Source organism: Pituophis catenifer, unplaced genomic scaffold (assembly GCF_029215685.1).
Source record: "Pituophis catenifer annectens isolate HBS135680 unplaced genomic scaffold, rPitCat1.0.hap2 SCAF_1, whole genome shotgun sequence".
In the NCBI taxonomy this organism is placed as follows: Eukaryota; Metazoa; Chordata; class Lepidosauria; order Squamata; family Colubridae; genus Pituophis; species Pituophis catenifer.
In genome coordinates, this window is record NW_027256881.1 from 342,117,434 (window position 1) to 342,189,105 (window position 71,672).

At 45.7% G+C, this 71,672-nt stretch overlaps 2 protein-coding genes across 2 annotated transcripts; one reads left to right on the top strand and one right to left on the bottom strand.

Moving 5' to 3' along the window:
- The first annotated feature begins 315 nt into the window (after positions 1–315).
- Positions 316–34,003, top strand: GNA15 (G protein subunit alpha 15). The gene is made up of 7 exons (XM_070931877.1): positions 316–442; positions 7,852–8,036; positions 11,475–11,629; positions 14,067–14,195; positions 16,788–16,917; positions 19,219–19,372; positions 33,771–34,003. The coding sequence occupies exons 1-7, from the start codon at positions 316–318 to the stop codon at positions 34,001–34,003; spliced, it is 1,113 nt and encodes a 370-aa protein (XP_070787978.1).
- A 17,719-nt stretch (positions 34,004–51,722) lies between these two features.
- LOC139308364 (mast cell protease 2-like) lies at positions 51,723–58,681 on the bottom strand. Its single transcript, XM_070931878.1, is given in 9 exon segments — positions 51,723–51,767; positions 51,769–51,860; position 52,747; positions 52,795–52,862; positions 52,865–53,045; positions 54,766–54,882; positions 56,053–56,115; positions 56,117–56,211; positions 58,615–58,681. Coding segments are annotated over 9 exon segments (729 nt in total).
- Positions 58,682–71,672: the final 12,991 nt, after the last annotated feature.

Below are 71,672 nucleotides of genomic sequence, written 5' to 3' on the forward strand. Positions count from 1 at the left end.
ACCAAACTTGGTTGCAGTTATTCCAGGTGTGGCCTTTACGAAGGATGTCAAGTAACTTCCCACGAATGCTGGAGGGTGGAACTAGCCCAGCCCACATTGTTGGCATCGGTGGGGTTTCCTCCGCCAAATTTTTGTCTCATGCTGAAATTTGATCTCCAGATAGTTTTCTGCCGGACGCCACTTCCCAGAGATCGATGCTCATCCGCTCAGGCCACGCCTCGGTGGAAGGAATCAGCCACCACTCCTGTTTCAAATCCTGATTTTGTGGGTCCCCTCTCTGATTTTGGAAAAACCTGGAGCGGTTTGGGAAGCACCATGGTCTGGTGCCTGTGCTTTATGTCCGAGGACGAGAAAAATGCCATGGTGATCGATAAAGAAATCAGCCGGCTGCTTCAAGAGCAGAAGAAACGAGACCGATGGGAGTTAAAGTTACTACTGTTGGGTGAGTAGATAACTACTCGTGTTTCCCCGAAAATAAGACCCTGTCTTATATTTTTTTTGAACCCCGAAATAAGCTCTTGGCCTTATTTTCGGGGAGGTCTTATTGTTTTGGGGCGCGTGGAGCAAGACGGGGCTTCTCTTGCCGTCTTACTTGATTTCCAGCTCTGCGTTTAAATATTTTCAGGGAGGGTTTATTTTCAGGGGGGAGGCTCATTGTAGCGCACGCGCTCAAAAGCCCGATTGGGCTTATTATCAAGGGATGTCTTATTTTCAGGGAGCCCTTGACTTATAACAGTCCATTTAGCGACCGTTTGAAATTACAGCGGCCCTGGGGAAAAAAATGACCATGACCGTTTTTCATACTTACGACCGTTGCAACATCCCCGTGGTCGCATGATCAAAATTCAGACACTTGGCAACTGACTCGTGTTTATGACCACTGCAGTGTCCCGGCCAGTGGTGGGATTCAAGTAATTTAACAACCGGTTCTCTGCCCTAATGATTTCTTCCAACAACCAGTTTGCCAAACTGTTCAGAAAGCTAACAACCGGTTCTCTCGAAGTGGTGCGAACTGGCTGAATCCCATCGCTGGTCCCGGCCCAGGGTGACGGGATCCTCTTTTGCGACCTTCTGACAAGTAAAGTCAAGGGGGAAACTAGATCCGCTTAACAACCATGTGATTAACTTAACAGCTGCGGTGATTCGCTTAACAACGGTGACAAGAAGGGTCGATGAATGGGGAGACATGTGCTTAACGACAGTCTCGCCTAGCAACAGAAAATTTGGGCTCAGTTGTGGTCATATAGTCGAGGACTGCTGGTATGTGGTATTATGGGCTACATAGTCAGAGGTATGAGTAGCTTAAGAACCATGGTGGTGCAATAGTTAGAATGCAGTACTACAGGCTATTTCTGCTGACTGCTGGCTACCAGCGGTTCGGTAGTTTGATCCTGACCGGCTCAAGGTTAACTCAGCCTTCCATCCTTCCGATGTCATTGTTCAGTTTTTTTTGTAATGCAGCAAAATGAGAGCTGAAAACTGGTTTTGGAATTAAAAAAAAAAACCTGGCTTATGCTTTCCACCTTTTCATTCTCTCTCTCTCTCTCTCTCTTTCTCTTTCTCTCTCCCTCTCCCTCTCCCTCTCTTTCATTCTCTTTCGTTTCTTTTCCCCTCTCATTCTCTCTTTCATTCTCTCTTGTTTCTTTTCCTCTCTCATTCTCTCTTTCATTCTTTCTTGTTTCTTTTCCTCTCTCATTCTCTCTCTTGTTTCTTTTCCTCTTTCATTCTCTCTCTTTTTCATTCTCTCTTGTTTCTTTTCCTCTCTCATTCTCTCTCTTTCATTCTCTTGTTTCTTTTCCTTTCTTTTTCTCTCGTTTCTTTTCCTCTCTTATTCTCTCTCTCTCTCATTCTCTCCCCCTCTCTCATTTTTTCATTCACTCTCTTGTTACTTTTCCCCTCTCATTCTCTCTCCCTCTTTCATTCTTTTATTCACTCTCTTGTTTCTTTTCTTCTCCCATTCTCCCCCCTCCCTTTTAATAGCAATAGCACTTAGACTTATATACTGCTTCACAGTGCTTTACAGCCCTCTCAAAACAGTTCACAGAGTCAGCCTATTGCCCCCAACAATCTGGGTCCTTGTTTTACCGACCTCAGAAGGATGGGAGGCTGAGTCAACCTTGAGCCTGGTGAGATTTGAACTGTCAAATTGCAGGCAGCCGGCAGGCAGCAGAAGTAGCCTTCCAAGGTCGGTAAAATGAGGACCCAGATTGTTGGGGGCATTAAGCTGACTCTGTAAACCGCTTACAGAGGGCAGCAAAGCACTGTGAAGCGATATATAAGTCTAAGTGCTATCGCTATTAGAGCACAGGCGGAATAATTTAATTTCCTTTTATCTCTTCTGCAGTGTTATCTATCAGAGTCTATGGGTAATGGTTTCCTGTATTGTTCATGAAGTCTTTACAGGTAGTCCTTGACTTATGACCATAATTGAGCCTGGCAATTACAGTGAGAAAACATAACAGTTGTGAAGTGAGTGATCTTTACAAAAAATTTTGCAGGGATTGCTAAACAAATCCATTGTTATCTGTGGAATCGGGTTGTAGCTTTTTGGAGGGCTCTGTCGTAACTTGCTAAGTGGTTGCTAAGCGATTGTTTGTAAATCGAGGACTACCTGTATAATAGAAGGAAGAAAAGTGATTGGCAGGCCTCTTCTAATTTTTCCAAACTCTCTTTTTTGGGGCAATTCTCCTCCAACTATCCAAAACATAAAAACCTGAAGCAAAATTACTAAATTTGGCCAAGGAAATGTTAGCATTAATTTTAGCAATTAAGCAAATAGTCACTTAACCACAATATGGTCAAAAAAGGCAAGATGGCGGCCACAACGCCATGAGGAAACTTCCACTTATTTTTAATGCCGAACATTAAAGCAGACAAACTATTGTTTTTCCTCCCAATCTGTACAAAAAAAAAAAAAAACCCACTAAAAAAAAAATCCAAAACTTCATCTGTTCGATTCTGGTGTGGTATTATTTGTTTAAAAGCATAAACACGCCTGTAAAACGGAGTGTTTATGCAATTTATTGGAGGCTGTTTTCAGGATTAACGCTTGTTATGAGAAATGTCAAGGGTGTGTGCCAAAATCCAACAAATTCTTACTGCCGCAGTTGCAAATATTATTGTTAACCCCACGCCTGTTTTTAATGGATTCATGGAGATCAAACCGGCTGAATGAGAAGTTTTGCTATCACCTGCCACTGAGATGCTTTTGGGAAGGAGACTACAACCAAGCCAGCTTCCGATAGCTGAAGTGAGATGTTGGTTAGTTAGAGCAGCGGTCACCAACTGGTGCAGTGGTCCACGAGAAAATTTTGGTGGTCCGCAGAAAAAATATTTGCATTTTTTTTATATTGCACTAAATCAGGGGTCCTCAAACTACGGCCCCTGGGCCAGATACGTGCAATGAACGTTTGTGTTGCTGCAGAGATTCTCCCCCTTTGGGGTCTTTTTGTGCGGGTCAAAGGGGGGCAGAAATTCCGACTTGGGGTCTGCTTCAGCCTCCTGGCGTGGGGCTTTGGGCGAAGGCTGGAGGGAAGCGCCGCTGGTGGCGAAGAGCCGGAGGGACTTGTTCCAGTGGGACTACATCATGGTGTGGAACTGGCTGACCATCTCAGCCGTCTGAGCCTCCAGGCGCCGGTACCTGCCTTGCACTCCCGCAGGTCTTCCCTCTGCTTGGAAAGCCTATGCTCCTAGTCCTCAGTGAGGTGCTTCTGCTGAGCCTCCTTCTCGGTCAGATCCAATTTGAACTGAGCCAGCTGTTTTGCCAACTCTTTCTCTCTCTTTTTTTTTATAATACTTTATTGATTTTAAAAAATTTTTTAAAAAGAAAACATCAAATCTCCATTAACATCTGAGGTGTTGTGCGGTTACATATTTACATTATGTACTCTTTCTCATGGTGGCTGCTTAGCTCCAACAACTGCTTCCTGTTGGGGCCCTAAGGAGCCCAGGCAGGGAGGGGAGGGGTGAATAGAGGCTAGCATGGCGCCTCTCGACGTGAGTGACATTGAGTTGGCCACGCCCACCCAGTCACATGATCACCTAGCCACGCCCACCCAGCCGGTCATTAGGCAGATCATATTAGTGGTCCTCAGGATTTAAAATTATGAATTTAGTGGTCCCTGAGGTCCGAAAGGTTGGGGACCCCTGAGTTAGAGAACGGCACAGATTTCCACTTTGGGTTTGGAAGTGACCTTGATTAAAAGTGGGGCTCAATTGAACGCTCATGATACTGGGACAGTATAGCTACCAGCCTTGGAAAGTGGACTTCTAAGCTGCATATCTACTGATCATGGAGAAGATGCGTCTAAATCAGCGTTTCTCGACTGAATTTCCTAGCCAGCATAGCTTGGCTGGGGAATTCTGGGAGTTGAAGTCCACTCCCTCAATGTGGGAATGCTTCAAGGCAGCGGTGGGTTGCTACTGGTTTGCCCCGGATCGGGCCAACTGATAGCGGTGGCGGCGGGAGGCTCCGCCCAACCGGACGCTTCTGTGCATGCACCTACGAGCGAACTGGTGGCGACGGGTTTTGAAACCTGCCCCTGCTTCAAGGTGTTGTTAAGGTTGATAAATACAGTGGCAGCCCTGAAGATCCCAAATTAAAGATGCCTGTTACTTTGAAACCCTGACATACTGGTTTAGATGCTGGCAGGAGAATTCTAGGAGTCGAAGTCCAGAAATCTGGCTGAGGAATTTTGGGAGTCCATGCACCTTAATGATGCTAAGGTTGAGAGACATGGTCCCGGGGAATTCTGAGAGTCGGAAGTCCACGCACCGGAAGTGGGTTTCAGCAGGTTCTGTTGTGGCTCCGTTATCTGAGCCTGTGTCATCGGCAGGAGAGGACTCCGAGAGTGAAGAAGAGGAATTGGCAAGGCCTCCCTCTCCAGGACCCTCCTCTCTGGCAATGCCTTCGGTGTCCGCCGAAGGGCAAGAGATAAGGCTGGGGCCAAGCACGTCCACGCAGCCACAGATGGACAGTGATGAGGGTAATGAGTCTTGGCTGGATCCACGCCAGCGTCGCAGAGATAAGCGCGCGCAACAGAAGAAAAGGCGTGCCCGAGATTAGGCTGAGTCACTGGACCACACCCCACAGGATATAAAAGGGAGCGTGGTGGCCAGTCAAACCTTGTGATGAACAAATCTGAAAGCTTCCACGCCATTCTGCATTGCCGAACTTTTGCTATAAGACTTAGCTGGATTATCTCTGGACTTGATTAACTCCGTAATTATTGAGCTGTTTCTTTTGATGTATCAGAAATAGGGAGAAGTTATCTCTCCTCTTCATAAATAATAAACTCTTGGCAGGCAGCCACTAGGTTGTTGCCAAGTTCCGTTATCTTAAAGAAAAGAATTTTGCCGGCTGGTTTGGTTTTTAACTCTTGAACGTAGTCCACGCAGCTTGTTAAGGTTGAGAAGCTAAGGTTAAGGTTAAGTTAAGTTAAGTAAAGTTAAGGTTTAGATGCTGGGTGAAGAATTCTGGGAGCTGGAGACCACCAACCTGACTGAGCAATTCTGGGAGTTGAAGTCCACGCATCTTAAAATGGATAAGGTTGAGAAATACTGTTCTAGAGAAATACTTCCCTGTTCTTTTATTCACTCCTTTTCAACTGAAGCGACCAGCAAATTTCTCCCTGTAAACCATGAACTTTGCCATTGAGCCACTAACTTCTTCCTTCCTCCAAAGACTGAATTTGGTCTCTTGTGTTGATCCGTGCGCTCATAAGTTCTTTCTTATCACCTCCAGCCTAATGGTTATAAGAGGGTTGGTTGTAAGATAGGCAGCTCCATCAATATTTTAAATGAAATTAAATCAATCAATCAATCATTGCTGGGGTTGGCGATTTAATGCCTTTGAGCGCCTGGTACCATCAAAGGAAACCCTTGCAAAATTGTCAAACTGAATAGCAGAATAACAGAGTTGGGAGGGACCTTGGAGGTCTTCTAGTCCAACCCCCTGCTTAGACAGGAAACACTACACCACTTCAGACAAATGGTTGTCCAATCTCTTCTCAAAAAATTCCAGTGTTGGAGCATTCACAACTTCTGGTGGCAAGTCATTCCACTGATTCATTGTTCTCACTGTCAGGAAATTTCTCCTCAGTTCTAGGTTGCTTCTCTCCTTGATTAGTTTCCATACATTGCTTCTTGTCCTGCCCTCAGGTGCTTTGGAGAATAGTTTGACCCCCTCTTCTTTGTGGCAGCCCCTCAAATGTTGGAAAACTGCGATCATGTCACCCCTATTCCTTCTCTTGATTAGACTAGATATATCCAGTTCAGGGGTGAAATCTAAAATTTGTTACTACCGGTTCTGTGGGCGTGGCTTGGTGGGGGAGTAATGTGACTGGGTGGGCGTGGCCAACTTTTTTTTTTTAACTTTTAAAAGCATTTTTTCTACAACCTCTTCCGCCGAAGAGGTTGCAGAAAAAAATGCTTTTAAAAGCCTCTGATGATCAGGCAACTCAGCTGGGATCGCCAGAGGCTTTTAAAGGCATTTTTTCCCACTACAACCTCTTCAGCCGACAGTTGCAGGTTCAACCCCTGCACCGGTTGGAAGAGTTGGGGGTGGGAGGCACCGTACTACGGTGGTTCTCCTCCTTTCTCTCTGACCGGTCGCAGTCTGTGTTGACAGGGGGGCAGAGGTCGACCCCGAGGCCCCTCATATGTGGGGTGCCGCAGGGGTCGGTCCTCTCGCCCCTTTTGTTCATCATTTATGTAAAGCTGCTGGGTGAGATCATCCGTGGTTTTGGGGTGAAATACCATCAGTACACTGACGACACCCAGCTGTACATCTCCACCCCGGACCACCCCAACGATGCCCTTGAAGTGATGTCCTGGTGCCTGGAGGCCGTACGGATCTGGATGGGGAGAAACAGGCTCAGGCTCAACCCATCCAAGGCTGCGGTTTCTGACGTCCCGATATAGTCAGCTGGTGCCATCGCTGACTATTGGGGGCGAATCATTGGCCCCCACGGAAAGGGCTCGCAACTTGGGCGTCCTCCTGGATTCACGGCTGTCCTTAAAAGAGCACTTGACGGCCGTGACCGGGAGGATTTTTCATCAGGTTCGCCTGATCCGCTAGTTGCGTCCCTTTCTAGATCGGGACTCTTTACACACAGTCACTCACGCCCTCGTCACCTCTCGTCTGGACTATTGTAACACTCTCTACATGGGGCTCCCCTTGAGGTGCACTCGGAGGCTCCAACTGGCGCAGAGTGCGGCCGCGCGGGTGGTTATGGGAGCAACGTGGAGTTCCCATGTAACACCTCTCCTGCGCGAGCTGCACTGGCTCTTGGTGGTCTTCCGAGTGCGCTTCAAGGTTCTGGTTATCACCTTTAAAGCGCTCCATGGCTTAGGACCTGGTTATCTACGGGACCGCCTGCTACCACCAATAGCCTCCCACCGGCCAGTACGCTCCCATAGAGAGGGGCTCCTCCGGGTGCTGTGGGCCAAACAATGTCGACTGGCGGCCCCTAGGGGGAGAGCCTTCTCTGTGGGGGCACCTACGATCTGGAACGAGCTCCCCCTGGAGATACGGAGGATCCCGGATCTGCACACCTTCCGTCGCGCGCTTAAGACTTTCCTATTCCATCAAGCTGGCCTGGCCTAAATATTCTCCCCTTTTTAAATGTAAATTTTTAAATGTAAATTTTAATTTGTTTAAATTATGGGGTATTTTAAATTCAGCCAAATTATTTAATTCGTTTTTAATTCATTTTAAATTTTTTGTATTTATGTGTTTTATCTTGTGGCTGTTCACCGCCCTGAGTCCTTCGGGAGAAGGGCGGTATAGAAATTTAATAAAATAAATAAAATAAATAAATAATGGGGGGTTTTTTGTGCGTTACCCACCAGGCACTGGAGAAGGTGGAAAAAGTACCTTTATCAAACAGATGAGGATTATCCACGGCGTGGGATTCACGGAAGATGAACGGAAGGATTTTTCCAAAGTGGTCTATCAAAACATCTTCACCGCTATCCAAGCCATCATCAAAGCTATGGAGAGCCTGCAGATTCCTTACAGCCAGGAGGAGAATGCAGTGAGTATCCGCATACAGGGAATCCTCGACTTACAGCCAGCAACCGTTTGAAGTTACGACGACGCTGAAAACAGTGACTGATGGACTGTTTTCACATTTATTTATTTATTTATTTATTTAGATTTATATACCGCCCTACTCCTGAAGGACTCAGGGCGGTGAACAACCAAAAAATAAAAAAAATTTTTTTACAAAATTTTAAAAGACAGTATAAAACCACATTAAATAATTTGGCCCGGGACAAATTAAAAACAACCCCCATGGTTAAGACAAATTTAAAACTTACAATTTAAAAAGGGAAAAAGTTAGGCCAGGCCAGCCTGTTGAAATAGAAAGGTCTTAAGGGCACGGCGGAAGGTGCGTAGATCCGGGATCCTCCGTATCTCCAGGGGGAGCTCGTTCCAGATAGTAGGTGCCCCCACAGAGAAGGCCCTCCCCCTAGGGGCCGCCAGTCGACACTGTTTGGCCGACGGCACCCTGAGGAGCCCCTCTCTATGAGAGCGTAGTGGCCGGTGAGAGGCTACCGGTGGCAGAAGGCGGTCCTGTAAGTATCCATTGCGGCATCCCCACGGTCACGTGATCAAAATTCAGACTGGCGTGTATTTATTTATTTATTTATTTATTTATTTATTTATTTATTTAATTAATTAATTAATTTTTTTATACCGCCCCCTCTCCCGAAGGACTCGGGGCGGTGAACAGCCAAAATTAAAAACACACAATACAAATATTAAAATACATTAAAACGAAATTAAATTATCTTTGGCTTCTCCAATTTAAAACCCCTTGCCCATAAAATTCCCCAATTAAAAGATTTTTAACCCAGCCCGGCTTGCTGAAATAAAAAAGTCTTCAGGGCCCGGCGGAAGGTCCGGAGGTCCGGGATTAGTCGTATCCCTGGGGGTAGCTCATTCCAGAGGGCGGGTGCCCCCACAGAGAAGGCTCTTCCCCGGGGGGTCGCCAGCCGACATTGCCTGACAGACAGCACCCTGAGGAGGCCCTCTCTGTGGGAGCGTGTTGGCCGGTGGGAGGTCATCGGAGGTAAAAGGTGGTCTCGTAAGTAACTGGGTCCTAAGCCATGGAGTGCTTTGAAGATGAGAACCAACACCTTGAAGCGCACTCGGAAGACCACTGGAAGCCAATGCAGCTCGCGCAGGAGAGGTGTCACGTGGGAGCACCATGTCGCCCCCATAAGTACCCGTGTGGCCGCATTCTGCACCAGTTGGAGCCTCCGAGTGCTCCTCAAGGGGAGCCCCATGTAGAGAGCGTTGCAGTAGTCCAGGTGGGAACTAACGAGGGCATGAGTGACCGTGCATAGGGAGTCCCGATCCAGAAAGGGGCGCAACTGGCGTATCAGGTGAACCTGATAGAAAGCCCCCCTGGCCACGGCCGTCATATGCTCTTCTAAAGACAGCCGTGTGTCCAGGAGGATGCCCAAGTTACGTGCCCTCTCCGTGGAGGCCAATAGTTACGTGCCCTCTCCATGGAGGCCATCGCCCCCAATAGTCAGCGATGGCACCAGCTGACTATATCGGGATGCCGGCAGCCACAGCCACTCAGTCTTGGAGGGGTTGAGTCGGAGCCTGTTCCTCCCCATCCAGATGATGGTTTATGACGGTTGCACTGTCCCCGGGGTCATGTAATCCCGCAGTTGCAAGCCTCTGATCAGCAAAATCAATGGGGGGAAGCCAGATTTGCTTAACGACCTCATGATTCACTTAACAACTGCAGTGATTTGCTCAACGGCTGTGGCGAATAGGTCGTAAAATGAGGCAAAACCTAAAGAGCAACTGTCTTATTTAGGAACAGAGTTGTTGAGCTGAATTATGCCTGTGCTCCATCGTTAGTTTGCTTTAGAGCAGCGGAAATGGGAGGGTGGGGGAACGGGACCGGACTATGGACCTTTTACGACCTGTGGACTACAACTCCCAGAATTCCTGGGCTGGGAGTTGAAGTTCCATAAGTCTGTATTGGTTATTAATGACCAATAGACCACAGTTGTCCTGAAATCACTTCACACCTCCATGATCACTGTCGTTCAGTGTGCAGCATTCAGGAAATGGGTCTCCTCTGACTATGCTTCTAGAATTTTCCTACCCAACATTTCCCACTCTGCTCTTAACAGAATAACAGAGTTGGAAGGGACCTTGGAGGTCTTCTAGTCCAGCTCAGGCAGGAAACCCTATATCATTTCAGACAAATGGTTGTCCAGTTTCTTCTTAAAAGCCTCCAGTGATGGAGCAACCCACAACTTCTCGAGGCAAGTTGTTCCACTGATTAATTTTTCCCATTGCCAGGAAATTTCTCCTTTGTTCTAAGTTGATTCTCTCCTTGATTAGTTTCCATCCATTGCTTCTTGTCCTGCTTTTAGCTGCTTTGGAGAATGGCTTGACTCCCTCTTCTTTGTGGCAGCCTGTCAAATATCGGAAGGCTGCTATAATGACATTTATTTATTTATTTATTCAATTTATATGCCGCCCTTCTCCAAAGACCCAGGGCGGAGATAAACTAGATACAGTATAGCAATAGCACTTAGACTTATATACCGCTTTACAATGCTTTACAGCCCCCTCTAAGCGGTTTACAGAGTCAGCCTATTGTCCCCCCAACAATCTGGGTCCTCATTTTACCGACCTCGGAAGGATGGAAGGCTGAGTCAACCTTTGAGCCTGGTGAGATTCGAACTGGCAAATTGCAGGCAGCCGGCAGGCAGCAGAAGTAGCCTGCAGTACTGCACTCTAATCACTCTGCCACTGAGGCTCATATATACCCAACTAGCTGGACGCACTACGAAACTATGTGCTCGGGGTTTAAATTGATACTTGCTGCCTGAAACTTAATGTAGAACTTGGAACTCCGTAGCATCAGAGTGTGTTAATACAATGCAACTGGCAGTTGGAACAGAGGGGGAGGGGGAGTAGAATGTCCCAGCCCGCAGCATCCATCAGTATTCATCTGGCTAGCATCCTGTCAGCGTGTGAGAGAGTTGAGGGGTGTTTGGAAACTCAAACAGTATTTGCTGTGTGAGCAAGAAGGAGACAGGAAGGAGGCTGGGTGTGGCTTAGCTCAACTGTTCTGTGTTAAAGCTGCTTGCTGCTGTGAAAGTAAAACTGAAAGTGAGACTCCTCTCCTCTGCTTGAGTTTTGCATTTGGAACAGATTTCTTTTTCAGGTGGGGAGGGGGAGTACAACTCCTTAGCATCAGAGCGTGTTAATCATAATACGGGAAATACTAATGCTCTGATGGTCATTTTGAAAAAATCCTTTCTTAGTGAGCACCTAGAATCCAAGAGGAACAAACGTGGCAAATTTCAAGTTTGTAGGTTTTACCGTTCTGGAGATTTCATAATTAATGCGTAAGTGGTTTTCGCTTTTATATATATAGATTCCTGCAACTGTTCTTCATCTGCCTCATAAAACCGTCTTTTTCTGCCTCTAGCAAAACGCCCAGCGGCTTCTGAATGTTGATGCCTACAAAGTAGCCTCCCTGGAGCCCCACCACGCAAGGATCATCAGCGGTCTCTGGAAGGATGCCGGCATCAGGACCTGTTATAAGAGGAGAAGCGAATTCAACCTGCTCGATTCGACGTCCTAGTGAGTCCCTTTAATCCGGTTCACTCTTTGGTTTGGAGCGACCATTACCTGTTCTTACCCTGGGTTGAGGGTTGATTGTAGTGTTCTCACGAAACAGACTCCTTGTCCTGAAAAAAAAAACCCTTTTTATTTGGCTAATGTAAATTCCTAGCATTCACATCCAGCAAAGTCCCGGCAAACAGTCTTTCAAGGGTGAATTGGATAGTTGCCAGGCCAATAACTTCCAGGTGCAACTGCTGTACAATGAAATGCTTGGCAAGGAGTCTCTGTGAGGCAGGAACTCAGATAAAGCAAATCTTCACACTAATAAACGAACTAAGTGTCTCCTGCAAACACCACTCTCCTTTTGCTCCTAATTATTCCCTATGGGAGGGGCCATTCAGCATCCCCTTGTGCCTTTATTTTATTTATTTTATTTTATTTCAAATTTATATACCGCACCTTCTCCCAAGGGACTCAGGGCGGTGTACAGCCAGATAAAAACATACAATACAAACATTAAGAACAATTACAAGAATATATATTAATTTGGTCCCAGTTTAAAATGACAAACCAATTAAAAATGAAAAATTTAAAAATATGTTAAGCCAGCCCGGCTTGATGAAAAAAGAAAGTTTTAAGGGCACGGCGGAAGGCACCGAGGTCTTGGATTCTCCTTATCTCAGGGGGCAGCTGGTTCCATAGGGTAGGTGCCCCCACAGAGAAGGCCCTCCCCCTGGGAGTCACCAGCATACATTGTTTGGCTGATGGCACCCCGAGGAGGCCCTCTCTGTGGGAGCGCACGGGTCGATGGGAGGTTGTCAGTAGCAGCAGGCGGTCTTGAAGATAACTAGGTCCTATGCTATGGAGCGCTTTACTCCCGAGTCGACCCCTGTTCCTTCACTGTTCCCTTCTCCTGACAGCTCTGTGTATGCGCACATCGGGAACAGGCTCCAGCTGCTCTTCTGCCCCACTTATCTCCAACTCCGAAGGTAGCTGATAACTGTTGGATGGCCCTGGCCCCCTCTCTGCCTCCGACGCAGAGCCCTCATCAGAGCCTTCCCCAGACTTCAGGACTGGCTCATGTTCCTCCCCAACCTCCTCACTGTCTGAGTCTGCCACCAGCCCCGCTGCTTGCAGGCGAGCCACAACACATAGAGCTGAAAGGAGGGTCCAAGAGCCTATCAGGTTTTTTTTAACTTGTTGGCACTGTGGTGGTGCAAAGATTTGTGTGCTTCCCGAGTTGACAGTGGATGCACACAAGGACAGGTTTTTCCCCATGCCATCACTCTGCTAAACAACCCATTCTCACAACACTGCCAAACTCTTTAGTAAGACTGTATTAATATTATTGCTCTCATCTTTCCTATTACCTCTCTCCTTTTCTACTTATGACTATAACTTTGTTGCTTGTATGTTTACGATTTAGGTTGTTTTATTTAGTTTCCTAGTACCGTTTATGTTGATTCTATCACTAAGTGTTGTGTCTTATGATTTATGATGAATGCATTTTTTATGATGACTTATCATGATTTATCACTTACAGCTTTTATGTACAATGAGAGTTTATGCACCGAAGACAAATTCTTGTGTGTCCAATCACACTTGGCCAAAAAAGAATTCTGTTCTGTTCTGTTCTGTTCTGTTCTGTTCTGTTCTATTCTATTCTATTCTATTCCATTCCATTCCATTCCATTCCATTCCATTCCATTCTCTTCCACTCCACTCCACTCCACTCCACTCTCTCTTCTCCTCTCCTCTCCTCTCCTCTCCTCTCCTCTCCTCTTCTCTTCTCTTCTCTTCTCTTCTCTTCTCTTCTCTTCTCTTCTCTTCTCTTCTCTTCTCTTCTCTTCTCTTCTCTTGTCTTCCCTTCCCTTCCCTTCCCTTCCCTTCCCTTCCCTTCCCTTCCCTTCCCTTCCCTTCCCTTCCCTTCCCTTCCCTTTCACCACTCTACTCCACTCCACTCCACTCCACTCCACTCTCCTATTCTATTCTATTCTATTCTATTCTATTCTATTCTATTCTATTCTATTCTATTCTATTCTATTCTATTCCATTCCATTCCATTCCATTCCTTCTATTCTATTCTATTCTATTCTATTCTATTCTATTCTATTCTATTCTATTCTATTCTATTCTATTCTATTCTATTCTATTCTATTCTATTCTATTCTATTATTTTTTCTATTCTATTCTATATTCTATTCTATTCCATTCCATTCTATTCTACATTCCAATGTTCTGTTCTGTTCTGTTCCAATCCATTCCATTCCGTTCTGTTCCCTTCCATTCCATCACAACTTTCCCAGATTTCAGGTCAGCTGGGGAATTCTGGGAGTTGAAGTCCACCTATCTTAGAGTTGCCAAGTTTGAAAGGCAGTGTACTAGAGAGGTGTATCCATTCATTTTGATATTTGTCAGTCCATTGCCCAGAATGATAGGTGTCTCTCTGTCTCAGCTTCCTTTCGAATCTGGACCGCATTGCTTCTGAGGGGTATGTGCCAAGTGCCCAGGATATCTTGAGAACTCGCGTGCCCACGACGGGCATTAACGAGTACTGCTTCTCAATGCAAAAGGTGATGTTAAGGTAAGTTGAAAAAACTTTCATCCCAAGTGCTTATGTTTCGTAATGGATTCCTTAAAATACAGATATAATCGGGGTTAATAATATATAGTAGTTAGTCCTCGACTAACAACAGTTCATTTAGTGACCATTCAAAGTTACAACATCACTGAAAAAAGTAACTTACGACCGTTTTTCACACTTGGCATCCCCGTGGTCACATAATTTACATTCATATGCTTGATAACCGACTCACATTTATGACGGTGGCACTGTCCCAGAGTCAGGGGATCCCCTTTTGCAACCTTCTGACAAGCAGGGGGGGAAATCAGTTTCATTTAAGAATGATGCTAATTTAACAACTGCAGTGATTCACTTAACCAATGTGGCAAGAAAAGTCTAAATGGGGCAAAACTCTCAATTTTCTCACTGAACAACAGAAATTTGGGGCTCAGTTGTGGTTGTAAGTTGAGGACTAACTGTAGTCCCTTCATGACCTGTGGACTTCAATTCCCAGAATTCCTGAGCCAGCCATGCTGGCTCAGGAATTTTGGGAGTTGAAGTCCATAGGTTGTAAAAGGACCATAATTGCTCATCCCTGTCAGAATCGAGAGATTAAATATTTTGAGAGACTTTGTGTCGTTGTGTAAGAACGACACATGAGCACAAATGACAGAAAAATGCCCTCCTCTGATGAGATGGGAATGTATTGCAATCTCATCCCTGAGATCCTCGCACTCAGCTGGCCGGTGCATGTATGCATGCTGGAGCTGAGCTAGAGCAATGGCTCGCGTGCCCGCAGATATGGCTCCACATGTTACCTGTGGCACACGTGCCATACATTCGCCATCACGGCCCTATACCATTTCAGACAAATGGTTGTCCAGTCTCTTCTTAAAAACCTCCAATTCTGGAGCATCCACAACTTCTGGTGGCAAGCAGTTCCACTGGTTAATTGCCCTCACTGTTAGGAACTTTCTCCTTAATTCCAAGTTGCTTCTCCCCTTGGTTAGTTGCCATCTGTTGCTTCTTGTCTTGCCTTTTGGTGCTTTGGAGAATAATTTGACCCCATTCTTCTTTGTGGTAGCCCCTCAAATACTGAAATACTGCTATCATGTCCCGCCTAGTCCTTCTTTTCTCTAGTTTGGCCATACCCAAATCCTGCAACCATTCTTCTTATGTTTTTAGTCTCTAGGCCCGTGATGGCGAACCTGTGGCACACATGCCACAGGTGGCACGCGGAGCCATATCTGTGGGCACGCAAGCATTGCCCTAGCTTAGCTCTGACGCAATCAGCTGATTTTTGGTCCTTCTGGGCCCACCGGAAGTCGGGAAATGGGCTGTTTCCAGCTTCCGGAGGGCCTCCGGGGGTGGGGTGGGGAAGGCCATTTTCATCCTTCCCAGGCTCCTAGAAAGGCTCTGGAACCTGGGGAGGATGAAAAATGGGCCTTGCAATCCCACCAGAAGTCGGGAAATGAGCCGTTTCCAGCCACCAGAGAGCCTCTGGGTGGATGGGAAAGGCCGTTTTTGCCCTCCCCAGGCTTCAAGAAAGCCTCTGGAGCCTGCGGAGGGCGAAAAACAGGCCTACCATGCAGGGGTGGGTTCTAAATTTTTTTACTACCGGTTCTGTGGGCATGGCTTATTTTGTGGGTGTGGCTTGCAGGTCATGTGACTAGGTGGGCGTGGCTAGCTGGTCAGAGTCATTTCTGGAAGGTCCTCGCACTTACAACCAGTCCTCGCACTTACGACCCGACTCATTTGTTTGCTTTTAACACTGATCAGCTGTAGGACGGCCCCTTGAAGCCCCGCGGCAAGAGTTTAAACAGTTTTTTTCCCTCTAGTCATCAGCTGGGACTCAGGAGGCAGCAATAGATTGGGGGTGGGACCAAATAAAAGGTAAGAATAACGTGGGTGGGTGGGTGGGAGGGCGGGGGGGGGGGAGAACCGGTTCGGTGACGTCATATTGTCACCGCTACCGGCTCGGCCGAACCGGGAGGAACCCACCACTGCTAACATGCCATTGTGTACCAAAAGCGGGGGGGGGGGGGGACGGACGGGACACAGGGGGTTGCGTGTGTATGCATGGGACACATTGGATTACGGGTGTGGGCACATGCACACGCAACTCCCCGCGCTCCCCCCGCTTTTGGCACGCAACGGCAAAAAGATTAGCCATCACTGCTCTAGGCCTTTAATCATTTTAGCTTCGCCCAAGTCTCAATGTCTTTTTTGTAATGTGGTCCCCAAAACTGGACACTGTATTCCAGGTGTAGTCTTTAGTAAGGCTTTATGAAGAGGTACTTCCTAAGTGGCTCAGTGGCTAAGACGCTGAGCTTGTCGATCAGAAAGGTCGGCGGTTCGAATCCCTCGTATAGGTCTCAGGCGTGAGCAGGGGGTTGGACTAGATGACCTCCAAAGTCCCTCCCAACTCTGTCACTGTTATTTCACGTGATTTTGATTCGATGCCTCTGTTTATACAGCCAAGGATCGTATTAGCTTTTTTTGACTGCTGCCACAAGCTCCAAGATCCCTCTCACAGTTACCGTTTTTGAGCCATGATTCACCCCACTGGAGGACTACCTATAAATATATATTTTTTCATTTCTATTTTGTTAGGATTGTTGATGTTGGTGGGCAGAAAACTGAACGCCGGAAGTGGATCCACTGTTTCGAAAACGTGATTGCCTTGATCTATTTGGCCTCTCTGAGCGAGTATGACCAGTCGCTGGAGGAGAATAATAGCGAAGTAAGGAGCAGTGTTGAGGCAGGAATATTTGAGGGAATAGAGGGACAATGAAGGGTGAGGATTGTGTTTGTGTGTATTCTGTGTCAGCACTTCAACCTGCATTTACTCTAGTGCTGACATAAAGAAGGAGAAGAGGGGGCAGCTGGCAAGAGGACGCTTGACTTCTCACCTACTTAATTTCCCTGAAGATAATATCCCCTAGGAGATGAGATGGGAGGGGGGACATTCCTGGGAGCTGAAGTCATAGATATGGGGAGAGTGATTTGGAAGAGGGCCAATGAGACGCAGAGAATTGGGGAACGGAAAGGGAAGGTTTGGGGTCAGGAAGTCAGAGTTGGCTACGCCACAATCAGGGACAGGTTGTCGTGCTTAATAAAATGAAAGATTTCTCCAAAGTTTATTCATTTTTATTTTTATTTTATTTTATTTTATTTTATTTTTATACCGCCCTTCTCCTGCGGGACTCAGGGCGGTGTACAGCCGAGATAAAACATAGCATATAAAATTTAAAAACAGTGTTTATGTGTTTGGAAATGCAATTTATTTTAATTGAGATGACATCGAAACCTGACATTCTGTGTGTGTGTGTGTGTGTGTGTGAATTTATATGAGCGGTCCTTGATGCTCTCTGAGCTTGATGGTTTTCTTGAAGACATTTCTTGACCCAACTAGATAACATCATCAGTGCTAAAATGAAATGGGGTTTACTCTCTGTTTTATAGAAGTGACTCACCTGTTTACACTCCCTTCTAGCTCTCAGTTTATATACAAGTACCACTCCCTTCTAGCACTGCTGATGTTACCTAGTGGGTAATGAAACTTCTACAAGGAAACAACCAAGCTCAGAGAACACCGAGGACCCCACCTCTTCCTCTTCCTCCTCCCCTCTTCCTCCACCACTCCACAAACCTCACTCCCTTCTAGCACTGATGACATTACCTAGTTTGGTAATGAAATGTCTGCAAGAAAACAACCAAACAGCCAAGCTGTACCAAGAAACTCATAGTCCTTTTCCTCTTCCTCTTCCCTCCCCCTCCTTTTCCCCCTCCCCCCCAGCTTCCTCCCTTCTTCTACTCCATTCTGCAAATCATGCTCCCCACTAACATTGATAATGTTACCTAGATGGGTCACGAAATGTCTGCAAGAAAACCACCAACTTCAGAGAACATCAAGGACTCCACAGTTGAACCCTGAGCTACAAATATTCTCTTCTGTCAGAATTTATACATATTGTCTGGCCTTCTGATCCAGCTGAAATGTCCCTTGGTTGAGTGGTGGGATTCAGCCGGTTCGGGATGGTTTAGGACGGTTCGGGGCAACCGGTAGTTAAATTGCTGGATGGCCCTTCCCCTCTCTTCCCCGCCCCTTCCAGGAGTCCCCATGCACCCCAGATTGGCTCCCAGGTAAGTGCAGGGAGACCTACTAGGCCCAAAATGGGACACAGGGGGGTGCGGCGCCCTCCCCGCAGCCCATTTTCTCTCCCAGGAGGCTCCTTTCTCTGGACAAATCAGGGGTGAAATCCAGCAGGTTCTGGAGAACCGGTAGCGGAAATTTTGAGTAGTTCGGAGAACCAGCAAATGCCACCTCTGGCTGGTCCCAGAGTGGGGTGGGAATGGAGATTTTGCAATATCCTTCCCCCCAGGAGTGGGGAGGAAATGGGGATTTTGCAGTATCCTTCCCCCAGGAGTGGGGAGGGAATGGGGATTTTGCAATATCCTTCCCCCAGGAGTGGGGTGGGAATGGGGATTTTGCAATATCCTTCCCCCAGGAGTGGGGAGAGAATGGGGATTTTGCAATATCCTTCCCCCAGGAGTGGCGAGGGAATGGGGATTTTGCAATATCCTTCCCCAGGAGTGGGGTGGGAATGGAGATTTTGCAATATCCTTCCCCCAGGAGTGGCGAGGGAATGGGGATTTTGCAATATCCTTCCCCCAGGAGTGGGGTGGGAATGGAGATTTTGCAATATCCTTCCCCCAGGAGTGGGGAAGGAATGGGGATTTTGCAGTATCCTTATTCTGGAGTGGGGTAGGAATGGAGATTTTGCAGTATCCTTCCCCTGTCATGCCCACCAAGCGACGCCTACCAAGCCCACACCACACCCACCAAGCCACGCCCACAGAACTGGTAGTAAAAAAAAAAAAATGGATTTCACCACTGAGACAAACCGATGCCTGCAGAAAAGCCCTCCAGAACAAACTTCCAATCTTCATTTTTGCTGCTCATATTTGATGGTAGCTTTATGCATGTTTTCCTTCTTTTTTCCCTCATTTTCTCCCCCCCCCCCCCACTCTTTCCTATCAGAACCGAATGAGGGAGAGTTTGGATCTCTTCAGGACCATTCTGGAGCTGCCCTGGTTCTGGAACACCTCGATTATTCTCTTCTTGAACAAAGTGGACATCCTGGAGGAGAAAATCCTCACCTCGGATCTGGCCGCCTATTTCCCCACTTTCCCAGGTAACGTTTCCTGCTTTGGACAGCCGGGCAGCGTGGAGGAGCGGTTATTTATTTTATTTTTTTTATTTTATTTTATTTATTTATTTTTATATGCCGCCCTTCTCTGGAGACTCAGGGCGGCTTACAATGCGTTAAGCAATAGCCTTCATACTTTTGTATATTTTATACAAAGTCAGTTTATTGCCCCCACAAACTGGGTCCTCATTTCATCTACCTTTGAAAGGATGGAAGGCTGAGTCAACCTTGAGCCTGGTGAGATTTGAACTTGCAGTAATTGCAAGCAGCAGATGTTAATAGATGTTAATAACAGTACTTTAGTCCACTGTACTACAGGCTTATTTATTGGTTCGATTTATATACCGTCCTTTTCCGGAGACTCAGGGTGGCTTACAATGTACTAAGCAATAGCCTTCATCCTTTTGTATATTTATACAAAGTCAGCTTAGTGCCCCCACAAACCGGGTCCTCATTTTACCCACCTTAGAAAGGATGGAAGGCTGAGTCGACCTTGAGCCTGGTGAGAATTGAACTCGCAGTAATTGCAGGCAGCTGGATGTTAAATGCTGCCTTAGTAGGAGGCATTAGCCTCCTACTCCACTCAGGCTTAGATAGGCTTAGAGGGGCTGCCTGTCAAAGCGGCGCGTTCTAGAAAAGGATCGCAAAATTGGCGCAAACTGGGGCCTGCTTCCCTAATCTGAACCCTGAGCTAAATTATGGGGAAGTTGCTCTTTCATTACCTCAGTTACAAGTAGTCCTCAACTTACAACCCCCAATGGGACTGGAAATTTCCGTCGCTAAACAATGTGGTGATTAAGTGCCCATTTTGCAACCTTTTGGTGTTTTTTTTTTTTTTGCCGCGGGTTGTTAAACAAACCGCTGCAGTCGCTAAGCGGATCGTGTCGTTAAGTGAATCCACTTCCTCCATTGACTTTGCTTGTCAGAAGCCGGATGGGAAGGTCGTAAATGCTGATGATCAAATAACTCCGGGACTCTGCAACCATCATAAATACATGCTGTTTGTTGTCAAATACCCACAATTGTGATCTCATGACTATGGAGATGCTGCTTATGGTTGTAAGCACAAGGACTGGTTGTAAGTCACTTCTTTCAGGGTGGTTGTAACTTCAAACAGTTACAAGGGTGCCTTAACACCCTGATGTTAAGGCACAGTTCAGCTGGAAAACTGGTTTGCATCTCTGGAAATCACTTATTATGATGATTTAAAATTGTGCTTATTAAAGCTTCAAACTCAATTGATATTTTTCAGGCAGCCTGTATTTATCTAAGCTGGTGTTTCTCAACCTTGGTAGCTTGAAGATGGGTGGACTTCAATTCCCAGAATCCCCCAGCCAGCAGCGCTGGCTGGGGGATTCTGGGAGTTGAAGTCCACCCATCTTCAAGCTTCCAAGCTTGAGAAACACTGATCTAAAAGGTAAAATCCTTTTTCCCCCTCAAAAACCTCTAGGGGCATCACTAAAAATCCATTTAATTTTCGGGGCAAAATTGTATTGCCGTAGCTTTCCTCCAGGATGACCAAATTCCCAGTCCAGACTACATTTGGTGATTTCCTTGTGGTGTCCCATCCAGGAGCTATCCAAATCTACCCCCGTGCTTAAGTTTTTGAGACCACATAAGGTCGGTTAAGTGCTGCCCCCTGCTGGGTCATTTTCTTTTCAAATCTAAGGTCACAAACTTACTGAGAAATAGTAATACGGTTAGTCCTCGATTTACAACAGCTCATTTAGTGACTGTTCAAAGTTGCACTGAAAACAAGTGACTTAGGACCACTTTTCACAGTTACAACTTTTGCAGCATCCCCAGAGTCTCGTGTTCAAAATTCAAATGCTTGGCAACCAAGTCATATTTATGACTTAACAACTGCAGGGATTCACTTAACAACGGTGGCAACAATGGTCGTAAAATGGGGCAAAGCTCACTTAATAAAAGTCTCATTTAACTACAGAAATTTTGGCCTCAATCGTGGCCGTACGTTGAGTAGTATCTGTATAACCTACTGATGATGTGATTCTGTCTTTCCTAATCTCCATGCATCACCAAGTAGACCCATTTCATTCCTGACCTGGGAAGTGACAAAGGCAACTTTCAGATTCAGGTTCTAAATGGAAGGGACCTTGTAGATCATCTAGTCCAACCCCCTGCCCAAGCAGGAGACCCTACACCATTTCTGACAAATGGCAGTCCAATCTCTTCTTGAAAGCTTCCAGTGATGAAGCTCCCACAACTTCCAAAGGCAACTTCTGTTCCATGGGTTGATTGTTCTCACTGTTGGAAAATTTCTCCTTATTTCCAGGTTGAATCTCTCCTTGTTCAGTTTCCATCCATTATTCCTTGTCTGGCCTTCGGGTGTTTTTGGAGAATAGCTTGACCCCCTCCTCTCTGTGGCAGCCCCTCAAATATTGGAAGACTGCTATCATGTCACCCCTAATCCTTCTTTTCATTAAACATTAGACATACCCAATTCCAGCAACTGTTCTTTATATGTTTTAGCCTCCAATCCCCTAATCGTCATTGTTGCTCTTCTCTGCACTCTTTCTAGAGTCTCCACATCTTTTTTATAGTGTGGTGACCAAATCTGGATGCAGTATTCCAGCAGTGGTCTTACTAAGACTTTACAGAGTGGTATTAGTACCTCCCTTGATCTTGATTGAATCCCTTTGTTAATGCAGTTTAGGATTGCATTGGCTTTTTTGGCTGTTGCCACACACTGTTGGCTCATAATTTATCCACTGTCAAAAACAGATGCTGTCTTGTTGGCTTTTGTGTAGCTTTCTTGACCGATTTGGACTGAAACAGGCTCCAAAACCAGTTAGGTTTTGAAGCAACCTAGAACTAAAGAGAAATTTCCTGACAGTTAGAAGAATTAATCAGTGGAACGACCTGCCACCAGAAGTTGTGATGGCTCCAACACGGGAGGTTTTTAAGAAGAGATTGGACAAGCATTTGGCTGAAGTTGTATAAGGTTTCCTGCTTGAGCAGGGGGTTGGACTAGAAGACCTCTAAGTTCCCTTCCAACTCTGTTAATTCTATTCTATTATTCTGTTAATGCAATTTAGGATTGCATTGGCTTTTTTGGCTGCTGCGGCACACTGTTGGCACCTATAGGTCTTGTAGTCCAACACCTTGCTCAGGCAGTTGACCCTATACCAGTGATGGCTAACCTTTTTGCCGTCGCGTGCCAAAAGCAGGGGAACGTGGGGGGGGGGGTATTTGCGCACATGCGTGCCCACACCCATAATTCAATGCGCCCCTCACATGCATGCGTGACTGCTCCACGCTCCCCCCGCTTTTGGCACATGATGGCCCGGTAGGCCTGTTTTTTGCCTTCCGGGCTCCAGAGCCTTTCTAGGAGCCTGGGGAGGACAGAAATGGCCTTCCCCATCCCCCCTCCTTTTCTGGCCTCGGGAGGGTCTCTGAGGGAATGGGGAAGGCCGTTTTTGCCCTCCCCACGCTTCTAGAAAGGCTCTGGAGCCTGGAGATAGTGAAAAATGGGCCTTCCCCATCCCACCGGAGGCCCTCCGGAGGCCGGAAACAGGCTGTTTCCCGACTTCCAGTCGGCCCAGAGGGCCCAAAAATGAGCGGAACTAGGGCAATGCTCGCGTGCCCACCGATATGGCTCCACGTGCCACCTGTGGCACTCGTGCCATAGGTTCGCCATCACGGCCCTATACCATTTCAGACAAGTAGCTACCCAGTCTCTTCTTGAGAACCTCCAGTGATGGAGCAGGTTGCTTCTTGTCCTGTTTAATTTGATTTATATGCCGCCCTTCTTCGGAGACTCAGGGCGGCTTACAATGCATTAAGCAATAGCCTTCATACTTTTGTATATTTATACAAAGCCAGCTTATTGCCCCCACAAACTGGGTCCTCAATTTACCTACCTTAGAAAGGATGGAAGGCTGAGTCAACCTTGAGCCTGGCGAGATTCGAACTTACTAATTGCAGACAGCTGGAGTTAAATTACAATGCATTAGTCTGCTGAGCTATCCAGGCTCTTCAGGAATCCAGGAAGTTGATCTCTTCCTCTTTGGGGCAGCCCCTCAAATACTGGAATACTGCTATCATGTCCCCCCTAGTCCTTCTTTTCTCTAGACTGGCCATACCCAGTTTCTGCAACTGTTTCTTCATATGTTTTTGTCTCCAGGCCTGTAATCATCTTAGTTGCTCTTCTCTGCACTTTTTCCAAAATCTCAACAACTTGGTGGGGTTGCAGCCAAAGAAGGATGTTTAGAGGACATACTGGGGCTGTGGTTAGGGTGCAAATAGGGCCCAGCCCTTAGCGATTTCCTGTAGCATTTGAATGAAGAAAACACGTCGGTTTTGCGCTGAGTTTGGCCAGCCACACCTTTGCTTAGAATTTAGGCACACCTTTCATCTTCAAGCTGTTGTCGCTTTAAGATCGTGTTGGGTTTCTCAACCTTAGCAAGGAATTCCCCAGCCTGACCTTGGCAACTCTATGATAGCTGGACTTCAGTTTCCAGTATTCCTCAGCCCTTGGCAATGTTATGAGACTTAGAATAGAATAGAGATGGAAGGGACCTTGGAGGTCTTCTGGTCCAGCTCTCTGCTCAAGCAGGAGAACCTATATTATTTCAGATAAGTGACTGTCTAGCCTCGTGATGGCGAACTTATGGCACGCGTGCCACAGGTGGCACATGGAGCCATATTGGTGGGCACGTGAGCTCAGCTCCAACATACATGCACGTGCCGGCCAGCTGATTTTCAGGCCTTCTGGGCCCACCAGAAGTAGGGAAACAGGTTGTTTCCTGCCTCTGGAGGGCCTGGGGGGGTGAGGAAGGCCCGTTTTTTTGCTCTCCCCAAGCTCCAGAGCCTGTCTGATGGGACCGGAAGTTGGCAAATGGGCCATTTCCGGCCTCCGTAGGGCCTCCGGGGCAGTGGGGAAGGCCGTTTTCACCCTCCCCAGGATCCTAGAGAGGCTCTGGAACCTGGGGAGAGCAAAAAAACAGGCCTTCCAGTCCCACCAGAAGTCAGCAAGTGGGCCGTTTCGGCCTCCAGATGGCCTCCGGGGTGGGGGGGGAGGCAGTTTTCGCCCTCCCCAGGATCCTAGAGAGGCTCTGGAGCCTGGGGAGAGCAAAAAACGGGCCTACCGGGCCCACCGGGCCATCAAGTGCCAAAAGCGGGGGGAACATGGGGGGCGGTCACACATGCATGTGGGGGGGGGCAGAGGGGCATATAATTATGGGTGTGGGCACACGCGCGTGTGACCCCCACTGTGCTCCCCCTGCTTTTGGTACGCGATGGCAAAAAGGTTAGCCATCGCTGGTCTAGCCTCTTCTTAAAAACCTCCAATGATGGAGCGCCCACGATTTCTGAAGGCAAGCTGTTCCACTGATTAATTGTCCTCACTCTTAGGAAATTTCTCCTTAGTTCTAAATTGATTCTCTCCTTGATTAGTTTCCACCCATTGCTTCTTGTCCTGCCCTCAGGTGCTTTGGAGAATAGCTTGACTCCCTCTTCTTTGTGGCAGCCCCTGAGATACTGGAACACTGCTATCATATTGCCTCTAATTCTTCTTTTCTTTACACTAGCTAGCCAAACCCAATTCATGCAGCCGTTCTTCATATGTTTTGGTCTACAGGCCTTTGATCATCTTAGTTACTTCTCTCTGAACTTTTTCCAAAGTCTCAATATCTTTTTTGTAGAGACTTTAACTCTTAAAATTCCTCAGTGAGCCATTGGCTACTTTATTGTTGTGGATTTAATAAGACCCACACAACTTTTCAGGGTTAGCCAGAGACATTGTATATTGCGCAATAGGTTCAAAGCTCTGTACATGAAGCGTTGAACAAAGAGAGAAATTAGGTACAATGGTTTTTATACTCTTCTAAGACAAAGGATTCTGTTAACTCAGCAGTTCATATGATCATATACATTTGTCATATTTAATTGACACTTCCCAATTACCAAGTTTCATATTATTCTTTGCCAACAGTCATAATTCTTTTTGCCAATTACTGAAGCATAGATTCAAATTATCTCTTGTTGATATTACATGTGGTCATCCTTTGATCTGTTTTAACCTGCAAACAAATATCTCTATCTCTGGCAACTGAGGGGCCTCTCTTGTGAATGTTTCTACTTCAAAGGAATTCTCTGCCTTTCAACTGGTTAATTGGCTTCCCTCAAACAAGCACATTTCCTTTCTTACAATACTATGAATAAAGAGGGCCCTTCAGTGATCATCCAGCTGGACCCACATTTACCTACATTATTATGATGTGTGTGTGTGTGTGTGTGTGTGTCAACTCTGAAGCTGGCCTGACTGAGGCCATCTTGGAGGCTTTGGTGTTGCCACAATGGTGATGAGGGATAGGGAGGGAGGAATTTCCTGACAGTGGGAACAATTAATCAGTGGAACAACTTGCCTCCAGAAGTTGTGAATGCTCCAACACTGGAAGCTTTTAAGAAGATGTTGGATAACCATTTGTCTGAAGTGGTGCAGGGTTTCCTTCCTAAGCAGGGGGTTGGACTAGAAGACCTCCAAGGTCCCTTCCAACTCTGTTATTCTGTTAGTCTGAATAGAGATAGTTGGAGTTTTGTAGCCAAAACAAAATAGTTTCCCCTGAGAACCAAGGACATTCCCACCGGTGGCTGAAGAGAGGAAGAGCGATGTTTCCAAGCAACCGGACAGCATCCTGATTGGACCATGTGACTGATTGTTTGGAAAAGGGGAATTTTTTTTTTACTTTTAATTAGGTGAAAACTGCGGGAACTTTTAGAGTCGGTTTTTACCAGTCTGTGCCAATATGATATAAAACTGTCCTTTAAGGAACCTACTTGTCTCGGAGTTCTGTTTGCCATGGGTGTATTAACTTGGAATCCTGACAGTGTGGACTTCAATTCCCAGAATTCCTCAGCAGTTCTTGGCGACTTTATGAAGTATGGGACTTCAACTCCCAGAATTCCTCAGCCAGTCATGGTGGGGAAAGCTAGCTGGGGAATTCTGGGAGTTGAAGTCCACCCATCATAAAGTTGGCCAGGTTAAGAAACACTGCTTTAAGGTACTACCGGCACCTCTGGATGAGAAAGAGGTTTTTCCTTTCTGCTGATGCTAACTGGGCCCCCCTGTATGTCCCTAATCCTGATTCCCTATCATGGCAGATTTGTATAGGTCAGGGGTCAGCAACCCGCGGCTCTGGAGCCGCTTGTAGCTCTTTCATCCCTCTGCTGCAGCTCCCTGTTGCCGATCGACTCCACAATTGATAGGGCTTTCGGTTAGGATAGGTAGAGGAAAAAGAACACCCTGCTAGGAGGAGACTCTATGGTGGGGGAACCGGACTTCCGGTTGGCTCCAGAATTAAACGGAGTCTTCCGGTTAGGAACTTTGTGGCTCTTTGAGTGTTTAAGGTTGCCGACCCCTAGTATAGGTAGTCCTCAATTTACAACAGTTTGTTTAATGACCGTTCAAGAGTTACAATGTCACTGATAAAAGTGACTTATGACTTCTTTGTTCACACTTGCAACCGTTGCAGCGTGGTACAACTTGTGGTCACATGATCAAAATTCAGATGCTTGGCAACTGGTTCATATTTATGACGGTCGCAGTGGCCCCCGGGGGGGTGGCGTGTCACGTGATCCCCTTTTACGACCTTCTGACCAGCAAAGTCACTGGGGAAGCCAGATTCACTTAACAATCACGTCACCAACTTAACAGATGCAGTGCTTCACTTAACCACTGGGGCGAGTTAAGGTCATAAAATGGGGCAAAACTCAATAAACGTCTTGCTTAGTGACAGAGATTTTGGGGCTCAGTTGTGGCCATAAATCAAGGGCTACCTGGAACATGAAAGTCAGGATCTAAGAAAGGTATCATGAAGTTGTTAGCACCATACTGCAAATCCTACAAGGTGTCAACACAATTGGAAACAACAGTGCTACCATAGTTGGTTCCCAGGAACCTCTTCCTCCTGGGCCCAGAGAAATACAGGTAGTCCTCGACTTACAACAGTTCATTTAGTGACCGTTCAAAGTTACAACAGCACTATAAAAAGAGACTTCTGACCGTTTTTCACCGTTTTCCAGCATTCCCATGATCAGCTCAAAATTCAGGTGCTTGGCAACTGACTCACATTTATGACCGTTGCTGTGTCCCAAGGACATGGTATCCCCCTTTTGCGACCTTCCGACGAACAAAGTCAATGGGGCAGCCGGATTCACTTAACAACCGGGTTAGTGACTTATCAACTGCAGTGATTCACTTATCAACTGAGGCAAGAAAGGTCGTAAAACAGGGCAAAGCTCACTTAACAAATGTCTCACTTCACGACAGAAATCGTGGGCTCAATTGTCATAAGTCAAGGACTACCTGTATTGTCTCTAAAGAGGAGAGAGCTTTCATAATAACAAATCTGGCCAAATAGAACTCTGGAATTACAGATAGACCTCTATGTACGACCAAAATTGAGCCCCAGAGTTCCATGGCTAAGCAAAAAAAGTTGTTAAGTGAATTTGACCACTTCCTTGCCACCGTTGTTAAAATGAATCGCTGCGGTTGTAAACTTAGTAACAAGGTTGTTAAGTGAATCTTGTTTCCCCAAGCATGGGACTTCATACTTCAGGAGGTCTGAAGGTTGTAAAAGGGATACTGCAATTGTCATAAATATGAGTCATTTGCCAAGTGTCCAAATTTTGATCCTGCCACCATTGGGATGCTACAATGGTTGTAAGTGTGAAAAACGGTCATAAGTCACTAAATGAACGGTTGAACTGTGTTTCCCTGAAAATAAGACTGAGTCTTATATTAATTTTTACTCCAAAAGACGCATTAGGGCTTATTTCTTATTTCTTCTTAAGCCGGGCTGGCTTAAGAAGAAATTTTAAATGTTTTAATTGGTTTGTATTTTTAATTTTGGGCCAAATTTATATATATTTTAATTGTTTTTAATATTTGTATTCCATGTTTTTTAATTCTGGCTGTACACCGCCCTGAGTCCTCAGGGAGAAGGGCGGTATATAAATTTAAAATAAAATAAAATAAAAAATAAATTTTCTGGTTAGGTCTTATTTTTGGGGAAATACGGTACTAAATGCACCTATCTGGTTGACAATCGTAACTGGGGTTTATTTGGAGGGTAAGGCTTATATTATGAGCATCCTGAAAAATCATGCTAGGGCTTATTTTCCGATTGGGTCTTATTTTTGGGGAAATACGGTACTGAATGCATCCATCTGGCTGACAATCGTAACTGGGGCTTATTTTGGGGGTAAGGCGTATATTATGAGCATCCTGAAAAATCATGCTAGGGCTTATTTTCTGGTTAGGTCTTATTTTTGGGGAAATACGGTACTAAATGCATCCATCTGGCTGACAATCGTAACTGGGGCTTATTTTGGGGGTAAAGCGTATATTATGAGCATCCTGAAAAATCATGCTAGGGCTTATTTTCTGATTGGGTCATATTTTTGGGGTAATACGGTACTGAATGCATCCATCTGGCTGACAATCGTAACTGGGGCTTATTTTGGGGGTAAGACTTATAACATGAACATCCTGAAAAATCATGCTAGGGCTTATTTTCTGGTTAGGTCTTATTTTTGGGGAAATACGGTACTAAATGCATCCATCTGGCTGACAATCGTAACTGGGGCTTATTTTGGGGGTAAGGCGTATATTATGAGCATCCTGAAAAATCATGCTAGGGCTTATTTTCTGGTTAGGTCTTATTTTTGGGGAAATACGGTACTAAATGCATCCATCTGGCTGACAATCGTAACTGGGGCTTATTTTGGGGGTAAGGCGTATATTATGAGCATCCTGAAAAATCATGCTAGGGCTTATTTTCTGATTGGGTCATATTTTTGGGGTAATACGGTACTGAATGCATCCATCTGGCTGACAATCGTAACTGGGGCTTATTTTGGGGGTAAGGCTTATATTACGAGCATCCTGAAAAATCATGCTAGGGCTTATTTTCCGGTTGGGGAAAATTTTTTTTTGGGGAAACAGGGTAAGTAGAGGACTGCTTGTACTGTATTTGGAAAAGGATTGCTTCCGTTTGAACAGCTGCCAAGAAGGTGAAAAGTTTCTAGCTGGTTTGTTGGTTGGCAAATCAGAGACGGTAAAAAGGTTGTTGCTCTCTATTTCCGCTTCTGCGGAGTCCCTGGTGCTCTCTGAGGTCGGTTGTTTCCTTGCAGACATTTCATCACCTAACTAGGTAACGTCATCAGGGCATCTCTGATGAAACATCTGCAAGAAAACAACCATGCTCGGAGAGCACCCAGGATCCCGCAGGTCAACCCTGAGCTACAAATATCCTCTTCCATTAGTTCCCCTTTTTGTGTGGCTTTTATTCCGTCTAGAGAAAAACACACAATGATGCGGGATGTTGGGAGTCAGAAGGAAGAGCTGCAGTCCAGGGGTGGGCTTCAAAAATTTTAGCAAGGGGTTCTCTGCTTGGTTGCTGGGTGGGTGTGGCCATGATGGGCCATGATGGGCGTTGCCTAGTCAGCCTCCTGAACCACGGATGGGGGAGTGCATTTTTGCCCTCCCCAGGCTTCGGAGGCTTTCCTTGAGCCTCTGGGAGGGCGAAAACTGCCTCCCCAGGCTCCGGCGGCCCTTCCCGAACTTCCGGTAGGCTCATTTTTCACCCTCCCCAAGCCTCCGTGTTTGCCCTGCACTTACCTGCATCCAAAACTGGCCGCGTGGAGACTCCTGGGAAGGGCAGGATGGGGTGGGCGGGGCCAGCCAGGAGTGGGATTTGAGGGACCTCCGAACAGCACAGAATCTTAGCTAGGGGTTCTCCCGAACCCCTGCGAACCCCCAACAGCCCACCTCTGCTGCAGACTAAGCAATGGTCAGATAAGAGGCGGCTGAGCCTGCAGAGAGAAAAGGGGTGTGTGGCAAACACCTCGGAAGGATGCTTTCCTAGTTTCTTGGGCTGTGGAGAAAATGGGGGGACTGATGTACAGGTGTATCACTAAATGTCTATGGCAGGGGTGTCAAACTTAAAGCCCGGGGGCCGGATTTGGGCCGCGGGTGCTTAGATCTGGCCTGCGGGGCCACCCTGGAAACAGCGAAGGACCAGTCTATGGTGCCTCTGCCAGCAAAAGCAGAGCTTGGGAGAGCTGTGTGCAACCCTCCCGAGCTCCGTTTTTGCTGGCAGAGGGTTGCAGGAGGCCATCGCAGCTGAAAACGGAACTTGGAACTTGGAAGCCCGTTTTTGCTGGCAGAGTGCTCGGGCCGCCACAGGCACCCCCAACCCGAGTAATGTTGAGCTGGCTACGCCCCCTGTCCATGCCCACCCTAGCCCCCCAAGGTCAAACACAACCCTGTGTCAGGTTTCGAGGTCGTCTCAAATAAATTGCATTTCAAACAAAGTCTTTGAAGGAAAACTCCTATTTATTAAGCACGACATTCTAAAATCAGACTCCATCGAAGCCAACACTGACTTCCAGACCCAAAACCCTCCCTTTCCGTTCCCCACTTCCCTGCACTCATTGGCCATCTTCCAAGTCATTCTACCCCTAATCTACCGCTCCAGCTCAAAGGAATTTCCCCCCCTCCCATTCCATCTCCTAGGGGATATTATCTCCAGAGAAAATAAGTAGGTAAAAAGTCAAACGTCCCTTTCCAGACGCCTCCACTTCTCCTTCTTATGTCAGCACTAGAGTAAATGCAGCTTGAAGTGCTGACACCCTGATGTGGCCCTCAATGAAATCGAGTTTGACACCCCTGGTCAATGGGGATTCTCACTCATCCAGGTCGTGGTTGTCCCAAAGGTGTTTTTTTAGAGTAGAGTAGAGTAGAGTAGAGTAGAGTAGAGTAGAATAGAATAGAATAGAATAGAATAGAATAGAATAGAATAGAATAGAATAGAATAGAATAGAATTTTTTATTGGCCAGGTGTGATTGGACACACAAGGAATTTGTCTTGGTGCATACGCTCTCAGTATACATAAAAGATACATTCGTCAAGAATCATAAGGTACAACACTTAATGATAGTCATAGGATACAAATAAGCAATCAGGAAACAATCAATATCAATATAAATCGTAAGGATACAAGCAACAAAATTACAGTCATACAGTCATAAATGGGAGGAGATGGGTGGTGGGAATGATGAGAAGATTAGTAGGAGTGCAGACTTAGTAACTAGTTTGACAGTGTTGAGGGAATTATTTGTTTAGCAGAGTGATGGCATTCAGGAAAAAACTGTCCTTGTGTCTAGTTGTTCTGGTGTGCAGTTCTCTATAGCGTCGTTTTGAGGGTAGGAGTTGAAACAGTTTATGTCCAGGATGTGAGAATATTTTCACAGCCCTCTTTTTGACTCGTGCAGTATACTGGTTCTCCATGGAAGGCAGGTTGGTAGCCGTTGTTTTTTCTGCAGTTCTAACTATCCTCTGAAGTCAGTGTTTGTCTTGTTGGGTTGCAGAACCGAACCAGACAGTTATGGAGGTGCAGATGACAGACTCAATAATTCCTCTGTAGAACTGGATCAGCAGCTCCTTGGGCAGTTTGAGCTTTCTGAGTTGGCGCAGAAAGAACATTCTTTGTTGGGCTTTTTTGATGAAGTTTTTGATGCTGGGTGTCCCTTTTAGATCTTGCGATATGGTAGAACCTAGAAATTTGAAGGTCTCTACTGTTGATACTGTGTTGTCTAGTATTGTGAGAGGTGGAAGTATGGGAGGGTTTCAAGAGGCAACTGGAGTTTCTGCTTTTTCTTTGAAGACATTTCGCTTCTCATCCAAGGAGCTTCTTCAGCTCAATTATGCAGGTGGTCCTCGATTTACAACAGTTCATTTAGTGACCGTTCGAAGTTACAACATCACTGGAAAAAAGGACTTAACGACTGTTTCTCAGGCGACCGTTGCAGCATCCCCACACATCACGTGATCATAATTCAGACACTTGGCCACTGGCTCATATTTACGATGGTGGCAATGTCCCGGAGTCCTTCGATCCTCTTTTTGCGACCTTCTGACAAGCCAAGTCAATGGGGAAGCCAATTTTACTTAAGCACCGTGTTGCTAATTTAAAAACTGCCCCGATTCGCTTAACGATTCTATCAAGAAAGGTTGTTAAATGAGGCAGAGCTCATTTAAGAACTGTCTCGCTTAGCAAGGGACATGAGATGACCCGGGGCGTAGCACGAAGGCAACATAGCCAGAGAATCAGTATGAATCCCTTTATTGGCACCAACTCTGGCCCCAACGTCCCTTTTACGGCCTGGAGAAAAGCTCTCCCACAAACCTGCAGATACTCCAGTCCAGGGGTGAAATGCTCCCGGTTCGGACCGGATCGCCCAATCCTGTAGCGATGGAGGCGGGTGGTTTGGAGAACCGGTAGCAAAAAATCCCTGCCCCCTCCATTGCCCAGCTGAGCCGTGCAATCATCAGAGGCTTTTTTTTAATTTTTAAAAGCATTTTTTCTACAACCTCTTTGGCCAAAAAAATGCTTTTAAAAGTAAAAAAAAAGCCTCTGCCAATCAGGCAAGTCAGCTGGGATCATCAGAGGCTTTAAAGGCATTTTTTTTACAACCTCTTTGGCCGAAGAGGTTGTAGAAAAAATGGTTTTAAAAGTAAAAAAAAAAAAAAAAAGTTGCCCACGCCCACTTAGTCATATTACCACCATCACCACCACCAAGCCACGCCCACAGAACCGATAGTAACAAATTTTACATTTCACCCCTGCTCCAGTCCCAACGCTGCAAACAGAACGACTGCAATCAATCACTCCAGCAGGGCAAGATAAGGAGTCCCAGAGGGGAAGAATGATTCCAGCAAGACAAGATAGGCACACAGTAGCATGGCAGTAATTCAGAGGGTCGGGAGGTAATGCCAGGAATGCAGGCCACAACTCTCAACACCAGATTAATTCAGCGTTTGTTCCGGGCAAACACCCCTCCCAACTGCTCTCCTTTAAACTCCATCCCCAGGTGTGCCTTGTGAAGGGAATCGGGGCCTTTATCTTCCTCCTAAGCCACATAACCCACGTTGCTCTCTTCTGCGTTCTTCCCTGTGTGCCTTAGAATGAGGAGGGGGTGGGCCTTGGTCTTCATCTGAAACCCCTCTCTCTTGTTCTACCTCTCCCCTGCTCTGCCCAGCCTTCCCCAGTTTCCTCCACAGCCAACAGAGCCACTCTCCTGCTCTCCGTCAGCTGTTCGTCTTCCGCCTCAAATTCAGACTCTGACAGGGGCATGACAGGACATTTTGGGGTCAACTGTAGTTGTAAATTGGGGACTACCTGTAAAGGCAATGGCTGTACAACCATCTCCGCACGACGCTGCATATGTTCCCTCTGTTACATTGTTCCGTTACATTACTCTGTTACATTGCCACGGAGCAATGTAATCCAGGTTTAAGGCTACCGGGAGGAGCCTGGATGATTCACACAACGTCTTCTCTTTCTCCTTTCCCAGGTCCCAAGCGAGACGTTCACGCGGCCAAACGCTTCATCTTCGAGATGTACGACGACATCTTCCACCAGTGTCTCGACGAGCCTCTTTGTGGCGGTTCCCCTTCCGCCTTCAGACCCCGGTTCCTTTACCACCATTACACCTGCGCCACCGACACGCAGAACATCTGCGCGGTTTTCGCGGATATCAAGGACGCCGTTCTGGCCAGCTACTTGGAAGAGTTCAACCTGGTTTGAAGAGGCCGGCTCCAGGGGCATCACGGAATTGCTGGGCGTGCAAATCCAGATGTGGCGTCGGTCGTGAGAAACAGAGCTTGCAAGAAGCTGAATTCACAAGGAAGCATCCCTGCGGGTGATGCCTGGATGGAAAAAGCGACTGTTTGTCATATCCTTTGCCCCGTCTTCTTGTGGGAACCTTGGACCGAACGGGGGGCAATCCGGAGTCTCAGTGCCGGGAAGGATTTTTTGAAATAATGTTGCAGCTGCACCACTGAACAGATGTACAATTTAACAGAATAAGAGTTAGAAGGGACCTCGGAGGTCTTCTAGTCCAACCCCCTGCTTAGGCAGGAAACTGTACACCAGTAGTGGGTTCCTCCCGGTTCGACCCACTTCTCCCGAGCCGGTAGCGGTGACGATATGACGTCACCGAACCAGTTTTGCCCCCCGTGCCCCCCCACCCCCGCATTATTCTTACCTTTTATTTGGGCCCACCCCCAATCTATTGCTGCCTCCTGAGTCCCAGCTAGAGGGGAAAAAACTGTTTAAACTCTTGCAGGAAACCCGACACTATTCCAGACAAATGGTTTCCAATCTCTTCTTAAAAACCTCCAGTGATGAAGCATCCGCAACTTTTGGAGGCAAGTCGTTCCGCTGATTCATTGATTAAATTAATCAACGGAACTGATTATCTGAATAAAGCAGGGGTGCTATTCAGCAGGCTCTGACAGGTTCTGGAGAACCGGTAGCGGAAATTTTGAGTATTTCGGAGAACCAGCAGATACCACCTCTGGCTGGACCTAGAGTGGGGTGGGAATGGAGGTTTTACAATATCCTTTCCCCAGGAATGGGGATTTTTTTTTTTTTAATTTGATTTATATGCCGCCCTTCTCGGGAGACTCAGGGCGGCTTACAATGTGCTAAGCAATAGCCTTCATACTTTTGTATATTTATACAAAGTCAGCTTATTGCCCCCACAATCTGGGTCCTCATTTTACCTACCTTAGAAAGGATGGAAGGCTGAGTCAACCTTGAGCCTTGGCGAGATTCGAACCTGCAGTAATTGCAGGCAGCTGTGTTAATAACTGTTAATAACAGTGCTTTAGTCTGCCGCACTACCAGGCTCCTTCTTTTGCAGTATCCTTCCCCTGCCACGCCCACCAAGGCACACCACACCCACCGAGCCACGCCCACAGAACTTGTAGTAAAAAAAAAATTGAATTCCACCACTGGATTAAAGTCTTAGTAAGGCCACACCTGGAATACTGCATCCAGTTTTGGTCACCACGTGAGAAAAAAGATGTTGAGACTTTGAAAAAAAAAAATGCAAAGAAGAGCAATTAAGATGATTAAAGGCCTGGAGAACTAAAACATACGAAGAACATATTGGGTTTGGCTAGTCTGAAGAAAAGAAGGACTAACGGTGACATTCGTATTTGAGGGGCTGCCACAAAGAAGAGGGAGTCAACTTATTTTCCATAAGACCAAAAGGCAGAGCAAGAAACGATGGATGGAAACTCATCAAGGAGAGACGCAACCTGGAATTAAGGAGAAACTTCCTAACAGTGAGAAGAATTAACCAGTGGAACTACTTGCCTCCAGAAGTTGTGGGTGCTTCATCACTGGAGGCTTTTAAGAAGAGACTGGACAGCCACTTGTTCGGAATGGCATATGGTCTGCTTGAGCATGGAGTTGGACTAGAAGATCTCCAAGGTCCCTCCCAGCTCTATTCTGATTGATTGATTGATTGATTGATTGATTGATTGATTGATTGAATTGTTTCCCCTGTCAGGAAATTTCTCCTTGTTGTAGGTTGGTCCCAGGGGTGGGTTCTAAATTTTTTTACTACCGGTTCTGTGGGCGTGGCTTATTTTGTAGGCGTGGCTTGATGGTCATGTGACATTTTTTTAGGATTTAGCAGAAGTACTGGTCTACCAGGCTTTTAACTGCTTGCACAGCTGTACCGGTCTACTCATTTGTTTTTGGAGGGTTCCGGTCTACCTATTTGTTTTTGGAGGCACTGGTCTACCCATTTACTTTTGCAGGCACTGATCTACCCATTTATTTTTGGAGGCACTGGTCTACTTATTTGTTCTTGGAGGGTTCCGGTCTACCCATTTGTTTTTCGAGCACACCGGTCTACTCATTTGTTTTTTGAGCGCACTGGTCTACCACCACACTGCCTTTTAACACTGATCAGCTGTAGGGCGGCCCTTTGAAGCCCCTTGGCAAGAGTTTAAACAGTTTTTTTCCTTCTAGCCAATCAGCTGGGACTCGGGAGGCAGCAATAGATTGGGGGTGGGGCCAGTGGTGGGTTCCTCCCGGTTCGGCCTGGTTTTCCCGAGCTGGTAGCGGTGACGATATGACGTCACCAAACTGGTTCTGCCCCCCCACCCCCCCACCCTCCTGCGCGCCCCCCCACCCACCCCCCGCGTTATTCTTACCTTTTATTTGGCCCCACCCCCAATTTATTGCTGCCTCCTGAGTCCCAGCTGATGGCTAGAGAGAAAAAAACTGTTTAAACTCTTGCCGCGGGGCTTCAAAGGGCTGCCCTATAGCTGATCAGTGTTAAAAGAAAACAAATGAGTAGACCGGTGCCTGCAAAAATACATGAGTAGATCAGTGCCTGCAAAAATACATGAGTAGATCAGTGCCTGCAAAAATAAATGGGTAGATCAGCGCCTGCAAAAATACATGAGTAGATCAGTGCCTGCAAAAATACATGAGTAGATCAGTGCCTGCAAAAATAAATGAGTAGACCAGTGCCTGCAAAAAATAAATGGGTAGATTGGTACAGCTCTGCAAGCAGTTAAAAGCCTGGTAGACCAGTACCTCTGCTAAATCCTAAATAATTGTCACATGACCATCAAACTACGCCCACAAAATAAGCCACGCCCACAGAACTGGTAGTAAAAAAATTTAGAACCCACCCCTGGGTGGGGCCAAATAAAAGGTAAGAATAACATGGGGGGACAGGGGGCCGAGGGGGGGCCCAGCTCCCGAACAAAGAGAACCGGTTCATATCGTCATCGCTACCAGTTCGGCCGAACCGGCCCGAACCAGGAGGAGCCCACCACTGGTTGGTCCCCTCCGTCATTTGGAGAGCCTCGTCTGACAAGAAATAAAATGCCATGAGAGTAGACAGAGTGATAAAATTTGACCCCTGAAGAGAAGAACACGAACAAGAGCAAGCAAGTTGGAGAGATAAGGAAGTCAACTCTGAAACAACAAGTTAACTCTCGGGCGTTGAAACCAGCAGTGTGAAAAGGCCGCTGAAATCACGCAGAGTGCAATGTGTGAACAAATGCAGCTATCACAAGATAAAATGAAGGCTGCGCTGAAGGGCTGGTGGGAAAACAACAGAACCTAAATATGATGCAGATAATAATGTGGATTATGTATGTATGTATGTATGTATGTCCGTACCTATGGTTATATATGAAGGTACAGGTAGCCCTTCCCTTACAAACCATTTGTTTCGTGCCATTCACATTTACAACAACACTGAAAAAAGTGACCTATGAAAAAGTTACTTTCACACTTACAGTCCATCTTAATATGCTGTTCCTGATATGTGATGTTTTTGTATACATACAGAGAAAGAAGCACTCTTGTGATCTTTGACTTTTAGGCTGGCTGTCAAACATCAGCCATCATACTACTGACTGTTTTGAACAATAGGCAGGATGTATTACACGAACGGCTGTTTTATATGTGAAATTATGACTGAGATATTTCTGCACCTATATTGGTTCACACTGTCAGGAAGTTTCTCCTTAGGTTTAGGTTGCTTCTCTCTTTGTTCAGTTTCCATCCGTTGCTTCTTGTTTTGCCTTCTGTGTCAGCGTCTCAGCACTGACATAGAAAAGGGAGATAAAGCCTGAATTTTTGCCTGCTAAATCCCTTTGAAGCTCGGTCTCCTTGGAAATGAAGAGGGGGGGAACATTCCTGTGAACTGACGAGAAAAGAAGTCAGGAGAATGACTTGGAAGATAGCCAATGAGAAGCAGAGAATTGGGGATCGGAAAGGGAGGGATTGGGGGGCAAAGGTCAGTCCTGACCGCACGAGCCATGATCCGGTTGCTGTACTCGAATAAAGAGAAAATTTCCTTAAAGATTGGCAGTTTGGAAATGCATTTATTTTGAGATAGCATCGAAGTCTGACATTCTGGTGCTTTAGAAAATACATTGCCCCCCTCTATCTTCTTTCTGGCAGCCCCTTAAAAGCCTGTTGCCTATCACACTCTTGGGCAAAGCATGTGAGCCATTTCCTCCTTTCAGTGGTCCATGAAAGTGCATCTATAGTATGTGAATAATAAAGTTGAAAAAAAGGTGAACAACATTTTTACAGAACTATAGATACGTTGAGGCTGGGTGTGACAAGGAATGGCTGGGAGGGGAGGGGCCAGGCGAGGGACCCCTTGACGTGAGTGACATTGAGTTGGCCACGCCTACCCAGTCACATGACCATCAAGCCACACCCACTATCACAGGACCATCAAGCCACACCCACAAAATAAGCCACGCCCACAGAACCGGTAGTAAAAAAAAAAATAGAACCCACCCCTGCTTACAACCTTGGCTGCCTCCCCACGGTCACTTCATAAATGATTCATTTTTATGACGGTTGCAGTGTCCTGTGGGGGGTGTATGTGTGTCACACGATTCCCTTTTGGGATCTTCTGACAAGCAATGTGGAAGCCAGATTCGCTTTACAACCATGATACAAACAACCACTGCAGTGACTCACATAACAGTAGCAAGAAGGGTCCTATCTACAGGTTATGTAAGTGTAATCTGCCGATTGTATGCTCCTATCTTCTCCAACCTTCATACATCACCTGGCAGGTAGGTGCTAGTGTGTGTGTGGGCATGAGTGTGTGTGTGTGTGGGGGAATGCTTACACAATTGCAGTTAATAAAACTTTTGTAGGTTAACAGAGTCCTCGTTCTGTGTTTTGGGTGTTACCTTGAGCAATTCATTACGGGGGAGAAGGAGGAGGAAGAGGAGGAAGAGAAGAGGAAGAGGAAAGGGGAAGAGAAGAGGGGGAGAGGGGAGAAAAGAAGAGGGGGAGAGAAGAGGAAGAGGGGGAAGAGGAGAGAGGAAGAGAAGAAGAGGGGAAGAGAAGAGGGAGGAAAGTGAGGGGAGAGGGGGAGAATAGGGAGGAGGAGAGAAGAGGAAGAGGAGTGAGGAGGAAGAGAAGAGAGAAGAGGAAGAGGAAAGGGGAAGAAGAGGGAGAAGAGGGAGGGAGAGGGGAGAAAAGAAGGGAGGGGGAAAAGAGGAAGAGGATGAAGAGGAGAGGAGAGGAAGAGAAGAAGAGGGGAAGAGAAGAGGGAGGAAAGTGAGGGGAGACGGGGAGAATAGGGAGGAGGAGAGAAGAGGATGAGAGGGAGAGAGAAGAGTGGAGGAGGAGAGAGAAGAGGAGAGAAGGGCCTGGTGGCTCAGCAGACCGATAGCATTGTGATTAACACCAGCTCTCTGCAATTACTGTAAGTTCGAATCTCACCAGGCTCAAGGTTGACTCAACCTTCCATCCTTTCAAAGGTAGGTAGAATGAGGACCCAGATTGTGGGGGCAATAAATTGACTTTGTATAAATATACAAAAGTATGAAGGCTATTGCTTAACGCATTGTAAGCCGCCCTGAGTCTCCGGAGAAGGGCGGCATATAAATCAAATTAAAAAAAAAAAAGAAGAAGAGGAAGAGAGAAGAGGAGAGGAGGGAGAGGAGGAAGAGGAGGGAGAGAAGAGGAAGAGAGAAGAGGAGAGAAGAGCGAGAGGAAGAGAAGAGAGGAGGGAGAGAAGAGAGAAGAGGAAGAGAAGAGCGAGAGGAGGAAGAGGAGAGTGAGGGGGAGAGAAGAGGAGAGAAGAAAAGGATGGGGAGGAGAGGAGAGGAGAGGAGAGTCTTGACCTGAAAGACAGAAGGGAGGAATGGGCAACACAGTTTAAAGAGTTGGGGTAGCCATGGGCTCAGGAAAGGGACTTCAGATATGGATGGAGTACAAATTCTCCAGAGTCGACATCAATCTTTCTCAAACTTGACAACGTTTAAGCTGTGTGGATATCAACTCCCAGAATTTCCCAGCCAGCCGTGCCTGACTTCTGGGAGAATTCTGGGAGTTGAAGTCTTAACACCTCTTAAAGTTGCTACCCAGAAAGCAGGCCTCTACCAATCATTCCACTCAGTCATGTATGTTAGCAATGGATTTATATATCATTTTACAGCCCTAAGCTGTAGTTTACAGACTCAGCCTATGGCCTCCAACAATCTGTTCCTGCATATATATTTTTATTTTATTTTTTTAAAAATTTTTTGCGCAAATTGAAAAAGGGAAGGAGGAGAAATCGTGAGGCCTGCCCGTCAGGCAGCACTTAAAGCTTTTTTAAAAAAAAAGAAAAAAAGAAAGAGAATTGCTCCAGTTTCTTGGTTTCATGCATTCGATCTCATGATGTGCTTGATCCAAGGAAGAAAGTCGGCTATGCGGGAATAAACGCCAGGAGGGACTTTACGGCCATAGGAAACGATGCCTTCCACCACTCCTCTGCACACCATAGGACCTCCGGAATCTCCCTGAGGAAAGAGGGAAGCAAAAAAAAAACTGCTAGAAAGAGAGAGAGAGTGAAATCTTTTGGGGAATATTAAAAGAGGCAGAATATTATATTTCCCCCAAAGGAGAAATGGAGAAAAATCTTAACAAAGGCAGAAAGCAGCCCCAACAGCCTCCAGCAGATGCCTGAAGTCTTTAGAGACGGATATTTTGTGCCCCTTAAGAAAGACTGGGCCAGCCTATTCACAAACAAAACACCTTCAACTCCATCTGATGGGATTAAGAAGGACCGGAAGTGACTTTTAGAACATGATACATTTAACCCACCACCATTAGAATAGCAAATTCCCTCCCCCTCCTCCTTTCACCTTCCTCTTCCTCCCCCTCCCCTTCCTTCTTATCTTTTTTTTTTATTGAAAAAGTTTTTCAAATACAGATTTTTCCCCCTTTCCCTCCCCCCTCCTCCCTAACCCCCCTTCCCCCTCCCCTCCCCCCATGGCTTCTCTAAAATAAAATCCAATTGATATCACATTATATAATACTTTACCATCCTTTTACACCACCCCCCATATGCTAACCATTTCTTTCTAACATTATTATTATATCCCCTCCTATACTATACATTTCAAAGCAACTTTCAGCTATACAATTATATAATAAATCCTAATTTGGCATTTATTCAACTCATAATCTACCCATTTCCTCCACCCCCATACATATATCTCTTAATTCAAATCTTTTACGTATATTAATATCTGAACATAACATCCCATTTCCTAAACTAAACAATGAGTAACCTAACCTATCTCCACCCACTTTCCTACAGGTCTACCATACATAATATTTTTAATACCTTTGTTCTTCTGCCCACACCTCTAAAAGATATTTCCATATATATATAAAATCCTCAAATGACTTTAAGTTTGTAATCCATATAGTATCTTCTGTAATGTCTTTCAACTGGATTATTAATTCCATTGCCCATGTTAGGGTAACATCAAGTTCTACTTCCAACAGTATATTCAGTATCTTCAATTACCATCTGCCTCCATCAATAATAAATGTTTTCGTATATAAAAAACCACCCGAGTGACTTTATATTTATATTCCATACAGTATCTTCTGTAGTGTCTTTTGTCTAGATTATTAATCCCAACCACCACGTTAGGGTAACAACCAGATCTTCTGCATGCCCCAATTCCATAGTTCTCTTGCCTTATAACTCAACATATACGTAATCCATTTTTCAAAGAGTCCAAAATAGAAAGTTCCAATCCACTCAATGAAAGGCCATCTTCCACATCCCAAAAACACCAGCACTGCAGAGATCTGTTATTCTTCTCAAAATAGTATAAGTCTATGATTTGCCTCAGTTATATTTTCATGTATCAGCCTTCTATAAATTCCGGTTATTATATTTAATCTTATCTTCTTTATCTTTATCTTTTATTAGATTTGTATACCGCCCTTTCAGGGCGGTGAACAGCCAGAATTAAAACATTTGTACACAAAAGTTAAAATAATTTTTAAAAATAATTAAATGAAATTTGGCCCATAATTTAAAACATTTCAATTAAAAATCAGTATCAAACGTTAAAACCAACGTTAGAAAAAATGCTTTGAAAAGTTAAAAAAAAAAAAAAAAGTTGGCCACAGCTACACCCACCCAGTCACATTACACCCCCCCCCAGTAAGCCACGCCCACAGAACCGGTAGTAACAAATTTTACATTTCACCCCTGCTTTGAAGGTTGGGAAGGGGATTGATGCCTTCAGCCTTTGCAGTTAGAGAAAACTGTGGACAGTCAAGATAACAGCCAATGCACTGATGAACAAGTGAATGCAGAGTTCTCATTCAAGGTGACACAAACGACCAGGCTCAAATTATCGTATTTTAGACACATGATGCAAAGATAAAGAGTTCCTTTGAGAAGTCCATCATGCTGGAAAAGGTAGAAGGGAAGAGAAGAAGAGGGGCACCAGGAGCAAGGGAGATGGACTCAGTTACAGGGGCTGCTGGGGGTTTGCACAGGTTCGGGAGAACCTCTAGCTAAGATTCTGTGCAGTTCAGAGAACCCCCAAATTCCACTCCTGGCTGGGCCCGCCCACTCCACCCCACCCCTCCCAGGAGTCCCCACACGGCCCATTTTGGATGCAGATAAGTGCAGGGCACGCACGGAGGCTCGGGGAGGGCGAAAAACAGGCCTACTGGAAGTTCGGGAAGGGCCTCCGGAGCCTGGGGAGGCCGTTTTCGCCCTCCCGGAGGCTCGAGGAAAGCCTCCAGAGCCCAGGGATGGCAAAAATACCCCCTCCCCCACTGTGGTGCAGGAGACTGACTAGGCCACGCCTACCATGGCCACACCCATCCAGCAACTGGGCAGAGAACCCCTTGCTAAAATTTTTGAAGGCCCCCCCCCGCTCAGTTACAGTGGTGTTGGAAGAGTTGAAGGACCAGGTGGGAGATAGTTATGGAGAAAATCTATCTATGTGGTTGATTTCATCCATCCATCCATCTTTCAATCCATCCATCCATCTTTCCATTCTTCCTTCCTTTCTTCTATCATCTTTCTACCCACCCACCCATCCATCCTTCGATCCATCTATCTTTCTGTCCATCCCTCTTTCCATCCATCCATCCTTTCAGCCACCCATCCATCCTTCCTTCCATCCATCCTTCCTTCTTTCCTTCTTTTTTCCTTCCTTCCATCCTTCTTTCCTTCCTACCATCTTTCCACCCATCCATCTTTCCATACTTTCATCCTTCCATCCTTTTTTTCTTCCATCCATTTTTCCATCCACTCTTCCATTCTTTCGTCCTTTCATCCTTTTTTCTTTTATCCATCCATCCATCCATCCATCCCTTGTCATGAATGTTCTTCCCCTACTGTTTTTTTCAAGATATATTTCATATATACTTCATTAAATTTTATTCTGCTCAACGAAACACAAACCTGTAACTGGATTACAGCACTCGGCATCTCTGATTTTGTGGCAATCCCAGCTGTGGGCGATGGTTGCCAGAGGGGATGATGGTTTTCAGTTCTGAGTCAACAGTTGTGTACTCATCCCTCTTAGAACACATTCAACCACAAAACAAGCCAAGTCCATTTTCCCCATCTAACTGCGTGTATCAAATCTCTGTGGTTAGTTTAAGACTCGGTGTCTCTTGTGAACCGAGAATGGTGGGTTAATTAAGTTAACGGTAAGGGAAACACAGGCTTTGATTTAATTTCATATTGGAAATCTTCTCAAAATAGGCTCTGTGTCCTTTTTGCAAACAAAGTGGCTGTGTGGAAGGGAGATTGTGCGTCAACCAGATGGGCTAGCTTGGTTCACCCAAAGCAGCCGACTACATCTGGATTCTCACCATCTAATGCTTGGCAACTTTAAGATTTATGGACTTCAACTCCCAGAATTCCCCACCCAGCTAGGTTTCTGAGAGTTGAAGTTCACACGTCTTTTTTTTTTTTTTAATTAACAGATTAACAGAGTTGGAAGCAGAGGTGGGATTCAGCCGGTTCGGTCCGGTTTTGGGTGAAACGGTAGTGGCGGCTGCGGGAGGCTCCGCCCACCCGCCCGGATGTAATGCGCGAGCACTGCGGATGCACAGAAGGCCGTGTTCATGTCCAGAGGAGGCACGTCGATGGCAGTCCAGTCTCTTCTTGAAAGCCTCCAGTGATGAAGCTCCCACAACTTCTGAAAGCAACTTCTGTTCCACGGGTTGATTGTTCTCACTGTCAGAAAATTTATCCTTATTTCCAGGTTGAATCTCTCCTTGTTCAGTTTCCATCCATTATTCCTTGTTTGGCCTTCGGGTGCTTTGGAAAAGAGCTTGACCCACCTCCTCTCTGTGGCAGCTCCTCAAATATTGGAAGACTGCTGTCATGTCTGCCCTAGTCCTTCTCTTCACTAGACTAGTCATGCCCAGTTCCTGTAACCGTTCTTCATATGTTTTAGTCTCCAGTCCCCTCATCATCTTGGTTGCTCTTCTCTGCGCTCTTTCTAAATCTTAAAGTAGCCAAAGTTGAGGAACACTGTTTCTACCTTAGATCTTAGATCAGAATAGAATAGAGCGGGAAGGGACCTTGGAGGTCTTCTAGTCCAGCCCCCTCCCCAAGCAGGAGACCCCAGTAGTGGTATTCACTTACGTTCGCTACCGGTTCGGAACTGTGAGTGTGCGCATGTGCGCACTTGCTTTGCTCGCATGCGGGGTTTCTGCGCATGTGCAGAGTGTCCATGATGACATCCGGGTGGGTAGGCGGAGCTTCTCGGCGCCACCACTACCGGTTCGCCCGAACTGGGGCGAACCGGTAGAAACCCACCACTGGGAGACCGTATACCAGTGATGGCTAACCTTTTTGCCATCGAGTGCCAAAAGCGGACGTCGCGCAGGGGGGCTCGCGCATGCGTGTGCCCACACCCATAATTCTATGTGCCACACCCCATGCACATGCGTGCTCCCCCCGCGCTCCTCCCGCCTTTGGCATGTGATGGCACGGTGGGCCACCAGACTTCTGGTGGGACTGGAAGTCAGGAAATGAGCCGTTTCCGGCCTCTGGAGGGCCTCCGGAGGGGTGGGGAAGGCCGTTTTCACCCTCCCCCAGGCTTCTAGAAAGCCTCTGGAGCCTGGGGAGAGCGAAAAATGCACCTTCCGGTCCAAATGGAAGTTGGGAAATGGGCTATTTCCAGCCTCTGGAGGGCCTCCGGGGGAGTGGGGAAGGCCGTTTTAGCCCTCCCCAGGCTCCTAGAAAGGCTCTGGAGCCTCTGGAGGGCAAAAAACGAGCCTTCCTCACCACCACCACCCCGGAGGCCCTCCAGAGGCCAGAAACTATGTTTCCTGACTTCCGGTGGGCCCAGAAAACCCGAAAATCAGCTGGCCGGCACATGCATGCACGCCAGAGCTCAGCTCACGTGCCCACCAATATGGCTCCGCGTGACACCTGTGGCACGCGTGCCGTAGGTTCGCCATCACGGCCCTATACCATTTCAGACAAGTGGCTGTCCAGTCTCTTCTTAAAAACCTCCAGTGTTGAAGCACCCACAACTTCTAGAGGCAAGTTGTTCCACCGGTTAATTGTCCTCACCGTTAGGTCTTAGCCTAAAGAAGTGTATTGTGGGAAGGATAATTTTTTTTTTGAGCCGACCACTCAACAGAGAGTCAACAGCTTTAAATCCTTCTGAATTTCTGAACAGTCAAGATGCTTTTTCAATACTTTTTAAAGCCTCCAATTGCAAACCCTCCCCAATGCAATCTTCGCTTCGGCTCCTATCTTTGGGGAAATATCTCAGCCGTTAACGGGTTATTTTTTTTTTTGCCCTGATTAATTTTTTGCAAACATCATGTGGTCAACGGTTGTTTTTCAGGCCCGTAATCTTTTCCTGCCCAAACTTTTAACGGTTGGTGGAGAGCGGATGGCCTGGTGTCACCCAGGGCGTTTCTCTTCGGTTTAGGGTCTGGGGACAGCGAAGGGGGGAAAAGAGAGAGACGGGGTGCTGAGTCAACTCAGCCCTGGGATGGCTTGTCAGCGAAGGCGGGTGGCCTTTTGCTGAGTCTGCTGGGTGGGGACAGTCTGAAAGACGAGAGCGGTTGTTGTTTTCCCCTTCTCTGTTTTTAGAGGGGGTGTTGGCATGCACACAGACCTTGATATGTTTCCGGCCCTCATTGGTCAAGGGATTACGTTCAAAGCAACTGGCAGGTTTTAGTCAAAATAAAGACTTCCTGAACTGGAACTAGACAACTATGAAGTTTTTTTTTTTGTGTGTGTGTGGCTGCAAGGTAGAGCGCTTTGCTGATGGTTCTGGTTTTTTTCTCCCAATTTCACAACCTGGTGTTGGTTATCACCTTTAAAGCGCTCCATGGCATCGGACCTGGGTATTTGCGGGACCGCCTTCTGCCGCCGATAACCTCCCACCGACCAGTACGCGCCCACGGAGAGGGACTCCTCAGGGTGCCGTCAGCCAGGCAATGTCGGCTGGCGACCCCCAGGGGGAGGGCCTTCTCTGTGGCAGCTCCCGCCCTCTAGAACGATTTGCCCCCGGAGATACGAAGGATATCGGATCTCCGGGTCTTTCGCCGTGCCCTAAAAACTTTTCTTTTCCATCAAGCAGGGCTGGCGTGAAACCCCCCCCCCCCTTTTTTTTTTTTTAGCTTTTAAATTGTTAATGGGTTTTAGTTTGAATGTTTTAAATTTTGGGCCAAAGTCATATAATTCTTTTATAAAAATTTTAAATTTTGTATTGGTATGTGTTTTAGTTCTGGCTGTGCACCGCCCTGAGTCCACTTGGAGAAGGGCGGGATATAAATGGAATAAATAATAATAATAATAATAATAATAATAATAATAATAATAATAATAATAATAATAATAACCTAGACTACAGTCATGGGATCTCTTGGTGGTCTCCCCTCCAGCCACTAAACAGGTCTCCGCCTGCATAGGTTTTCCAGATTAGTCAAGGTCAGCAGCCCAGAGAACAAAGCAGGCAGAGATTCGATTGGCTGGTTGTCTTGATTTACTAGCTGCCTCATTCCCCTGCAGACACCTTTCTCTTTTTTCTTTTTTTTTTTTTTCTTTCTTTCTTTCTTTCTTTCTTTCTTTCTTTCTTTCTTTCTTTCTTTCTTTCTTTCTCACTTTCTTGCTTTTCCTTCCTTCCTTGCTTCTTTCCTTCCTTCCTTCCTTCTTTCTTCCCTCTCTCCCTCCGTCTCTCCATCTTTCTTTCCTTCTTTCTTTTTCTTTCCTTCTTTCATTCTTTTTCTTTCTTTCTTTTTCTCTTTCTTTCTTTCTTTCTTTCTTCGTTCCTTTGTTCCTTCCTTCCTTCTTTCCTCCCTCTCTCGCTCCGTCTATCCATCTTTCTTTTTCTTTCTTTCTCTCTTTTTCTTTCTTTCTTTCTTCGTTCCTTCGTTCCTTCCTTCCTTCCTTCTTTCCTCCCTCTCTCGCTCCGTCTATCCATCTTTCTTTCTTTCTTTTTCTTTCTTTCTCTCTTTTTCTTTCTTTCTTTGTTCCTTCCCTCCTTCCTTCCTTCTTTCCTCCCTCTCTCGCTCCGTCTATCCATCTTTCTTTCTTTCTTTTTCTTTCTTTCTCTCTTTTTCTTTCTTTCTTTCTTAGTTCCTTCCTTCCTTCCTCCTCCTCCTCCTTTTCTTTCTTTCTTTCCTTCCTTCCTTCCTTCCTTCCTTCCTTCCTTCTTTTCTTTCCTTCCTTCCTTCTTTCTCTCTTGACAAACATACCTAATACTCCTTCTTCCTATTTCCCAACAACAACAACCCTGTAAGGTGGGTTCAGCTGAGATAGAGGAATTGGCCAGAGTCGCCGAGCCAGCTTTCATGCAGGATTCACTGTCTCCTGGTGATTGGCCCAAAGTTACCTAGCTGGCTTTCATGCCTTCGGTCTGATCTAAGTGCTGTACATAAAATTATCTGCTACAATGTCCTACCTGTCATTGACTACTTCAGCTTCAACCACAACAACACACGAGCACACAATAGATACAAACTCAAGGTAAACTGCTCCAAACTCAATTGCAGAAAATATGATTTCAGCAACAGAGCGGTCAGTGCTTGAAATGCACTACCTGCATCTGTGGTTACATCCTCAAACCCCACAAAACTTTAACCTTAGAATGTCCACTGTTGACCTCACCCCATTCCTAAGAGGTCTGTAAGGGGCATGCATAAGCGCACCAGTGTGCCTACCGTCCCTATCCTAATGTTTCCTTTTTACTCTTACTCTTTTCATGTATTTGAATTATGTTTATACTTTTTTTTTTAATTTGATTTATATGCCGCCCTTCTCTGGAGACTCAGGGCGGCTTACAATGTGCTCAGCAATAGCCTTCATCCTTTTTTGTATATTTATACAAAGTCAGCTTATTGCCCCCACAAACTGGGTCCTCATTTAACCTACCTTAGAAAGGATGGGAGGCTGAGTCAATCTTGAGCCTTGGCGAGATTCGAACTTACAGTAATTGCAGGCAGCTGGTCTTAATAACAGGGTGCTTTAGATCACTGTACTACCAAGGCTCAAGATCTAGGAAAAATCACCCTTTGTTGTTAGTGGGCTGTGCCCTACTTTGTTCATAAACCAGAGTTAACATTTACAGGAATATTTTTTACATGGCTCAGCAAATAGTATGCATTGCCTACATAGCCCTCTTGGAAAAGAATTGTTTCATTTAGGTAGATGTGGATTGAGGTGTGTCGATCAGAAAGATAAAAAGTCTGCATAGTGGATGTGACAGTAAATGGAGGCCAGGGGTGAAATACTACCACCCGAACCGGTAGTTAAAAAATGCTTTAAAAAGTAAAAAAAAGAGCAGGAAATCCAAAAGTGCGTGTTTGGTGCTCGGTGCGCATGCACACACAGAGTGTGTCTGGTGCGCAGTGTGCATGCATGCATTGCGCATTTGGTGCACACCATGCATGCATGGGCCGTGAACCGGTGGCGACCAGCAGAGAATTTCACCACTGATGGAGGCCACAGAAGAGAAGAGAAGATCACAAAATACAAAGACCTGCAAATAGAAGCAGGACGATTTTGGCAAAAGAAACCAAAGATAGCACCAACAATGATTAGTGATACTAATACTTCACGTGATTTTGATTCTATGCCTCTCTTTATACAAGCAAGGATTTTATTAGCCTTTTTGACAGCTGCCGCACACCTCTGGCTCATATTTAAGTCATCGTCGACTAGGACTCCAAAGTCCCTCTCACAGTTACTGTTTTTGAGCCAGGTTTCACCTAGTTTATACTTGTACCTTTGGTTTTTCCTACCTAAATGTAAAACCTTGCTTTTCTCCCTGTTAAATTTTATGTTGTTGGATAGGGCCCATTGTTCAAATCTTGTCAAGAATCTTTTGGATGCTGAGCTTGTCTTCTGGAGTATTGACTATTCCTGCCAGCTTAGTATCATCTGCAAATTTGATGAATTCCCCTTCTATTCCCTCATCTAAATCATTTATGAAGGTATTGAAGAGCTCTGGCCGTATAACATGTAAACTTGTGGTACCCCATTGCTTAGCTCCCTCCATGTAGATGTAGTACCATTAAGGACGACTCATTGAGTATGGTTAGTCAGCCAGTTACGAATCCATCCTGTGCAGGGTTGGGTTCTAAATTTTTTTACTACCGGTTCTGTGGGTGTGGCTTATTTTGTGGGTGTGGCTTGGAGGTCATATGACTAGGTGGGCATGGCTAGCTGGTCAGAGTCATTTCTGGAAGGTCCTCGCACTTACGACCCGATTTATTTGTTTGCTTTTAACACTGATCAGCTGTAGGACGGCCCTTTGAAGCCCTGCGGCAAGAGTTTAAACAGTTTTTTTCCCTCTAGTCATCAGCTGGGACTCAGGAGGCAGCAATAGATTGGGGGTGGGACCAAATAAAAGCTAAGAATAACGTGGGGGGGTGGGAGGGCGGGGGGGAACCGGTTCGGTGACGTCATATCGTCACCTCTACCGGCTCGGCCGAACCGGACCGAACCTGGAGGAACCCACCACTGATCCTGTGGTGATGTTGTCTATTCTACATTTTTCTAGCTTACTAAGAAATAGGTTGTGGCCTACTTTGTCAAATGCCTTACTGAAGTCTAAGTATACTATGTCCACAGCATTTCGCTGGTCTACTAATTTAATCACTTTGTCAAAGAATGAAATAAGATAGGTTGGGCATGATCTGTTTTTAACAAACCTGTGTTGGCTCCTAGTTATAAATTTATTTGCTTCTAGATGTTTGCAGATCTGTTTTTTGACATCCACATCTGCCTCTCCCAGGTCCTTGGGGAGGACTCAATGGATGGATAAAAATGCCAAATCCAGTCAAAACATCTGGCTGACTATGCAACCCACTATATTAAGTCAGATATATAAATCACAATACAGACTCTGTTTTTACTGGGCCATGAAACCAGAGAGGAAGTAGGATGCTATATTGAAGATGCAGATTTGAAATGCAAAAAAAAATGTTTAATTAGGAAGGGTGTAGCACAGCACTACCAAGGAATTAATTTTGAGGCAGACATTAAAAAAAAATACACACAGATGTTTGTGGTTACAGAGTACGAGGCCTGTTGATTTCCATTCACAGGAAGAAGCACGTTATTCTTGCGAACAAAACAATGTTGACATTGGGGTGGGGAGCATAGAGCTGTTAGAGGGATCTAAAAGGACATCTATTCAACCCTCTTTCAGCTGGAACATTCTTTCTCCTTATGGAAGGTTGAAGAACGCAGAAATATAAAGGTTAGGCTGATTTGATTGGCTATGTCACTATTTCTTCACCTTTTGACTTTAAGAATTCGGGGAGTTAAAATCCTCACATCTTAAAATCACCAAGATTGAGAAACACTGAGGGGAACTGATTTGATTGGGGTGGGGAAGACAGTCCATCCAAATTAGCTAACCACATTTTATCTAGTGTGTCTAGTAAGTCAGACCCTGTTAGTTTCCAGTTCAGTGTGCTGTGTGAATCTTCCAGATTACATGAATGGAATAAACCAGGATTAAATTCAAAATCAGTTCAAAACCAGTTTTTTGCAGACACAACTCTAAGTAGTCAACTTACACTGACAGTGGGGACCAGAATTTCTGTTTCTAATCCAAGCAGTTGTTAGGTGAATCATGCTTACTATTTTTCCCAAGGTTGTTAAGCGAATCACTGCAGTTGTTAAGCGAATCACTTGGTCGTTAAGAAAGGTGCCTTCCCGCGTTGATTTTGTGGAAAACTGGCTGGGAAGGTCCCAAATGGAGATCATGTGACCCCACTTAACAACCGTGTTATTAACTTAACAGCTACAGTGATTCACTTAACAACTGTGGCAAGAAAGGTCATAAAATGGGGCACAACTCATTAAACAACTGTCTTGCTTAGCAACAGAAATGTTGGGCTCAATTGTGGTCATAAATCAAGGGCTACCTGTAAAGGGACCCAGCATTTTGTAAAGAAGAAAAGAGCCAGCAGCAAGGATGTGGGTTGGGAAGAACCAATAGTTGGTCTAGTAACTGATAAGGGAGGGTGGTATTTTGTGCAGGTCAAAAGTCTAACTTTATAACATGCCTAATGCCCCTAATCAAAGATTGCCCCCCTCTCAAGACTTTCTGTATTGCAAAATTCTTTTTAGCAGCTGCAAAGCAACGGGGAAGCAGAGGCGACCGAAAAAGATGCCTTGAAACACTGCAATAGGTTTCTCTCGCTCTTCTCATCAGTATTCCTTCATTGTCGCCTGGATCGAAGGAAGGTAGTAAGCCCACGCGGGTGTATATGGAAGGCGGGATCTGGAAGCCATAGGAGACGATGCCGTGGGCCACCCCATTGCAGAGCAAGGCACTCCCAGAATCCCCTTGAGGACAGGTGGAAAAAGGGTACAGATTAACAGAGTTGGAAGGGACCTTGTAGGTCATCTAGTCCAACCCCCCCCCAGCAATGAATATTGTCAAAGTGAGGCAAAGCAAATTCATTTTTAATAGACACTTTCTTTTTTGTTTCCTCTTTCAAAAGTAGGTGGTCAGATACATGTGGGGGGAGGGGGGAGCTTTGAGGAATGGGCTTTTAAGTCAAAAGGTGGGAGGAAGCTCCGCCCTTCTTTTTTCATCCTTGGTCCTATACCAGTATTTCCCAGTCTTGGCAACTTGAAGTTGTATGGACTTCAAGTCCCAGAATTCTCCAGCCAGCATTATGGGATTTGAAGTCCACAAATGCTGGCCAGGAAATTCTGGGTATTGAAGTTCATAAAAACTAGCTAGGGATGTCTGGGAGTTGAAGTCCACCCATCTTAAAGTTGCCAAGCTTGAAAACTACTGATCTAGCCTCTTGGCTTTTGTTAAGATATTTAAATTTAGCAGCTGGAGCAGTGAGGTTTGTGTAATGAGTCAGAACACACAGTTAAAGCTGATTGGTTGAAAAGAGCTGGCTCCTTCATGAGGCAATCTAAGCTGTGATTGGTTGCTGTGGATGTGGAGGGGAGTTTCCCTTTTTTCCCGCCTTTTTCTTCTGTGTGCGTTCTGTGATTTACCTCATGATGTTCCCGCTGTGTTGATTTTCCTCATGACGCTCCAGTTTGCCTGATTATCTTGTTTAGTGTATATATAGATGTAAAATATATTTATATAAAACTACAAGTTCATGTCAGCATCTCTGACTCCATTTGGACACTAGTTGTGCCATTCCCTGACAGCTTTCATTGCCTTGATCACCAAAAAAAAAAAAAAAAAAAAGAAGGAAAATACCCTTTTATTGTAGGAAAAAGGTTAAAAAACAAAGGTGGTGGCACTCACATTGCTGACATCGCAGAGGGTGGCCCGACTGCCAGCACACATCATCCCGTCAGTAAGTTCTGGATCAAGAGACATTTTCTACGGCCGAGGGCCATCACGTTGGTCTCAAAGAGCTTCGGTGTGGGAAAATACGTGGCATCTCTCCGGCCCCATCCCGCCACAGAGCATCGGGTGTTTTTAGGAATGTCATCCATGGACTTTGGTATAGGGATCATTTGGACGTATTCATTCAGTTGAGCTTCACGGTCCAGCTGCCATCGAGAAGAACAGAAGCAAGAAAATATCCGAGCTGAATTTAATCTATCTTTCTCTCCTAGCACAATTATAGATAGTCCTCGACTTATGACTGTAATTCAACCTCTGGTCATCAAGCAGGTCACCACATGACCGATCCAATTTTATGACATTAGGAAAATTTGTGATCCTTAAGCAATCGCCACCATCATTAAGTGAATGCATTGTCTGTAATAGATGTTTTTCACAGGAAACCAGAAGCAAAATATGTCATTAGTGGCAGTCATGTGACCACAGGATGCTGCAAACAGTCATAAGTGCCAGTTGCTAAGTGCCAAAAATGCGATCGAATGACCACAGGATGGGGGTGGGGGCTGATGGCCATTGTAAATTGGAATCTAGGGCATAAGTACTTCTTTGAGCTGTATCTTAACTTTGAACGGTTGCTAAACAAATTGAGGACGACCTCTATTGTATATCCTTACAGATAGGTTAATTTTTGGTTCCAAAATACATCCCCCAAATTTGGATTTGGTTTATCCACAGATGGGCTTATCCACCATTATATACAGTATCATTCTTAAAAGTACCATTGCACTGGCAGAGAAGCTCAATAGAGGATTAGCTGACCATACATTCTTTAGTGACCGCTCAAAGACACTGAAAAAAGGGACTTATGACTGGTCTTTACACTTATGAACACGGCAGCTACAAACAAGTGATCGAAATTTGGGCAAATGGCAACCAACATTTGTTGTTGTTGATAGTCGTGAAGTCGTGTCCGACCCATCGCGACCCCATGGACAATGTTCCTCCAGGCCTTCCTGTCCTCCATCATCCTCTGGAGTCCATTTAAGCTCACGCCGACTGCTTTGGTGACTCCATCCAGCCACCTCGTTCTCTGCTGTCCCCTTCTTCTTTTGCCCTCCATCTTTCCCAGCATTCGGCTCTTCTCCAGTGAGTCCTTCCTTCTCATTAGGTGGCCAAAGTATTAGTTTCATCTTCAGGATCTGGCCTTCTAAATAGCAGTCAGGGTCGATCTCCTCTAGGACTGACATTATGCTTCACTTAATAAATACATCACTTAACAATGAATTTTTTGGTCCTGATTATGGTTGCAGGTCGAAGACTATATTTGCAAATCTGAGAAGTAGGTCTTTAATCATTTGAGTGACTTTGTTCAAAGTATAATTTGTATAAGTTTGGAGGCATGGATTTCTAGGGTTGCCAAATATGGAATAATGCATATTCCATCTCTTTCATTTCATCTACTGATTCAAATAAAGCTCGACTTACAATCACCATGGGGCCCAACATTTCTGTTGCTAAGCAAGACAGTTGTCAAGTGAGTTTTGCCCCATTTTATGACCTTTCTTGCCACAGTTGTTAAGTGAATCATAATTGTGAATCACTGCAGTTGTTAAGTTAGTTACACGGTTGTTAAGTGAATATGGTTTGCCCATTGACTGTGCTTGTAAGAATGTCACAAAAGGTGATCACATGACCCTGGGACACTCCGACCGTCATAAATATGAGTCAGTTGCCAAGTGCCTGAATTTTGGATCATGTGATGCTGCAAAGGCTGTTAGTGACAAGCGGTCATAAGTCACTTTTTTAGTAGTATTGTAACTTCCAAGGGTCACTAAACGAATGGCCGTAAGTCGAGGACTACCTGTAGGCAAATGAATGGTGTTCGCATTTGATTTTGGAGTGACCAAGTGTTGGTTTTCTTCATACCTTCAGCAGAAGGACGTCATTGAAAGGAATACCCCCTGCTACGAAATAACCGGGATGTTGGTAATGGCGTAAGAAAGCCACCACAGATTCAGAACCAAAATCACCCCCAATTATGATGTGCCACATTTCAGCGCATGGAGTGGGACTCTGAGATCTCCCCCACCTCCGTGAAGATCAAAGCCACTTGTCTCAGAGCCCTCCTTACTACGGACACCACTCCGTAGTAGCACTCAGTCATTCAAGCCCTGGACATCTCACAGCTGGACTACTGCCATGCGCTCTACGTGGGGCTACCCTTGAAGAGTATTCAGAAGTTACAGTTGGTCCAGAATTCAACTGCGCGGATAGATCTTGGGCCCCAAAGAGTGGCCCATGTAACACCCCTATTGCGTGAGCTGCAAGACTTGCATGGCATGGACCCAGGTTACTTGAGGAAGTGTCTCACCCCTAAAGGATTGGCCTGCCCCACTTGGTCTGGCAGAAGGGGCCTGTTGTGGACCCCATTGGTCAAGGACTTCCAGCTAATGGGATCCAGGAGAAGGGCCTTTTCTGCAGTGGCTCCTGCCCTCTGGAACATCATGCTTTCCCCAAGTTGAGGTCTGCCCCTCCCTCATTGGCCTTCCGCAAGAGCCCTGAAATCCAGCTCTGCCAATTGGCCGGGGACCCTGATAGGGCAGTGATGGCGAACCTTTTTGGCACAGTGCTGGAAAGGGAGTGTGCAAACACGCACTTGTTAGCGCCACAACCAGGAAGAGGAGCTGCCCAGGGGGCATAAACACGCCGAATAAGGTACTTCCGGTTTCCGGGGCGCGTATGCGCTCCAGCAAGCAAGTCTTCCAGTTACTGCCGCACATGCACACGCACCAATTAGCTGGCCAGCTCACTGGAAAATGGAGCACCAGCTCTTCCGGTTTTCGGCACTGCCGCACGCATAAAGGCCAGGTCATCATCGTGTGTACATGCACGCCAGAAACCCGGAATGAGAGATGCCACACGTTCCAGGTGACATGGCTCTGTGTGCCACTTTGGGCACACGTGCCATAGGTTCTCCATCATGGCTAAAGAGGCACACCATGTTGGAGGTGGTGAGTGCACTAGGAACAAGATTCCCTACTACCCCATAGTACTCTGATTTTAACTTATCCAGTTAAAATGCTTCAATGTTTGTACTTCCGTGTTTTTAAAGACATTTGGAAGCCACCCAGAGGAGCTCCACAATCAGATAGGTGGTACATACATTCGATCCATCCCTCAATCAATCGAATTAGGGAACTGTTCATCCCAAATGCAAACTCACCCGTTGCAATGGCCTGCCGACAACACCCACTGGGGGGCAATGAGGAACCCCCCCACATCCAAAACGTCCCCAAATTTTCAAAGCTGCCATGTAAGGTCTGGAGTGAGGCTTCACTTCACGGCCTCCAACGATCCGGCTGCGAAGGGGTCCTGCAAAGAAATGAAGAGGGATCTACCTCAATATCTCAAGGGCTGCCCCAAAGAAGAGGGAGTCAAGCTATTCCCCAAAGCACCTGAAGGCAGGACAAGAAGCAATGGGTGGAAACTAATCAAGGAGAGAAGCAACTTAGAACTAAGGAGAAATTTCCTGACAGTGAGAACAATTAACCAGTGGAACTACTTGCCTCCAGAAGTTGTGAATGCTCCAACACCGGAAGTTTTTAAGAAGAGATTGAATAACCATTGGTCAGGAAAGTTATACGTAGGGTCTCCTGCCTGAGCAGAGGGTTGGACTACCCTCTGAAGAAACCTCCAAGGTCTCTTCCAACTCTATTATTCTGTTATTCTGCTACAGACTTTCCTCCCTACCATTACAGTTTCAGAATAGGTAATACAGTTGGGCTTGCCGGCAAGCTACACATTGTATTCCTTGCAGAAAGCCAGAGAAGCCTGAGTGGTGTAAGAGGCTAATGCCTCCTAAGGCAGCATTTAACATCCAGCTGCCTGCAATTACTGTAAGTTCGAATCCCACCAGGCTCAAGGTCGACTCAGCCTTCCATCCTTTCTAAGGTGGGTAAATTGAGGACCCAGTTTGTGGGGGCAATAAGCTGACTTTGTATAAATATACAAAAGTATGAAGGCTATTGCTTAACGCATTGTAAGCCGCCCTGAGTCTCCAGAGAAGGGCGGCATATAAATCAAATAAAAAAAAAAAGTTGAAGGATTAGGATTTGCATCGAGAAGAACCCAAGGTCTCAATTTAGGGCTGACCCTCTGGACCACAGCTGGAGAAAGGACTTGAATCACTTCCGTTGTTTCTATCATTAAGTGTTGTACTTTATGTTTCTTGACGAATGTATCTTTTCTTTTATGTATACTGAGAGCGTATGCACCAAAGACAAATTCCTTGTGTCCAATCACACTTGGCCAATAAAAAATTCTATTCTATTCTATTCTATTCTATTCTATTCTATTCTATTCTATTCTACTCTACCCTACCCTACCCTACCCTACCCTACCCTACCCTACCCTACTCTACTCTACTCTACTCTACTCTACTCTACTCTACTCTACTCTACTCTACTCTATTCTACTCTATTCCCATTTTAGGGGATTCCATTCACATCCTAGGGAAAACCCAGCTGAAAGTTGGGTATCACCATGAGAAGTTGAGATGTCCAACTAGACATTATGGAATGGACATTCCCCAGGTTCACAATAGACCGCAGGAGGACTTTCTGATCCATACAAGCTATCAGTTAGCAGAACAGGCTGCTGTATTAACTGCTGAGTCTTCTTCACTGGCGACCTTCAAACAAAGCTGGAAGGTCATTTGTTAGAGATAGAATAACAGACAGAATTGGAAGGGGCCTTGGAGGTCTTCAGGTCCAACCCCCTGCTCAACCAGGTATAGATTATTTCAGATAAATGGTTGTCTAGTCTCTTCTTAAAAACCTCCAGCGTTGGAGCATTCACAATTTCTGGAGGCAAGTTGTTCCACTGATTAATTGTTCTCAATGTTAGGAAATTTCTCCTTAGTTTTAGGTTGCTTCTCTCCTTGAGTAGTTCCCATCCATTGTTTCTTGTCTTGCCTTTTGGTGTTATGGAAAATAATTTGACCCCCTCTTCTTTGTGGCAGCCCCTCAAATAAGAGCCTCTTAGGTTAAGAGCCTTGGTAGTACAGGGGTTTAAGGCACCCTGTTATTAAGCTTATTAAGACCAGCTGCCTGCAATTACTGCAGGGTTCGAATCTCGCCAAGGCTCAAGGTTGACTCAGCCTTCCATCCTTTCTAAGGTAGGTGAAATGAGGACCCAGTTGTGGGGGCAATAAGCTGACTTTGTATAAATATATATACAAAAAAGGATGAAGGCTATTGCTGAGCACATTGTAAGCCGCCCTGAGTCTTCGGAGAAGGGCGGCATATAAATCAAATAAAAAAATAAATAAATAAATTAAAAAAAAAAATACTGGAAGACTGCTATCATGTCACCCCTAGTCTCATCTTTTTTTTTAGACTAGCCAAACCTAAATCCTGCAATCGTTCTTCGTAAGTTTTAGTTTCCAAGCCTTTAATCATCTTAGTTGCTCTTCTCTGATTTTTTTCCAAAGTCTCAAAATCTTTTTTGTAATGTGAATGCAGTATTCCAGGTGTGGTCTTAGTTTTTTTTTTTTCATACCAAGGAAGGAAAATAACCCAGGAAGTCCTTTTGCCCTTTGGAAAAGCACCTTCAGGAAAACCATGATCTGGATGATGGAGAATCATGTCTAGGGATTCCTGCATTGAGTAGAGATTGGACCAGAGGACTTCTAAGCACATTTCTACCCTTTTCTGCCTGCTTTCAGGTTTTCCTGCCTCCTCCTAGCAAGATGGAAACCCCTTTTAAGCTACTTACCAGCACCAGCCAAGGAGGTGGACAGGAGAGCAATCAAAAGGGAATAGAGTCTCCAAGACTCACCCATTTTGGCTCTAGTTGCAGATGTTGCAATGCCAGTAGAGGGAAGATTGGAGGTCTTTGTCCTCTATGCAGGACTGTCTTCTTTATATAAGTGCCTTCGGTTGACTGTTGGAAACTGTGACTATCTGATTCTGTGGGTTATGTATCAGCTATCATTTCAGTTTTGAATAATCAGTCATCAATGTTGCTTCTGGGAAAGATGTAGGCCAGGCCCAAATCTTAGGAAAGGGTAGATTAGTTGGAGGAGAGGAACAGGGTAAGGGGACAAGGATGAGATGGAGAAACGGAAAGTAAAAGAAGGAAGAGGAGAGGAGAGGAAGAGGAGGAAGAGGAGGAGAAAAGGAGAAGGAGGAGATGGAGGGAAGGGGGAGAAGGAAAAGATAGAGGGAGGGAATGAGGAGGAGGAGGAGGAGGAGAAGGAAGGAAGGAAACACAAGAAGGAGAAAGAAGGAATGAGGTGGAGGAGTGCAGTGGTGAAATGTAAAATTTGTTACTACCGGTTCTGTGGGTGTGGCTTGGTAGAGGGGGGGTTAATGTGACTGGGTGGGCGTGACCAACTTTTTATTTTTATTTTTATTTTTAAAGCCATTTTTTCTACAACCTCTTTGGCTGAAGAGGTTGTGAAAAAATGCTTTGAAAAGCCTTTGACGATCAGGCAACTCAGCTGGGATCGTCAGAGGCTTTTCAAAGTATTTTTTCTACAACCTCTTCGGCTGAAGAGATTGTAGAAAAAATGCTTTGAAAAGCCTCTGATGATCCCAGCTGAGCTGCGCGATCATCAGAGGCTTTTTTTTTAACTTTTAAAAGCATTTTTTCGGCCGAAGAGGTTGTAGAAAAAATGCTTTTAAAAATAATTTTAAAAAAGCCTCTGATAATTGCACAGCTCAGCTGGGCATGGGGGGGGGGGGAGCAGGGATTTTTGCTACCGGTTCTCCAAACCACCTGCCGCCATCACTACTGGATTGGGCGACCCAGTCCAAACCAGGAGCATTTCACCCCTGGAGGAGTGGGAGTAGGAGAAAGGAGGAAAAGAAAGAAGGAGAAGAAAGAGTGGGAGGCAATGAAGAGGAGGAGAAAGAAAGAAAGACAAGAAAGAGAAAAAGGAGGGGAATGAGGAGGAAGAGGATAAGAAAATCGAAGAGAAGGAGGGGGGGAGGAGAGAGTGATTCACTTAACCACTGTGGCAAGAAAGGTCATAAAATGGGGAAAAACTCACTTAACTAATGTCTTCCTTAGCAACCTTAATTTTTATGCTCACTTGTGGTCATAAATCCAGGACTACCTGCATAGTTAGGCTTGCAAGTTACAACTTATATTATTTATAAGTTGTAAGTTGTAACTTATATTATAATCGTAGGTGGGGGCACCTACGATTTGGAACGAGCTCCCCCCGGAGATACGTAGGATCCCGGATCTGCACACCTTCCGCCGCGCTCTTAAGACTTTTCTATTTTATCAAGCTGGCCTGGCCTAAATCTTCCCCCTTTTTAAATGTGGGAATTTTAAATTTTTAAATTTTAAATTCGTCTTTTTATAGGGGTATGGGTAAGGCATTTTAAATTGGGGAGCCATTGTAGATTTAATTCTGTTTTAAACGTATTTTAATAGTTTATATTGTATGTTTTTAACTTTTGGCTGTGCACCGCCCCGAGTCCTTCGGGAGAGGGGGCGGTATAAAAATCTAATAAATAAAATAAATAAAATAAATTTATAGAGAGGCAGAGTTGAGTGGGGGTGGGGGTGAGTGGGGGTGGAACATGTGAGTGGCAGGCCTCCCATGTCACCCCTAGTCCTTCTTTTCATTAAACTAGACCTACCCAGTTCCTGCAATCGTTCTTCATATGTTTTAGCCTCCAATATCCCCTAATCCTCTTTGTTGCTCTTCTCTGCAATCTTTCTAGAGTCTCCACATCTTTTTTACACCGTGGTGACCAAAACTAAATGCAGTATTCTAAGTGTGGCCTTACCAAGGCCTTATTTCAGATAAGTGACTGTCTTATCTCTTCTTAAAAACCTCCAGTGATAGAGTAATCACCATTTCTGGTGGCAAGCTGTTCCACTGGTTAATTGTCCTCACCATTAGGGAAGTTTCTCATTAATTCTAGGTTGCTTCTCTCTTTGATTACTTATAGGCACCTTGCGTGCAACGCAATCCCAAAAGATCTGGAGCACCACTTCAACCTCATAGGCATGGACAGATTCCCCATCAGTCAATTGCAAAAGGCAGCTTGACTTGGAACAGCTGACATCCTGCGCCAAGAACTTCGACACCCTCAAACGTCCACATCTGCCTATCCCAGTCTCAATAGGTGGACCAAAATTCAAATTCTGCTCTAAACATCTGGTTGACTGTGCAACCGAGCATATTAAGTCATGTTTATAATACAGACTCTGTTTTTACTGAACCGTGAAACCAGAGGCAAAGCAGGATGCCATACTGAAGACAGGTTTAAATGCAAAAACATTATTTATTTAGGAAGGGCGTGCAGCACATCACTACCGAGGAATTAAATGTTTGTGGTTTCACAATGTAAGAGGTCTGCAGATTTTCAGGCACAGATAGAAAAACGTTATTCTTGCATACAGAATAATGTTGACATTGGGGGAGCGTATAACTGTTGAAAGCACAGATGAAATTCAGCAAGTTCGGACCGGTTCTGGAGAACCGGTAACGGAAATTTTGAGTAGTTTGGAGAACCGGCAAATACCGTCTCTGGCTGGCCCCCAGAGTGGGGTGGGGATGGAGTTTTTGCAATATCCTTCCCTCAAGAGTGGGGAGGGAATGGGGATTTTGCAGTATCCTTCCCCTGCCATGTCCACCAAGCCACGCTCACAGAACCGGTACTAAAAAAAAAATTGAATTCCACCACTGGTTGAAAGGGATCTAAAAGGTCATCTATTCTTCCCTCTGAACACCGTTTTTCCTTCTGGAAGATTGAAGAACCCAGAAAGACAGAGGTCATGTTGATTTGGTAGACTGTGCCAGCGGTTCTTAACCTTGGCAACTTTAAGTGTGGACTTCACCTCCCACAATTTCCCAGCCAGTCACCGCTGGCTAGGGAATTCTGGGAATTGAAGCCCCCACCTCTTAAAGTCACCTAGTTTGAGAAATATTAAGGTGTACTAACTTGATTGGGGTGGACAAAACAGTCCACCCAAATTTGCTAACCACACTTTACTTATGTCGTGTGTCTAACAGACCCTGTTAGTTTCTAGTTCAGAGTGCTGTGTGAATCTTCCAAATTGCATGAATGGAATAAACCAGGATTAAATTCAAAACAGGTTATGCAGCTTCTTTCAGGCACAACCAGGGGTGGGTTCTAATTTTTTTTACTACCGGTTCTGTGGGCGTGGCTTATTTTGTGGGTGTGGCTTGGAGGTCATGTGACTAGGTGAGCGTGGCTAGCTGGTCAGAGTCATTTCTAGAAGGTCCTTGCACTTACGACCCGACTCATTTGTTTGCTTTTAACACTGATCAGCTATAGGGCGGCCCTTTGAAGCCCCACGGCAAGAGTTTAAACAGTTTTTTTCCCTCTAGTCATCAGCTGGGACTCAGGAGGCAGCAATAGATTGGGGGTGGGACCAAATAAAAGGTAAGAATAATGTGGGGGGGGTTGGGGGGGAGGGCGGGGGGGGCGGAGAACCGGTTCGGTGACGTCATATCGTCAGCGCTACCGGCTCGGCTGAACCGGACCGAACCGGGAGGAACCCACCACTGGGCACAACTATAAATAATCCCCAACCTACAACCGCAACGGAGACCAGAATTTCTGTTGCTGAGCGAGGCGGTTGTTAAGTGAATTGTGCCTGATTTTACTACCTTTCTGCCGAGGTTGTTAAATGAGTCACTGCAGTTGTGTAGGTGAATCAAATGATTGTTAAGAAAATCTGGCTTCCCCCATTGATTTTGCTTGCTGGAACCTGGCTCCAAATGGAGAACATGTAACTTTGGGACCATGGTACATTCATGCCAGTTGCCCAGTGCCCGAATTTTAATCATGTGACCATGGGGATGCTGCAACAGTTGTAAGCACGAGTAATATTTATTTTTTTATTTTTTTATTTAATTTATATACCGCCCTACTCCCGAAGGACTCAGGACGGTGAACAGCCAAACAGTAAAAAACATAGATACAAAATTTAAAAACAAAGTAAAATCGAATTAAACAAATTTGGCCCAAACATATTAAAACCCCAATCATTTAAAAACCAATTAAAATATGCATAATTAAAAAGAGGGAAAAGATTAGGCCAGGCCCACCTGGTGAAATAAAAAGGTCTTAAGAGCGCGGCGGAAGGTGCGCAGATCCGGGATCCCCTGTATCTCCGGGGGGAGCTCGTTCCAGATAGTAGGTGCCCCCACAGAGAAGGCTCTCCCCCTAGGGGCCGCCAGTCGACATTGTTTGGTCAACGGCACCCGGAGGAGCCCCTCTCTATGAGAGCGTACCGGCCGGTGGGAGGGTATTGGTGGTAGTAGGCGGTCCTGTAAATAACAAGGTCCTAAGCCATGGAGCGCTCTAAAGGTGGTGACCAAAACTTTGAAGTGCACCCGGAAGACCACTGGGAGCCAGTGCAACTCGCGCAGGAGAGGTGTTACCTGGGAGCGCCATGTTGCTCCCATAACCACCCACGCGGTTGCACTCTGCGCCAGTTGGAGCCTCCGGGTGCTCCTCAAGGGGAGCCCCATGTAGAGAGTGTTACAATAGTCCAGGCGGGAGGTGACGAGGGCATGAGTGACCGTGCGTAGGGAGTCCCGATCCAGGAAGGGACGCAACTGGCGAATCAGGCGAACCTGATGAAAAATCCTCCCGGTCAGGGCCTTCAAATGCTCTTCTAAAGACAGCCGTGAATCCAGGAGGACGCCCAAGTTGCGAACCGTCTCCGTGGGGGCCAACGACTCGCCCCCAAAAGTCAGTGATGGCGCTAACTGACTATATCGGGACGTCGGAAACTACAGCCACTCGGTCTTGGATGGTTGAGCCTGAGCCTATTCCTCCCCATCCAGATCCGCACAGCCTCTAGGCACCGGGACATCACTTCAAGGGCATCGTTGGGGTGGTCCGGGGTGGAGATGTACAGCTGGGTGTCATCATAGCTGTGCATCTCTTTTTTTTTCAGAGCCATTGTAATTTTGAACAATTGCTAAATGAATAGTTGTAAGTCAAGGACTATTTGTATTGGCGGAGGAACACCAGACTAATATGAAAATCTTCTAACATCTGTCAGAGGAATAATTTGGGATTCCAACTCAAGCGGCTGTTGCACAAGAATGAATAAAAATGAGATCCAGGCAGCTGTGAGGAAAGAAGAAATATGTATTCCTAAAAGCAAAATAGTTTGCTTTAAGGGGCAGGCGGCAGAGAAATGGGGTACAGTGGTAGACTCTTAGAGGGGGAGCTTCTCCGGTGTGTGGAAGTGTTTACTGGCTGAGGGGCATGTGTGTGTCAGGGGTGGGTTCTACTTATCTTTACTACCGGTTTACAATGGGGCCGCGCGTGAAGCAAGTGTGCACGCACATTCTTCTGTGCAAGCACAGAAGCGTTTTGATGATGTCAGGGTCAGTGGGCGGAGCCTCCCGCCGGTTTTACTACCGGTTCTATAGAACCGGTGCGAACTGGGGGCAACCCACCACTGGTGTGGGTGTGTGCATTTGTGTGTATTTGTGTGAGTGCGTGTATATTCTTGTGAACATACAGTTCTCCTGGGAGACTTAATTTAATTAATTCTGTTTGTGTTTTGAGACTTTATCTTTGGATGTGTGAATTAGGTCTGCGTAACTTATTTCGAGGTTTGAGAAACTTTGCAAATTTCATTAACTTGGAGATGCTGATACTCAGACCATTGTGGATTCTTTTAATATTTTAAGGGAAGATGGAAATGTTATAAAGAATATCTATCTATCTATCTATCTATCTATCTATCTATCTATCTATCTATCTATATATATATTTCTTTTGAATATATATATATACACACACACACCACCAAGCCACACCCACAGAACTGGTAGTAAAAAAAATTGGATTTCACCACTATATATACCTATATATATAAAAGCAAAATATCACTCACGCATCATCACAAAATCTCCAGAACCGTAAAGCCTACAAACTTGAAATTTGGCACGTATGTTCCTTTTGGCTTCTAAGAAAGGATTTTTCGAAATGATCATCAGAACATTAGTATTTCCCATATTATTATTAACACTCTCTGATGCTAAGGAGTTCTATTCCCCCTCCCCACCTGAAAAGAAATCTCTTCCAAATGTAAAACACAAGCAGAGGAGAGGAGCTTCAGTTTTAGTTTTACTTTCACAGCAGCAAGCAGCTTTACTACAGAACAGTTGAGTTAAGCCACACCCAGGCTCCTTCCTGTCTCCTTGCTTACACAGCAAATACTGTTTCCAAACAGTCCTCTGATGCTAAAGAGTTCTACTCCCCATCCCCACCTGAAAAGAAATCTGTTCCACACTCTGATACTAAGGAGTTCTATTCCATCTCCCCACCTGAAAAGAAATCTGTTCCAAATGCAAAACACAAGCAGAGGAGAGGAGTTTCAGTTTTACTTTCACAACAGCAAGCAGAGGATAGGATAGGGGAGACTTCTGTGGGGTAAGGCTGAGGGAGAGAAGGGGATAGGATAGGGGAGGCTTCTGTGGGGCAAGGCTGAGGGATAGAAGGGGAGAGGAGAGGCCGACCGTAACTACTTATTAATTTTCAAGCTGTAAGTGTTGATTTATCAAGCCCGATCACATAGTTTCGTAGCGGAGCACGGGTATTCAGCTAGTATTTGTATATAAAACTTCTCACACATTTCTGAGTAATGTAGACACATAACCCCTGTGGCAAGAAAGATTGTATAATGGGGCAAAAGTCAGACTCATTTAGCAACTGTCATGCTTAGCAACATACATTTAGGGTTCCATTGTGGTCCTAAGTCGAGAGTTACCTGTAAAACAGAAAACAGCTGGCGAGCAGAAGAACCAATAGCTGGTCAATAATTGATAAGGGAAGACTTTATTTTGTGCAGATCAAAAGGCTAACTTTATAACATGCCTAATCAAAGATTGCCCCCCTCTCAAGACTTTTTGTATTGCAAAATTCTTTTTAGCAGCTGCAAAGCACCGGAGAAGCAGAGGCGACCGAAAAAGATGCATTGAAGCACTGCAATAGGTTTCTCTCTCTCTTCTCATCAGTTTTCCTTCATCGTCGCCTGGATCCAAGGAAGGTAGTAAGCCACGCAGGTGTATATGGAAGGCGGGGTCTGGAAGCCATAGGAGACGATGCCGTGGGCCACCCCATTGCAGAGCAAGGCACTCCCAGAATCCCCCTGGGGACAGATTAAAAAAAAGAGGACAATGGATATTGTCAAAGTGAGACAAAGCGAATTCATTTTTAATAGAGGCTGACTTGGGGAGACACTTCCTGTCTCAGCATTTCCTGTTTCAAAGACATAGGACCAGAGGTGGGCTTCAGCAGGTTCTGACCAGTTCTGGAGAACCAGCAGCGGAAATTTTGAGTAGTTAGGAGAATTGGTAAATACCACCTCTGACTGTCCCCGCCCCCATCTATTCTCTGCCTCCCGAGTCCCAGCTGATCAGGAGGAAATGGGGGTTTTGCAGTAACCTTCCCCTGCCACGCCCACCATGCCATGCCATGCCATGCCCACCAAGCCACGCCCACAGAACCGGTACTAAAAAATTTTTGAAACCCACCACTGCATAGGACCGTGATGGCGAACCTATGGCACGCGTGCCACAGATGGCATGTGCAGGCACGCGAGCCGTTGCCCAGCTCAGCTCCACTGTGCATGCGCGCGCGCCTCCCGCTGGCCAGCTGATTTTCGGGTCTCTGGCACAGGGGCGGGATGCATGCGGGAGACGCACATGCATGCATGGGGGGTCGTGCGCAAATGTGTGGGGGTGGGGGGAATGCACGCATGGGCAGGGACGGAGGGAGCTCGGGGGGAGTGTTGCATCCCCCTGCCAAAACAGGCCGTGGTCCATTTTTGGTCCCAGGAAGCTGTAGGGAAGCCTGCCAGGCCCAAAATAGATCACAGGGCATTGTATTATGGGTGTGAGCACACACTCGAACGACACCCACCCCCCCTGCGCTCCTCCTGCTCTTGGCACGTGATGGCAAAAAGTTTAGCCATCACTGGTGTCAGCACTTCAAGCTGCATTTACTCTAGTGCTGACATAAGAAGGAGAAGCGGAGGCGTCTGGAAAGGGACGTTTGACTTTTCACCTACTTATTTTCCCTGGAGATAATATCCCCTAGGAGATGGGAGGGGAGGGGGGAAATTCCTTTGAGTTGGAGCAGTAGATAGGGGTAGAGTGACTTGGAAGATGGCTAATGAGTGCAGGGGAGTGGGGAACAGAAAGGGAGGGTTTTGGGTCTGGAAGTCAGTGTTGGCTACGATGGAATCGGAATTAGAATGTCGTGCTTAATAAATGGGAGTTTTTTTTTCATCAAAGACTTTGTTTGAAATGCAATTTATTTGAGACGACCTTGAAACCTGACAACTGGCATAGTACATCTAAAGGTAGTCAGACACACTGGGGGTGGGGCTCTGGGGGGGGGCTTTTTTTTTTTTTAATAATCTTTATTTACATTTCGGTTAAAAAGAAAAGACAACACAACATAAAATGACACACAAAGAACAATATAACAATAAACAAACATACTTCCATATAATACCTTAATAAACAAATATTCGGTACTATAACTCTATATTATATTCCGGAGAAGACAGAACAGCTTATATACCTTAATACATCAATTAGGTCTATCCGACCTCACTTATCCTATATAATATAAGTTCCTCATTAAATAACATTCCTCATCTAATGTGGGTTATAGTTTCCTCTTTTCTAACCATTTATAAAAATTTTCCCAAGCTAAACCTACTTGTGTTTGCTCTCTATCCTTTAATTTTTTAGTTAGCATATCTGCTTCCGCACATTCTAAATTTTTTTTTATAATAGCCTCCTCTGTTGGGATATTTTGATTTTTCCAGAGTTGAGCATATGTCTAGTCTCGCCACTGTAATGATATGTAGTGCCAAATACCATAAGTCCCTTTTTATATTTTCCGGCTTAGAATCGAGCTGGCATGTCTCTGGTCACCAATCAATTTTTAACGTTAAGATCTCATTAAGCCATTTTTTTATTTTCCCCCAAAATATCGCTGCTTTGGGACACGTCCACCACTGATGGTAATAGGTGCCATGTTCCCACCCGCATTTCCAACAATCCGCCGACTGCCCAGAAAACATTTTAGCTAGTCTATCGGGAGGCAGGTGCCACCTGTATATCATCTTATAGATATTTTCTTTATAGGCCGTGGATACTACTAATTTCATATTATCCCACCAAATCTCTTGCCATTTATCTAAGTGTATTGGATACCCAAAATGAGGGGGGGGCCTTTTGAGTCAAAAGATGGGGGGTGGGAACTCTACCCCACTTTTTCCCCATTGGCTTTCATGCCTACAGAGGGACTAGAACAGTGGCGGCTAACCTTTTTGCCATCGTGTGCCAAAAGCAGAGGAGAGCGGGGGGGGGGTCGCATGCATGTATGCCCACACCCATAATTCAATGCACCCCACTCCCCCGCGCATGCGTGTGCCCCCCGCTCCCCCCGCTTTCAGCACACGATGGCATGGTGGGCCCAGTAGGTCCGTTTTTTCGCCCTCCCCAGTCTCCAGAGCCTTTCTAGGAGCCTGGGGAGGGCGAAAACGGCCTTCCCCACTCCCCAGAGGACCTCCGGAGGCCGAAAACAGCTTGTTTCCCGACTTCTGGTGGGCCCAGAAGGCCCAAAAATTAGTTGGACGGTGCATGCATGCGTGCCAGAGATGAGCTAGGGCAATGTTCATGTGCCCACCGATATGGTTCCATGTGCTACCTGTGGCACGTGTGCCATAGGTTCGCCATCACGGGATTAGAATTTACAGTCTACTGCTGATTGACCCAAAGTCATCTCATTGGCTTTCATACCAAAGGCAGGACTAGAACTCACAGTCACCTGGTGATTGGCCCAAAGTCACCCAGCTGGCTTTCATGACTAAGGCAGGACTAGAACTCACAGTCACCTGGTGATTGGCCCAAAGTCATCCAACCTGCTTTCATGACTAAGGCAGGACTAGAACTCACAGTCTCCTGGTGATTGGCCCAAAGTCATCCAACCTGCTTTCATGACTAAGGCAGGACTAGAACTCCCTGTCTCCTGGTGATTGGCCCAAAGTCATCCAACCTGCTTTCATGACTAAGGCAGGACTAGAACTCACAGTCTCCTGGTGATTGGCCCAAAGTCATCCAACCTGCTTTCATGACTAAGGCAGGACTAGAACTCCCTGTCTCCTGGTGATTGGCCCAAAGTCATCCAACCTGCTTTCATGACTAAGGCAGGACTAGAACTCACAGTCTCCTGGTGATTGGCCCAAAGTCATCCAATCTGCTTTCATGACTAAGGCAGGACTAGAACTCACAGTCTCCTGGTGATTGGCCCAAAGTCACCCACCTGGCTTTCATGACTAAGGCAGGACTAGAACTCACAGTCACCTGGTGATTGGCCCAAAGTCACCCACCTGGCTTTCATGACTAAGGCAGGACTAGAACTCACAGTCACCTGGTGATTGGCCCAAAGTCATCCCATTGGCTTTCATACCAAAGGCGGGACTAAAACTCACAGTCTCCTGTTGATTGGCCCAAAGTCATCCAATCTGCTTTCCTGACTAAGGCAGGACTAGAACTCACAGTCTCCTGGTGATTGGCCCAAAGTCATCCAGCTAAGGCCGGACTAGAAGTCAGTCTCAGAGTTCCTAACCTGGGGCATGAAATGAAACGAAACGAACACTGGAATTGGATAGACACAGGTCCTTGTCCCTGTTAGAAAGATGTTTATTGTTTATTACAGTCCTGGAAACCCATATCAGAAGATGATGCCCAGCTGGGTTTTTGATAGTTGCGATCCTAAAAAGGAGCGCCATGGATGTGGCGTGAGAGGAGTTCGCAGAGCCAGCAACAGCAGAGGGCTGTGCAACAGCCTTCCAGCCAGCCAGCCGCGTGTGCCTGTTCCCTGGCGTGCGGCGTCTCCGTCACATAGACACGGACTGGTGGTGGGTAACCTCCATAAGGGGGTGGATATCCTGGTGGTGGGTAGCCTGGATATGGGCCAGGCATAGGGGGTGGTGGGAGTGGGGGTTGCGGTATGGGTGGTGTTGGTGGTGGTAGACCTGCCATCTTGTCGCCCCTAAAGCTCCTGGGCCCTGCCTTCTCTGGCCAGCCAGTTGCTGCTTCTCTGCTTCTGGTGGATGAAAACCTTCTTGGGACTGAGAAGTTCCAGGAAGCTGTGATTGTCACCACCCATGGAGAGGGAACAGGGTGGTTAAGGTCATTCTGGAAAAGAGACAAGCAGACCACAAAGTTGTAATGGCTTCTAAGAGGTATCTTCCTTCCTTCCATCCATCCATCCATCCATCCATCCATCCATCCATCCATCCATCCATCTATCCCTATCTCTACAGTATCTGTCTGTCGGTCTGTCTGTCTATCATCTATCTATCTATCTATCTATCTATCTATCTATCTATCTATCTATCTATCTATCATCTATCCACCCATCTCTACAATCTATCTACAGTATCTGTATCACAGATACTGTACTCTACAGTCTGTCTATCATCCATCCATCCATCCATCATTCTATCCATCTATCATCTATCCATCTATCTATCCATCCATCCATCCATCCATCTATCTATCCATCTATCCATCTATCCATCTATCCATCTATCCATCTATCCATCTATCCATCTATCCATCTATCCATCTATTATCTATCTATCCATCTATCTATCTATCTATCCATCCATCCATCCTTCTATCCATCTATCATCTATCCATCTATCTATCCATCCATCCATCCATCCATCCATCTATCTATCCATCTATCCATCTATCCATCTATTATCTATCTATCCATCCATCCATCTATCTATCTATCTATCTATCTATCTATCTATCTATCTATCTATCCATTCATCCATCCATCTATCCCTATCTCTACAGTATCTGTCTGTCTGTCTATCATCTATCTATCTATCTATCTATCTATCTATCTATCTATCTATCATCTATCTATCCACCCATCTCTAATCTATCTACAGTATCTGTATCACAGATACTGTACTCTACAGTCTGTCTATCATCCATCCATCCATCCATCATTCTATCCATCTATCCATCTATTATCTATCTATCCATCTATCTATCTATCTATCTATCTATCTATCTATCCATCCATCCATCATTCTATCCATCTATCATCTATCCATCCATCCATCCATCCATCCATCCATCTATCTATCCATCTATCCATCTATTATCTATCTATCCATCTATTATCTATCTATCCATCTATCTATCTATCTATCTATCTATCTATCTATCTATCCATTCATCCATCCATCTATCCCTATCTCTACAGTATCTGTCTGTCTGTCTGTCTATCATCTATCTATCTATCTATCTATCTATCTATCTATCTATCTATCTATCTATCTATCTATCATCTATCTATCATCTATCTATCCACCCATCTCTAATCTATCTACAGTATCTGTATCACAGATACTGTACTCTACAGTCTGTCTATCATCCATCCATCCATCCATCCATCATTCTATCCATCTATCATCTATCCATCTATCTATCTATCTATCCATCCATCCATCTATCTATCTATCCATCTATCCATCTATTATCTATCTATCCATCTATCTATCTATCTATCTATCTATCTATCTATCTATCTATCCATCCATCCATCCATCCATCCATCCATCCATCCATCCATCCATCTATCCCTATCTCTACAGTATCTGTCTGTCTGTCTGTCTGTCTATCATCTATCTATCTATCTATCTATCTATCTATCTATCTATCTATCTATCATCTATCTATCCACCCATCTCTAATCTATCTACAGTATCTG

Coding starts and splice junctions, on each gene's coding strand:
- GNA15 (XM_070931877.1), top strand. CDS start 316: ATGGTCTGGTGCCTGTGCTTTATGTCCGAGGACGAGAAAAATGCCATG. Junction 443..7,851: donor GTTAAAGTTACTACTGTTGG/GTGAGTAGATAA, acceptor GTTACCCACCAG/GCACTGGAGAAGGTGGAAAA. Junction 19,373..33,770: donor CTATTTCCCCACTTTCCCAG/GTAACGTTTCCT, acceptor CTCCTTTCCCAG/GTCCCAAGCGAGACGTTCAC.